Source organism: Talpa occidentalis, unplaced genomic scaffold, assembly GCF_014898055.3.
Source record: "Talpa occidentalis isolate TD23 unplaced genomic scaffold, MPIMG_talOcc4v2.1 talOcc4.8, whole genome shotgun sequence".
In the NCBI taxonomy this organism is placed as follows: domain Eukaryota; kingdom Metazoa; phylum Chordata; class Mammalia; order Eulipotyphla; family Talpidae; genus Talpa; species Talpa occidentalis.
In genome coordinates this window covers 51,176,137-51,248,225 of record NW_023605194.1, presented here as the reverse complement: position 1 = coordinate 51,248,225, position 72,089 = coordinate 51,176,137, and the positions used below count along the sequence as shown (strand labels likewise).

Below are 72,089 nucleotides of genomic sequence, written 5' to 3'. Positions count from 1 at the left end.
AAGAACAGATAAGTGGATCAAGAAGATGTGGTATGTATACACAATAGAATACTACTCAGCAATCAAAAAGATAAAGACATGCCATTGGAGGCAACATGGATGGAGTTGAAGGGATTAAGCTAAGTGAAATAAGCCAGAAGGAGAAAAATAAATATTGTATGGTATCACTTATATGTGGAATATTAAGAAAACAAACTAAGGGTCAAAGCCAAACTTTAAAGCTAACCCTTGAAAACTGATCATAAATCTGAGGCGTCCTAGAGGGGAGAAGGAAGAATAAAGGAGACGGAAGGGAGGAAATGAGGTGGGAAGAGTACAATGGACTATGGGAGAAGATTATGGGTTCTTGGTGGTAGGAGAGTTACTGTGACCATACCTGAGGGGAGAAAAACTGTATTGTCAAAATACTGACAAGGATATAAAACAATGGCACTTCATTAAAAAATAGAATTAAAATAAGGAATGTACAGACATGAATCAGTTTTAAAATAATGATTAACAAACACAAATGTTGCTTCTATAAATACATTGACATACTTGGTTAATCTCAAGGTGAAAATGATTACCAGAGAAAGAGACGAAGAGAGAGAGAATGAAAATAAAAATTTCAATATTGGGAATGAAAAAAGGTACTTCACTACAGATCCTAGGGATAATTACAAAAAAGATAATAGGAAAATCTTTTGAAAACAGCATTAAAAATACTTAGACATAATTTAATAATTTATGTGTATTACTTCCACAAAAACTACATAATATTTTTGAAAAAAATTAAAGCAGGTCTAAATAAGTGGTAAGATAGCATTATGGATTGGAAGACTCAATATCATTAAGAGAGTAATTCGTCCCATTTGATCTAACGATTCAAAACAATCTCATTCAAAATCCTTTTTTTTTTTTGTTTTATATATAGTCAAGCAGGTTCTAAAATATGTGTAGAATTGCAGGATACCTAGAATATCCAAAACAATTTTCAAAAATAACAAATTTGAGTGAACTATATATTATTGGGAATAATGTCTACATGAGCTTGAGTCAACAAAGATTTCTTAGACTGATCACAAAAAAAAATTGTAAAAAGAAAAACTCTGAAATTGAATTGTATCAAAATTAAAAATTTCTGCTGATTAAAAGCCATCATAAGTAAATAGGCAAATCTGGAGAAACCAATTTCCAAGCATATATCTACAATATATAAATTATACCTATTATTTAATAACAAAAAGACATGCAGCATAATGCTTAATTTTTTTTTTAAATCGGACCCCTATGTTGCATCATAAAACAAAAATTAACTCCAAGTGAATTAAGGTTCTGAACACATGATCAGAAAACACAAAACATTTAGGAAAAAAAAAAAAACATGGAGGGAAGATCTTTTTGGCATTACTCTTGGCAATGAGATTTTGGACTTTATACCAAAAGCACAAGTAACAAAAAGCAAAATAAACATACTACATAAGACTAAAAAAGCTTTTGCATTACAAAGGATGCAATTAATAAAATGAAAAGGCAATCTACAGAATGGAGAAAATATTTGCAAAGCATAGATTTGATAAAGAATTATAACCAAAATATATAAAAAGCTCATACAACTCAATCACAAATAATAAAAATAATCTTCTAATTTGAAAATGGACAAAAGATCTGAATACATATTTTCTCAAGGAATTTATAGAAATAATCCAACAACTACATGAAAAGATGCTCAGTATCACTAATTGTTAGCTTACAGAATGAGGGAGCACCCCAAAAACCCCAAACCTTGCACACACTAAATAGGTTCTGCCATCCCCTGCATAAAGACAAAACATACTCTGTGTGTGTAAGACCTTCAGTAGAAAAGAGCTTTAATAAAATTAGTTTGCAATAGAGAGAAGAAAAGATAATAGTTTCTAATAAAATACACAGTTACCTATCTCTTCGTGGGTAAATGTCCAGCCAAATAGGGTTGGCCCAAGAGCTTGCCTCAAGTCTTACGCACCTTCTGGCTGGGAACAATTTGGGCAGAAGGGGCCAGGAAATCTGGAAGGAAAAGAACAGAAAGTACAATTCAAGATAAAGGCTGTCAATGTCAGCCTTCCCATAGTTGTCTCATCCACATCTCTTCCAAGTATCTCCTTCCATGTCACCCAAATCCCTGGTGCAAGTCCAAGGCCAAGAAGCAGGCGAGGTTTCTTCTCTCTGCCCCATGGGCTGGCTCCAAGTCATCTTCCAGATCTCTTTCCCCAAATCCTTTTTAACTTCCCCTCTTTTCTCAGCTCCCCTCTTCATTAGGTGGGTCAGGGAACATGAAACCTCTCTATTTTAGATTACACTGTACATTATTATCAGGCAAATGTAAATTGTAACTACAGTGTCATTTCACGTCACACCTAATAGGTCAGCTATTATCAAAAAGACAGAGATAATGTGCAGATGAAGAATGTGAAAAGAAGGAAACAGTTGGTGGAAAATAGAGACTGGTATAGCTGCTATGAAAAAAAAGTATGGGGTTTCCTTTAAAAAATTGTTTTTATAAAGAACTACCATAAGATCCACCAATCCCACTTCTGGGTATTTATCCAAAGGAATCAAATTATTATCTCAGAGGTAGTGCACCCATATGTTCATTGCAGCATTATTCACAATTGCTAAGTAATGGAACCAACACAAGTGTCTATTGATGAATGACTAAATAAAAAAAAATGTGAGATATATGCAGTGGAATATTATTCAGTCACTAAAAAGAAGGAAATCCTGCCATTTTGGGGTGAACCTTAAGGGTATTATGCTAAGTGAAATGTCAACAAGAGAGAGAGATACTGTACAATTTATTTACATGTAGAATCTAAAAAAAGCTGAATTCATAGAATAGATTGGTGATTGCCAAAGTCTGGGGGAGTAGAATAAGTGAGATGTTGGTCAAATTTCCAATTATAAGATGAATATGTTCTGGGGGTCTCATGTACAGCAAAGGTGACTATAGTTACAAATACTGTATTTTATCCTTGAAAGTTGCTAAGTAATAAATGTTCTCACCACAGCAACAATGACTATAATGTAATTAAGTGAGGTGATACATGGGTTAAGTAAACTAATCATTTTGCAATATATACATATGTATCAGATATTCACATTGGACACCTTTAACTTATACAATATTAAATATCAATCATATATCAAGAAAACTAGAAAAAATTAAATTTGGTGAAGGAATCAAAAGGGCTCAGACATTTCAAAAAGGAAAATAAATCAATGATTAGTGAGTAGATAATGAAATGTTCAGCATCATTTGTCCTCAACAAACTTCAAATTAAATTATGATATGTTTAACACACCCCTAAAATGGCTAAAATTAAAATGACTGGCATTGCAGTAGTTAGCAAAGATATGGAGAAACAGGATCTTTCACATATGGCTGGCGAGAGCATAAATTGGTATTAGCTTGAAATAAAAAAAGTAATTTACTATCCATTTGGAGATTATTTCTTGACGTATTGTTAAATTTGGTTTGCTAAAATTTTGTTCAAGATTTTTGTATCTGTGTTTATATCGATCTGTAATGGAAAGAAAGTTTGATAGCACTGAACTGAGCAGGCAATTGAGTTTCTATCTATAATGGTATCTTACAACTTCACTGAAATAATTAAGGAAAGTCAAACTTCAAAATTCTTATCTTGAAGGAGTCCTCATTGTTGTTCTTAGTCACTATTCAAACTTGAATTAATAGAAACATTTTAGGTATTCCGGAGGGGGCGGAGCAACATGGCGGCGAGGAGACGCTGCGAGTAAGATCTCCCATTAAAAAAAGTTAATAGGGAGGAAAAGCGGCAGGTCCCAGTGAGAACTGGGACACGGAAGATAAACGGGTGACTCCAGCAAACTACCCTAAGAAGAAAGTGGCCATAAAAGAGGACTAGAAGGGAGGGAAGCGCAGAACCCTGCTCCCCTCCCCCGCCCACAGAGGCGGCACTCTCCGACCGGCAGAGAGGAGGAAAACAACAAACCAAAACGGCCCACAAGAACAAACGACGCAGCAAGCGGGACTGTGCGTGGAAAGGAACTATTGCAGCCACCACACCCCGTGAACGGGAGCTGCGGAGAACCCCGCAGGATCCGCCGCGGAGGTGAGCGAACGGCTCCGGGCGCCATTAGAGAAGAACAAAGACCCCGGGAGACGCGCACACAGCCCGGGCTGCCGGTAAGCTGGCGCGGGAAAGCGGCGCGCTTGGCGTGCTTGAAAAGAAAACGCGGACCGGGATCGCAGCGGCCCAGGTCCCCGCGCCTGCGACCTAGGCTTGCGGGGAGACGCGCGGAGGTCCTCACTGAGGTGAAGGTCCCTCCCTGAGTGAGCAGGAACCAGGCCCCCAGGCACGGGAGCGGGTGCAAAAGGCGCGATTCCCGCGCCACTGAACTGGGCTACAGCCCGCGTCCTGGACTGAGGGCTTTGAACTGAGACCCGGGGCACGAAATTAGGGGCGTGGGTTCCCCACGACAGTGGGGCACAAGGCAGACACAGCACCCCAAAGCTGTTGAGGTTTACCCTACCATTCCTGCTCTGTTCCCTGTCCCACAGGGTGGGGGGGCGAAAAACAGCCCCCCAAGGACAATAGGAGAGATATCTGGCGCCACCTAGCCACCAGGAAAAAAAAAGTCACTAACACCCCATAGAACAGGAAATTTCTTAAGACTGCTTGAAAAGGGCAGAAGGCTTCTGGAGGACCCAGTGGCCAGCCGGGAAGTTAGCCCACCCCACGCCAGGCCCCTTCCGACCAGCAGTCTGAGCCCACAGAGGGAGCAGGCACCCACGTCCGGGGCAGACCGGGGGCGCAGAAGAGTGTGCCTGAAACCGGAGGCGCAGGGACTGCATCCCGCTTCGCCATTTTAGAACAGGGACATTGCTTCAGTAAAAACTGCCTAAAACCAGCAGAAAGCTCCCCCAGAAGACAGAGATGGCTCCTGGAAGAGCCAGAGGGGAGCGGAGAAGTTCACCCAAGATGCCAGTCAGTCCGAGCAACACAGTGTCCCAACGCATACGACAAATTAGAAAACAGACAGTAGGGAGTAGAAGAACCACACGCAACCTAACAACTCCTCAGGAAAGAAGCACACCACAAAAAGAAAACCACTCCCCAGATTGCAACGACAGCAACTTGGAAGAACTTCTGAGCCTTCCAGAAAGAGAATTTAAAATTGCCATGATTAAAAAAGTGATAGATCAGAAGAAGGAAATTGAGTCCTAAAGAGGGAAAACAATGGTCAGAAGAATGAAATTGAGTCCCTAAAGAGGGAAGTAAAAGAAATGCAGGAGATCAAAGAATTAATGGAGGAAATAAAGAACTCCGGGAAAAGCAAGGAAAGCAGAATAGATGAAATGGAAGAACGAATAAGTACTCTTGAAGACACAGAAATAAAAAGAACCAAAACAGAAAAGGAAGAGAAGTACGAAGGAAAAAGAATGAAGAAAGACTTCGGGAACTATCTGACTCCATGAGGAAAGGAAATATAAGAGTTATAGGAATTCCAGAAGGAGAGGAGAGAGATGTAGGAACAGAGAAAATATTCCAGGAGATAATTGAAGAGAACTTCCCAAATGAGAAGAAGGAGCTGAAAATTGATATACAAGAAGCAAGAAGAACACCAAACTTCCACGACGAAAGGAAAAACACAGCAAGACACATAATAGTAAAGCTCCCAAGAATCCAGGACAAGGAAAAAATAATGAAGCTGACAAGAGGGAAGACACAGATAACATTCAAAGGAAAACCAATCAGGCTGACATCAGACTTCTCTGAAGAAACACTACGGGCAAGGAGAGAGTGGAGGGTCATAGTCAACAGACTTCAAGAAAACAGATGCCAACCAAGAATACTCTATCCCGCAAAGCTCTCTTTCCTCCGTGAAGAAAGAATATGGACCTTCCCAGACAAAGAGAAACTCCGGAATTTCATTACGACTAAGCCCCCACTCCAAAAAATACTACAAGGAATCCTAAAGCCAGAACCTCAGAGGGACGAATAACAACGAAAGAAGACCAGAAAAAAAAAAAAAAGTTATTAAAAGAATAAATAAATAAAATCAAAGGAAAGACAAACATAATGGCAAATACAGATGCTAACATATCAATATTAACTCTAAATGTAAATGGACTAAACTCTTCAATAAAAAGACACAGAGTTGCAGCCTGGATTAAGAAACAAAACCCAACCTTTTGCTGTCTCCAGGAAACACATTTAGCTACAAAAGATAAAAATAGGCTCAAAGTCAAAGGATGGAAAACAATCCTACAAGCAAATGGGCCAAAAAAGAAAGCAGGAACAGCTATACTTATATCAGATAAAACAGACTTCAAACTCAAAAAAATAAAAAGAGACCCCAATGGTCACTACATTATGATTAAGGGGACAATACTTCAAGAAGAAATAACACTCATTAACATATACTCACCAAACGAAAGAGCACCAAAATATATCAGACAACTGTTGTCCTCTCTGAAAACAGACATCAGAGAAAACACATACGTAGTGGGAGACTTCAACACACCACTATCAACAATGGATAGATCAACAAGACAAAAAATAAGTAAAGAAACTAAAGCTCTAAATAAGGACCTAGAGCATTTGGGCTTAACAGACATCTATAGAACACTAAACCCAAAAAAAACGGAGTACACATTTTTCTCAAGCGCACACGGATCATTCTCCAGGATTGATCACATACTGGGGCACAAGACAAACATCAACAGATACACCAAGATTGAAATCATACCAACCATCTTTTCTGACCACGAAGGCATCAAACTAGAAATAAATCATAAAAAGAAGGCAAGGAACTATCCTACCTCATGGAGATTAAAAACCACACTACTGGAAGACCACTGGACTAATGAGGAGATCAAAGAAGAAATTAAAAAATTCTTTGAATTGAATGACAAGGAGGACACCAATATCCTAAATGTATGGGATGCAGCAAAAGCAGTAATAAGAGGAAAATATATAGCAATAGAAGCTCACATCAAAAAACAAGAAAGAACTCAAAGAAACAACCTAATCTCGAAGCTCAAAGATCTAGAAAAAGAACAACAAAAAAAACCCAAAACCAGTAGAAGAAAAGAAATAATAAAAACCAAAGCAGAAATAAATGAAATTGAAACTAAAAAAACAATCCAAAAGATCAATGAAACCAAGAGCTGGTTCTTTGAAAAAATCAATAAAATAGACAAACCCCTAGCCAGGCTCACAAAGGAAAAAAGGGAGAAAGCACAAATAAACAGGATCATCAATGAAAGAGGAGAAATCACAACGGACACAGCAGAAATCAAAAGAATAATCAGTAACTACTATGAACAGTTATATGGAAACAAGTTCAACAATCTAGAGGAGATGGACAAATTCCTACAACTCTACAATCACCCAAAGCTAGATAAAGAAGAAATAGAACACCTAAACAGACCAATTACAAGCAGCGAAATTGAAATGGTAATCAAAAACCTCCCCAAAAACAAAAGCCCAGGACCTGATGGATTTACAAATGAATTCTACCAAACATTCAGAGACGAATTAGTGCCTATCCTTCACAAACTCTTCCAAAAAATTGAGAAGGAAGGGACAATACCAAACACGTTCTATGAAGCCAATATTACACTAATACCAAAACCGAATAAGGACAACACAAAAAAGGAAAACTATAGGCCAATCTCCCTAATGAACACTGATGCAAAAATCCTCAATAAAATTTTAGCTATCAGAATCCAACAATGTATCCATAAGATAATTCACCACGACCAAGTTGGATTCATTCCAGGGGCACAAGGATGGTTTAACATCTGAAAATCAATCAACGTTATCCAACACATCAACAAAAAGAAATATAAAAACCATATGATAATATCAATAGATGCTGAGAAAGCTTTCGACAAAGTGCAACACCCATTCATGATAAAAGCCCTTGAAATTCTTGGGATACAAGGAACATACCTCAACATCATAAAGGCCATCTATGACAAGCCAACAGCCAGTATCATTCTCAATGGTGAAAAGCTGAAAGCAATTCCATTAAGATCTGGAACAAGACAAGGATGTCACTCTCACCACTGCTTTTCAATATAATACTGGAAGTCCTAGCCAGAGCAATAAGACAAGAGAAAGACATCCAAGGAATCCAAATAGGAAAAGAAGAAGTCAAACTATCACTATTTGCAGATGATATGATAATATACATAGAGAACCCCAAAATCTCCACAGAAAAACTAATTCAACTCATCAATCAATTCAGTAAAGTGGCAGGATACAAAATCAACATGCAAAAGTCAGTAGCCTTCCTATACACAAACAATAAATCTGAAGAAGAAGAAATCAAAAAAACCATCCCTTTTATTATCGAAACAAAAAAATCAAATATTTGGGAATAAATCTAACAAAAGAGGTAAAGGACCTATACAAAGAAAACTATAAAACACTGTTAAAAGAAATAGAAGAAGACACAAAGAAATGGAAAGACATCCCCTGCTCATGGATTGGAAGAATAAACATTATTAAAATGGCCATCCTACCAAAAGCAATATACAGATTCAATGCTATTCCAATCAAAATCTCAATGGCATTCTTCAAAGAAATAGAACAATTATTGATGAAATTCATATGGAATCACCAAAAACCCCGAATAGCCAAAGCTCTACTGAAAAAAAAAAGAAGGAAATGGAGGCATCACACTCCCAGACTTCAAACTATACTACAAAGCCATAATCATCAAAACTGCATGGTATTGGCACAAGAACAGACATACAGACCAATGGAATCGAATAGAAAATCCAGAAATAAACCCACAGATTTATGGTCAACTAATCTTTGACAAAGGAGCAAAGACTATGCATTGGAGCAAAGAAAGTTTGTTCAATAAATGGTGCTGGGAAAACTGGGTCGCTACATGCAAAAGAATGAAGCTTGACCACTACCTCACACCATACACAAAAATCAACTCAAAATGGATTAAAGAACTAGACATAAGACCTGAAACCATAAAATACATAGAAGGAAATATAGGCGAAACACTACGGGATTTGCACATCAAAGACATCTTTACAGACACATCACCCAAAGCAGTGATAGTGAAGGCAAAGATAAACAGCTGGGACTACATCAAATTAAAGAGCTTCTGCACAGCAAAAGAGACAATAACAAAAACAAAGAGAAACCCCACCAATTGGGAGAACATTTTTGCACACAACACTAATGATAAAGGACTGATCACAAAAATCTGCAAAGAGCTGATGAGACTCAGCAACAACAAAGAAAATAATCCAGTCAAAAAATGGGCAGAAGAGCTAAGAAGAAACTTCTCTGAAGAGGAAATGCAAATGGCCAACAGACATATGAAAAAATGTTCAACATCACTTGTAATCAGGGAAATGCAAATCAAAACTACCATGAGATACCATCTCACACCAGTGAGAATGGCACATATTAAAAAAACTAGCAACAACAAATGTTGGCGAGGGTGTGGAGAAAAAGGAACTCTTCTGCACTGTTGGTGGGAGTGCAAACTGGTCCAACCACTATGGAGAGCTGTGTGGAGATTTCTGGACCTACTAAACATAGAGCTTCCATATGATCCAGCAATTCCACTCCTAGGTATTTACCCAAAGGACACAGAAACATCAATTCCAAAGAGCACCTGCACCCCTATGTTTATAGCAGCACTGTTTACAATAGCTAAGCTTTGGAAACAACCCAAATGCCCAAAAATTGATGACTGGATCAAGAAGATGTGGTACATATATACCATGGAATATTACTCAGCATTCAAAAAAGATAAACACATGCAATTTGCAGCAACATGGATGGCGCTGGAAGGGATCATGCTCAGCGAAATAAGCCAAAATGAAAAAGAAAAATACCGAATGGTCTCACTCATAGCAGGAATCTAGAAAACTTAAATAAGGGACCAGGAAAATGAATATAAGAAAGTGAAAATCAAAATCAACAAAAAACTATGAACCAGAGACACTTTTTGGGGGGTGGGGGGCGGGAGGGGAAGGATTGGGGTCAGAATGGCGCGTTTGCAATTGTATGGGGGAATATAAAAATAAAATTTATTATTTAAAAAAAAAATAAAAAAAATAAAGTAAATCAAAAAAAAAAATAGAAACATTTTAATTTTTCATTAAGGAAATTAAAGAACAGAAACAGATTCAGTACAATATCATAAATCTTATGTAACCACCATCCAGCTTCTACAATTTATAAACTCCTGGTTAGGGCTCGTGAGCTTATCTTAAACACAAACCATCATCACCTTAAATAATATAAAATATTTTCTTAAAATCTTTAATTATTCATCATTCTTCATGAGTCCTCAATTGTCTTCTCAATTTAAAAAAAAAATGCCAACTTGTTTTGTGATTCAAATAAGGTACATACAGTACAGTTCATGGGCATATGTTTTGTCCCTTTATGCATTCTTCTTCAATAGCCTGGAATTTTCCCTTTGTAAATGTTTTTGTTTTGTTAACAAAATGAGCTCTTTTGCTGTGTAGAATTTCCCCACAGTCTGGGGAAGTTGTTGATCATACTTCCATAGTTTGTAAAAGAAAAAGAGTCATTCAATATTTTGTGCATGGAATGACTACCTTGCAGATGGTTTTGTGTATTTCCATTAATAGAGGCATGGTATCTATTATCTCTCATTTTAAGTGTTAGTAATTATTAATGGTGATTATCGAATCAATACTGGCAATATTCTAACTTTATCATTGTGTCTCAATACACTAGCTGGAATCCTAAAGAAAAATTTGTTGTCATCAATTATTTCAGAACTGTAAGGTACAGACCATATTGGTGAATCCAGGTAAATATATCTTACTCTTTGTTTATTAGTTTTACTAATAAACATTTTTACTAATAAAAACACTGAATTCTGATTTTTTATATTTGATATTTTAAATATTTTGACTGCCCCTTTTTGTCCACGGGGAGCTAATTTGGGTTAACAATTGTGTTCTTTTCAATAGAAATAATTTGGTAGCTACCTTTCTATCAGGTACAAGATGTGCCAATTTTTTCCTGTACGTTTTATATGCCAGGACCTAAATTCAGTCATTTCCCTAAAATTTCTAATGTGTTTTGGTGGAAAATGATATTTCAAGACCTTAGTCTGGATGCTTATGAGGCCTAACTAGGTTGACCATTGTTTCTTGGCTTTTTCAGACAACGAGTCTAAGAAATATTTATTTCCTTAAAAGATACATTGAGAAGTCACACTGGTGCTTCCATTTCAAAGTTAGGGCTATAAGTTTATAACTACATTTCTGCTCCTCCATGTTGAAAATTTGGGTTTTCAAGTTGCTTATTTACTTTATCCCATACCACACATAATATAGTAGTGAATAATTATAGCCACCAGTATGACTTTTGAAAAGAGTTTTTAAGCAATTTTTGCAGTTCTTAGAGTAAGTTCTAATAGCAACATATAATCAAATTCTGAGTTTTAAAATCAGTTGGAATTGTTCTGATTTGAAATTAGGTCAGCTGACTGTAAAGTTAGTTTCATTTGTTCCATTTTGTTTTATATTTTGAGGTTGCTTTTTTGGTTTAATTTTCTTTTACAATATTGTAAAAAAAAATAAGGTTCTGAAATCAAATCTTCAAAACAACATATATTGAAGAGGTATGTTTCTTTCACCCTATCCCCTCCCTTATAAGTAAGCTTTATATATGCAGGGATGTATGTATTTAATTTCATGGTTATCCTTTAATTGCTTCTTTTTTTTTTTTAAAGATTTATTTATTTATTTATACAAGCACTGGGTACAGTCCCAAGCACGGGAGGGTGAGAGAATTCACCAGAGCCAGAGTAGGGAACAGAACAAGCAGACCAATGAAATACACTGCTGAGAGGAGCAGTGGGCATGGCAGGAGAGGTCTGTCGCACCATGTGGGACCCTCGCTGGCGGCCGGGGATCAAACCGGCACTGCAGAGGCTGCGGGCAGCTTCGCAGCCCAGTGCTCAACCGCTGTGCCACCAGGGAAGGCCCTAATTGCTTCATTAATAAACATCCATGTCTCCTTAAAAAAAAAAAAAAAAAAAAAAAAAAAAAAAAAAACCTTAGCACACTGTTACCACCTTGTCTTGTCCGAACACTATATCTTGAAGATTACCCCATAATATAGAAAATAAAATCTATTTTATAAGATCCCATTATATGGATATACAATAGTTCATTCAACTAATCCCCTATTGATAGACAGCTGGATTGTGTCTAGTCTTTTCTATTATCCTTAATGCTGTAGCAAATAGTCTTGTATATATTTCCAAGTGGTATTCAGTGTCTTATCATAATAGTCTTACAAGTGAAGTTGATAGATCAAAGGATAAATATATATGTAATTTTGCTAAACACTGGAAAATCCTCCCTCTTGGATAATTTAATTCGTTTAATTCTTATCAGAAGAATATGAAAGTTTCTATTTATCCACAGCCTTTTCAATCAAGTATGCTTTGAAATTTTGAATTTTGGTTTTTTGCCCATCTGATGGGTGAAGGAGTTTTTAACAGTACTTATAATTTACATTTTTAAAATAAATTTGATTAAACATCTTTCCATGTGGTTAAGAATCATTTGATTTTCTATTTCTGCTCACATTGCAATCATATTTTTCTATATTTTGAGAAAGCCTATATTTTATGGATTATTAGATTTATCTGTGATAAATAGCAAAGTTTTTAATTTATCTTTTTTACTGCATTTAATAAGCCAGGCACACATTTTTGAGGGTTTTTAATCAAAAGTATTGCTATTTTTATAGTTTATAGATTTTTGAGTCATATTTAGAAATATTTTATACTTGCTATTTTATCCTATTATGTCTTCTACTTTATGCTGCTACCACATTGTGTTATTATAACTTTATATTTGCTTTAGTATCTTGTAGAGATCATCAAATAGGGTAGAGATCATCAAATAGAAATGAGCTAGGACTTACTTCTTTGCTTCTCTCCGTCTGGGGACCCTTATGTAAGGCATAATTAGAATAATCACTTGGGACTGTGGTGTTTAAGGTTTCCCTGTGATAATGAAACATTGTAATTTCTAAGAATTTCTAAGAGTATGACCATATATGGTAGGCAGACTAATGCCTCCCCTGCAAGATGTCTATGTCCTACTCCCCATAATCTGTGAATATGTTGCATTACATGGCAAAAGGGTATTAAAGTTGAAGATATTATTTAGGTTGCTAATTAAGTGACATTAATTTGGGGGGAATATATGGAATTTTCCAGGTGAGCCAATGTAATCACAAAGGTCCTTATAGTTGAAAGGGAGTGGCAGGAGAATCAGTGTTAGAGTGATGTAGTATGAAAAAGACTCAAATCATCATTGCTGTCTTTGAAGATGGAAGGGACCATGAGCCAAAGACTGTAGGCAGCCACTAACTACTGAAAAAGGAAAGGAAAGAGTTTATACTCGCAGGTCTCCAGAAAGAGTCCATCCCTTCTCCATACCTTGACTGAAGCCCAGGGAGATCACATGAGCTTTCTGACCATCACAATTGTTAAATAATTAATTTGTGTCAGAAGCTAATAAATGTGTGGCAATTTGTTGCATCAGTCAAAGAAAACATATACCAGGGAAGGTTTTTTAAAAAAAAATAAATAATATATTGGGAAACATTTAATAATTATGTTTTATATTGGACTGAGTTATTCATTTAGTAACAGGTTCCCCAAAATACAGGCAAGAAATTACATTGACACAGGCAAAATTGTATTTCAATTTTATCCTCAAAATCTTCTTCTTGCTCAATAATTATCGATAGAGGTTCTAATATATGAAGAGTGCATTGTTCTCATCGCATATATGTGCACATGTATGTGAATGTACACACAAACACAAATCACATAACTAAATTTTTATAGGTTTCCAGTATTCTCATACTGTAGTTCCAGATATGTCCCCTTAAGTCATCACCTAAGGATCAACTGCCTGAGTTGCTGATAGTCATAAGTATGTTTTAGGGGGGAAAACATTTACAAACCATTCTAAGGGCAACTGGTTGATAGTGAAGAGTTTCAGCAAAGGGCTAACATAGTTAAAACATTGTAGCTGCCATGTCGAGAATGGATTAGAGGACGATAAGATTGACGATATGGAGATGAGTTAGAAAGCTGTGGGCAATGTCTAGTGAGAGGTGCCAAAGATGGAGTCAGCAGGGTTGAAAAAAGACATGTGAATACTGGTAAAATTTAGAAGCTAAAAACTAACAGGCATTAGTTGTGGATTGGTGAGAGCAAGGAAAGATCTGAGGGTCACTATGGGGAACTGTGAGGACGGTAGCAGAAGAGACAGACCTGTAGACTATGGAAGGGATATCATTAATGGAAAAATTGATGAAGTCAGATATATAAGAGATGACCTGCTTAACTGGAATAGATGGGAAAATCACTAACCAACACTGATATTATAATGTGTGCTAGTGTCTGAAAGAGCTTTATGGATGGAACTTAGAAACAATTCATTAGTCTTTGTTGTCTAGTTTGAAGGAATTATGAATAACAGAAATTTCAAACTAGGATGGACAATTTAAGACCAACCCAAAGAAAAGGTCAGCACAAGTACAGAGGTATTTATGGAAGGAGAGGTGATTTTTTGAGCTATCATTTAGTCATGTGGAGGTGGGAGCCCGCCCCATCTTCTTGGTGGTTTACTCCAGTCTATACTTATCCCTGCATATGGGCCATAAAGTACCCCTGGAAAAAGCAGTGACCTGAATTATCTTTAATGAGCCACATGATTTAGACAAATGCAAAGACTGCTTTCCCTCAGCTATTCTGATTGACTATAGTCCCGGCACAGCAGTGACTGAAGTCCCCTCTTTGGGATTGGTTATGCAGACACTACCAAGATGCATCACTGAAACCTAACTGAGAACTTACAAAAATAAATGTGGAGGAGAAAAATAAATGCAAAGATAGTGTTGAAACTAATAAAATTGTTTCTCATAATTCTTCTGATTCTAATCCTGAGATAGATTTATCTCCAATGAATCACTATGGACTTCACCATGAAAAAGTATGACTTTTGTACTTGTGTATTTTGAAGATTCCTAAAAAGACCTAACATAAAGCTACACTGGAGAAACTAAAAGGAAAGAGTTATTGAACTGAGGAAAAAATGCTATGAAGACTGAGAAATCCCAAGGAGACTAAAAACTGTGGTGAATTGGTTGGAGAGGAATTGGAAATCCACATATGTCCATGACCAGCGTGACACTGCAGGGAAGTATAGGTCAGGACAGATTTTTTTAAGTTCGGCTCTTGTTGCCCTCCTAGTTGCCTTGGTGTAATCAGGTAGTGAGGAAATAGTTGATAAAATAAGGAAAATAAAATTGCCTGCTCCTTTACAAAGCTTAGGTGTGAATATTCTTTTGGGGGGAGGGTAGTGAAGGGGTGAACAGAACTTTCATGTTTTACTCTATATATTTATATTATTTGAATATTTTAATGGTCATTCACTCAAGTATTATGTGTTATATATATATATATATATATATATATATATATATATATATTCATTTTCTTACATCATTGTTAATTTATGGGCAGTATTTGACTTCTCCCCGCAAGTGTAGTTCCCATAGTTCTCCCACCCCCATAGCCACTGTGATCCATCACCACAGTCCCTTGTGCTCTTCCCTCCCCTGTTTTGACTCGTCTCTTCCCTTCCTGTATAACCCAGATCTTTATATAAGTTTTGTCTTATATTCTTAAAACAGCTTTTTGAGGGTGAAGAGCCACTAAAAGTACTAGCTGAGAAGTCACCCTTGGATATTCATTGATCCCACCTTTTCTTCACCAAACCCCTAGGGCTAAAAACTTTTAACTCAAAGTGATTACGACCTCATAGCACTCATTGTTTCTATTTAAGAGTTTAGAAATGAATGCCAAAACAGAGCTATTGCCCAATGAGGTGAAGCAAATTAGATTAATCTGAGGGATTCTTTGGTGCCTAGGGTTCTAGGGCTTATTTTTCTAATCTCTCTTTCTTAACTATTGCTTGACCTTCAATCTTACCCTCATACATCACTAAGTTTTCAAACTGTGGTTGTTGACCCATTAATAGATGTTTAAATTAACACAGTAAACAGTGACTAATATTTTTCAATAAAACCAAACTGGGAAATACCAGAGTTCAGGACTCTTCAAAAGTAAATATTTTGGGGCCTTCCCCCTGGCGCAGCGGGTTGAGCACAGCACTGTGGAGCTGTCTGAAACTGGCCGGCCAGGGAGATACCCACATGGCACGGTAGACCTCTCCTGGCTTGCCTGCTGCTCCCCTCAGCAGTGTCTTTGGCCATCTGCCTGTACTGCTCCCCACTCTGTCTCGGTGAATTCTCTCACCCTCCTGCACCTCTGGCCTAAACCCCAGTTCTTGTATGAATAAATAAATCTTTAAAAAAAGTAAATATTTTGTAATATACATAAAATACATTTTAAAAGATCATTTTGAATGCACATATCAAATGTGTCATGAGGTAAATTGTGTTTCTTCCTGTCCAACATATTAAAAATAAGTTTAAAAGCCACTGCATGGCTGTTATCCCAAGAAAAACATAACTTCACAAATAACTGAGAGAGATAAACTATAAAATGATAAAATGAATAAAAGTAATGGTATAAAGAAAAACTGTTGGAGCAGATATTACAAATAGCATATCAATATTATCAGAGAATGGAATATATTAGTGTTAAGTAGTACCAAAAAAAAAAAAAACCCAGTGAAATATGAGGTGTGAAAAGTATGATAAGATGATAAGTGACTAAAGAATACCAACCAGTTAGTAAAACAAATTAGTGAGCTGAAATATCAGATTGAGGAATTTTTCCAAAATACAGCAGGAAAAGAAAATGAAGGGACATACAAAGAAAATAAGATTTGTGGAGATTAGAAGTGTAAGTGAAAACATATGGACAATGAAAGTACTGCCTGGATATTTTAAAAATATAGATGAAGAAATATTTGATAAAATAATAAATTTGCCCAGTTTAAAGAAAGTTGAAAAGGGAATCTCTACAGACTATAAAATAATAGATAAAACCTTCAGCTAGACATTTTGTAGTAAAATATAATAACATCAATAAAGAAAATTCTAAAAGGTTCCAGATTGAAAGAGCAGATATATTAAAGAAAAATAAGAATTACACGGAAAAGAAACAAGAAGCCAGTACAGTATTTTTTATAATTGGTAGGAGAAATAAAAGTATAATTGTAAAATTTAATATTTGATAGTATATCATTTAAATCTGATAGGAAAAGTATCTTTGAATTTAGACCTCACAAGATTTTGCCTCCTTTTGAGGGACAGTAGAGTAAACCCAGGAAAATAATTGAATATATTAGAAAGTAAATGTAGTCATGTCACTTTTTGTTTTATCATCTATTTTACTCATACACAGATTATAGAGGAATAAAACAAAGGATCAGAAAAAGCCAAACCAAATCAAACTCTAGAAATCTGACAGAAATGAGAGGATGAAAGGGAGAGAGGGAGAAGAAGAGCAAACAGGAAAGAGAGCCCAGTGGGCTGTTGGTGCTTTGATGTTGGGTGTGGTGTGGTAACAATTGAAAGGTACAAACTGCTACCTCTGAATCATACATGGTGTTGAATACCAATGTCATCCCAATAAAAAATACAATTTAAAATAAATAGAAAACTGTATTGCCATCTAATAAAGTTAAGGGCAAAAAACCCACAAAATTACACCTAAAACAGACTGGAATAAAAGTTCTAGAAAAATCAACGAGAAAGGAAATAATCCATAGGAGGATATTTGTCTTTTGGAGGGAAGACATATAGGAAATCAATATGAAAAGAGTCACTTATTAGGAAAAAATAACCCCAGCGAAGACAGAGTCCGAAGAGTTCATTTTCTATAGAAGAAATAAACAGTAACTAAGGAGATATCCCACACAAAAAGAAGGCCCAGAAGATTTCACAAGTGAAATCTACCAAGTCTACCTTTATGAAATAATTACATCAAGATCCCAAAACCTGAAAAAAAAAATGCTCCATAAAAATAACAGACTAATCTCACTTAGAAATTTATATAAATTTAGAATTAATAAACATAATTCAATAACATATTCACATGATTGTGATGACTAAGAAGGTTAACTCAAAAAATATATGTGTGATTCAATGTTAGAAAACCATTAGTATAATTCATCATTATAATCCAATTAAGAGAAAAATCATATTATCATCTTCATAAATGCTTGACAAAATTTAATTCAATATTCATTCACATTTAAAATAATAAGCTAGGAATGAAAGATGTTCTTAACATGATTTTGTCTATCTACCTACCTATCCATCTTTATGCACATGTTGCTCTTATTTAATAGAAAAATACTAGAGAGTGTTGTACAAAATTGAGAAAAATAAAAGTCTAGCCACTAACTTCCCTTCCATTATACATTGTACTGAAGTTACTGACCAGTGTAATTAGACATGGAGGTAATTAGATCATGAAGGTGAAACCCCCATGGTGAAATCAATGACTTTATAAGAAGACTTAAGGGAGAAATTACTTCCTCTCTCTTTCTCTGCTATGCACTATGTGAGGACTTAACTGTAAGGCAGGACCAAATTGGTAAGTCCAAGTCCTGTAATTTTTGGACTCCCAGCCTCCAAAAATGTGAGAAACAAAATGTAGCATCTTGTTATAACATCCAGAATTAACACAATGTGTAGAGTGTGCTACCTTTTATCTAACAAATTTGGGTAGACACATAATTTTTTTTTTGAAGATTTATTTATTTATGTATACAAGCACTGAGTACAGTCAGAAGCGCAGGAGGGTGAAATAATTCACCAGAGCCAGGGCAGGGAACAGAACAGGCAGATTGAAGAAATACGCTGCTGAGGGGAGCAGCAGGCCGCAGGAGAGGTCTGCGTGCCATGTGGGACCCTCACCCGGTGGCCACGGATCGAACAGGTGCTGCGAGGCTATGAGAAGCTTTGTACCCCAGCGCTCAACCGCTGTGCCACCAGGGGAGGCCCTAGACACATAATTTTTTAAAGTAGTTAACTATAAGATAGTGGAGGATGCTGAATGCAGGGCTAGAGATAAAAGGAGCATATGTAATTTAATGTAGGAAGGATACTCTTTTCAACATAGGATTCTAAAATAATTAAACATCTGTATGCAGAAAGATGACTCTGGGCATGATCCTTACATATTTCACATAAAATAACTAAACATAATTTTACTAAGGTGACAGGATCAGACCATCCCCTAGTTCTCAGAACTGGTTTCCTCAGGATGCCCCATTCTGGCATGTGGAATGTTTTGAGCTAAGAGCTATGAAATCCCTTGAGACTGAAGAGGAGAGTGTGTCCTTGCCTAAATTCTTCCCTTTCCTAATCTGAGGAAAAATTGTCACATGTCAATTGGCTTCTGCAATTTTCCTGATCAAACAAGCAATCACTGTGCCCTTGTTTAGTGACCTAGAAGAATGTAGTGTGAGTTGTCTCATTTAGTTGTAAATTTATCTCAAAACCAGGTCTCCTCTATTTGAAAATCTCATCTTTAAGAATTAGACAAAGACATTTCCCCCTCTTATCATGTGTAAGGATGAAGTTATCTCCTCCCCTCTCCTATTGAGCTCAATCCCCTCCACACCAAATTTATATCAAATTTATATCCCTTTCTCCCTAATGGATGATGGGACTGTATAATTATTGTAGCTCCCAGAGCACAATTGTTTCCCTCTGATAATCTGTCTGATGCTGTTTTGATTTCTTGTCCATCCTGAGAAGTACCCAGAGGGGTAAGAGTTCCCTGCCTAGGCACATTCAGTCCAGCAATTTCTCTCCTGCATGTCTACCCAAATAAGCTGAAAACACAGATCCAAACAAAATTGTAGTTTGTAGTAGCTTTATTCATAATTGCCAAAAATTGAAAGCAGCCAAGGTATCCTTCAATAGGTGAATGGATAAAGAAACTGGTAGTACATGCAATGGAACACTGTTCAGTGATAAAAAGCAATGAGCTATTCAAGTCATGTTAAAAAAAAAAGGAGGAAGCTATAATGTATATTACTAAAGTAAGAAGCAACATACTCTATGATTCTAACAATATGTTGTTGTGGAAAAAGCAAAACCATTAAGAAAGTAAAAGATAAGTGATTTCTGGAGCTGGGGGAGGAGAGAGGAGATGAATAGGTAGAGCACAGGGTACTTTTAAGTTAGAATACTGGTAAGTATGACACTTTAATGATGGATACCTTTTAAACATTTGTCAAAACGCATAGAACTATACAGTGCAAAAAGTGAGTTTTAATGTAAATTATAGATAATAGTTAATAATTTATCATAATTGATTTATTAATTGTCATTTACCATGCTAATACAAGACTTAAATAATAGAAGAAGCAGGTGGAGGGAGGGAAGGTTAGTATTTGGAACTCTTCTATTTGCTAAGTCATATGCAAATGTAAGAATATAGTAAAAAAGAGTAAATATTTTCTCCAGTTTTATTGAGTTATAATTCATGTATAACATTGTGGAAGTTTAAGGCATATCATGTGATGATTTAATCTTATTATTTATTATAAAATGGTTTTCAGGATCAGTTTAGTTAACTGAAACTTTACATAGTCAGACTTCTTTTTTCCCTTGGATGAGAACTTTTAAGACTTACTCTCTCGGCAAAGTTCAAATGTACAAAATAGTATTATTGACAATTAACTATATAGTTAACTGTACATTATTCTGTACTTTACATCTCCAGAGATTCTTATAACTGGAAGTTTGTACCTCCTGATCAGCTTCAACCAATCCTTTATCTTCCAAGCCTCCCTTTGGTAACCATCAGTCTGTTCTCTGTCTTTATAAGCTTGGTTATTTTAGATTCCACATGTAAATGAGAGTGCAATATTTAACATTCTCTGCTCTCTCTCTCTCTCTCTCTCTCTCTCTCTCTCTATATATATATATATATATATATATATATGTATCACTTAGCGTAATGCCTCGTGGTCAACCAATGTTATCACAATGGCAAGAGTTCCTTTTTCCATCAATGGACTGTTAGGGTGTTCTAAGTCTGGGTTGTGTAAATAATGCTGCAATGAACACAGGAGTACAGATATATCTTTAGGATAGCAACGTTATTTTCTTCATATCTATCCCCACAAATGGAATCACTGAATCATATGGTAATTCATCATAATAGGTCACCATTAATTACTGAAATAAATGAATGTATAAGTATATCTGGCTAGTGACCACATACACCACTCCAAGTGACTGTTTCTTTGTGTCTTATATATTTTTTTTTGAGGTAACATTTGTCCACAACACTGTATATGATTCACAGATATAGATTAACACCTCTTCAAATGTATGTTACCATGCCACACTCATGACCACAGCATAACAAGACCTCCATCTTAGTCCACTGGGTCCCTTGCAACCATACTCTTAACCCTCCTTCCCTCTCTGGTAGTTGCAATTCTATAGCTAACTTCTAGTGATTGTTTGACTCCTCTTTTTTTTTTTCTTCTTTTCTCTCTATTCCACATATGAATTAAGTCATCTGGTATTTGTCTTTCTCCCTCTAACTTATTTCCCTTAGCATGGCCCCCTGTTATTCTATGCAGGTTGTTGCAAATAATAAGAGTTCATCTTTTTAAAATGCTGGGTGGTATCCTACTGTGTGTGTGTGTATCATAGCTTCCTAATCCACTCATTTGTCTTTGAGCACTTAGACTGATTCCATACCTCAGCTATTATAAATAGTGCTGCTATAAACATAGGAGTACATATATTCCTTCCAACATTAGTGTTAATTGGGTAGATACCTAGGAATAGAATGGCTGGATCATATGTTAGATATGATATTAATATTTTGAGAACCATCCATACCGTTTTCCATAGGTATTAGATCTGTCTACATTTTCACCAGTAGATTTCCAGATTTCCTTTTTCTCTACATACTTGTTTCTGGTCTTTTTCATATGGGCCATTTTCCATTTTCACAGCTGTCAAATGATAGCTCATTGTAGTTTTGATTTGCATTTCCTTCATGATAAGTGATGACGAGCATTTTTTGTATGTGCTGCTGGACATCTGTATGTCTTCTTTGGAGAAGTGTATATTTAACTTCTTTTCTGCCACTTGGAGAAGTATATATTTAACTTTTCTGCCATTTTTATTGAGTTTTGTTTTCTTTCTGTTGAGTTGTAAGATTTTGGTTTTGTTTTTTTTTTTGTAAAAGTTGGATATTAACCCCTTATCAGATATATAATGTGCAAATATTTTCTCTCATTTGGTAGAACCTGGCCACCAGGAACCACTCATTGTTTTTAAAACTTTACAAATAAAAATTAAAGAATGAATATTTCACCCTGCCTTTCTAGATGAATGGTAACTAAATAGTAGATGAGATGTTTATTTCACTTTATGAAATAATTCCAACTAAAAGTGAAGAAAATAATAGAACTAGAATATCATTTTGCAATCCTTAGTGATTTAATTAATCTAGGAATTGATCACCAGAAAAAGAAGAAACATGTGGAAGTTGTCTCTTGATTGAAGAACAAAATATCATCTTTGATGAAGACTTATCAAACCCTAGGTCCAAATATCAATTTACAAACATATTGACTAAAGAAATACATTAAATAGCATCATAGGAATAAAATCCATAAACTTCCAGCTCTGCAAAAATTTAGGGGACAACCAATATAGCTTTGTTGACAATAGCAAAGAAAGTGAGAGAAAAATTATGAAAAGGCAACCTATACATTAAACAGATTTTTATACATTTTTAAAGATTTATTTATTTTTTCATACAAGAGCTGGGGTATAGGCCAGAGGTGTGGGAGGGTGAGAGGATTCACCAGAGACAGAGTGGGTAATGGAACAGGCAGATGAAACACACTGCTGAGGGGAGTAGCGGGCAAGTCAGGAGAGGTCTGCTGCGCCATGTCAGGAGAGATCTGCTGCACCATGTGGGTTGCTCCTTGGCCTCGGATCAAAGTTGTGCTGCAGCTGCTACGAATAGCTTCATAGGTTGCAACTTAACCCCTTGCACCACCAGGAAGGCCCTAAACAGATTTTTAAAGAAAAAATTATAATTCATGGTCCTTATTTTAGTCTTTAAAAGCAAAATAGCCTTCAAGTTTAAACTCTTTGTATTTACTGATATAAAAATGGTGTTTATCTTTGAGAGATACTAAATTTTTTTGGATAAAATGATTTATTTTGGGGGGCTTTTGCTTCAAACTAATTCAAGAAGAGCAAAAATCTTTTGGGAGGGGGTATCTCAGCCACTGCTGATAGTCATAAGGTTGGTAGTGAGTCCAAGGCTATTCTTTTTTTTTTCCTGTTTGCTTAGAATATATTTTAAAATTTTCATCATCATTCATTTTTATTGATATTACTAATGCATAGTAAAATACATTTGTTCTCTGAGCTGTTTTAAAAATAAACCAGTAGTTTTCCAGTGGTTTTAAAATACATATGTGCTTATAAGATAATAAGGGAATAGTGGGGAAATAGGAGTAGAAGACAGACTTCTTTGATTTGTAGACTTAATGTTGGAGCCATAAAAATATTTCACATGATATAAAATAAAATTCAATCAAAAAGAAGTCATTAAAAATCTAAAAATGAGACAAATGAAGCTAACTCAGTCTCCAATTGGTGGCGTAATCACACAGAGGAGATCTATTCTAAATGACTTTAAAGCACAGTAATTTCATTTTACACTCTCAGTGGGAATTAATCTAAGAATAAACCATTTTTGGTAATCATATTTTGGTAGTAAGTAATGGTATTATCATTCTAAAACTGGCATATTTTTAATCCAGAACAGAGCAGATGAGTAGTCATTTTCTGATCACCGAAAACATTTTCAGCATGGGAGAAAATACATACTGATGAAAATTTATAAGGATAGGTAAGTACTCAGTAGTTCTGAACTTGAGTTGGAAGTAAGAGTATCAACACATAATGTTTTATTTTTTAAAAATATGTATCCCTTGGCTGTCTGTACAAGTAGGTTTCTGTATTTTTTTTATCATTACAAACTCTCATGATGACATTTTCTACCACTGATTGAAACCCTTGTGATTATATTGGGTCAGCTGGTATAATCCATGATAATTTTATCATCTCAAGATACAAAGTCCTTTTACTATATAAGGTCAATTATTTGCAGATTCTGAGGATTAAGGTGTGAATTTTTTCAAGGAGTAATTATTCAGCCTATTATACTCTGCCATGTAGAGTATAAAACACACAAGGATCCCACATACAAAATACATTTATTCACCTCCACTCCAAGATCAGGGAATGTCTCAACCCATTGGAATCAATTCAAATCCAAAATCATATCTAAATCTCATCAGTTCAAAAGTCGAATGCCTCTTCTTCTATATTAGGTATAGGTGAGACTCTGAATATAATCCATGTTGTAACAAAATTCCTCTTCCTGTGAACTCAAGAAATAAGCTTCTAAAATACAATAATAGTAAAGAACTTTAATAACAGTTACAGATATTTCAATTTAAAAGGGGAGAAAATGAAATGCAAGAATGAAGTCATTGTTCCCAAGCAATTTTGAAATCCAAATGGGCATTAGTTTTTAAGTCCTGGAAATCACTGTATGTGTCCCAGTGTTTCACCCTCCAAGCTCACAGCTCTTCCTTCATAATCAACCTTCTCTTGTCACAAGTGATAGCACACGTTTGCAACTGAGTCACTTTGTCAGCCTCTCTTCTGCCTGCAGAGCTTTGAAAGTCCAGCGGTTTTCTTTCATTTTATTCTCTATATCAACATTTCATACCAAGTTGGTAATGTCTCTGCCATTACAACTTTCTCAAAAAAAATTGTGGATTCTTCCAGTACTAACAATGATTTAGCACATTAGATAATAATGATAGTATCAGTGAACATTTCTAGTACTCAAATAGTAGAAAACATGTCACACCAAAAGGAACCTGATTTATTGTAGAAATAGCTAGTAGTTTAGGATGGGGGAATACGAGATTAGCACATCAGAAAGTTTATCATGCAAAAAGTAGAGAAGTTACAAAAGCCTAGTTAGTTTAAGCCAAAATGATTGAGAAATCAATGTGATCTACGATGAGAAAATCTGAGCATCAATAAGGACAGTAATGCTTGAAGTATTGTAATAAAATATGTATTTAAATCCATGAGTTTATAATGATGCCAAAATGAAAATATGAATGAATAAATGAATGAAATACAAACAAGCAAAATAATAGAAAAATTTATTGGTCCTTTCAGGTGAATGCAATTAATAAATTTTAGTATTTGAAAATTGGTAGTAAAGTGAAAGAATCAAAAATCAATTTTATTTGTTCCATGTGATTTGTATCTCAGGGTAACAGTTGAAAATTATAACAAAAACAGAGATAATCAGATAAAGTGTGTCTTATAAATTTTTCCAGAAAATTTAGAAAAGAGATAAATCTCTCTGACTAATGTTATGAGACTAGTGTAATCTTTAAAAACAGGAAAGGAAGTGAGAAAAGAGAGGCAAAAGAAGAAAATAAAAATTTAGGTGCGTGCTTCATAAAACATAGTTGCAAAAATTATCCATAAAATGTTAGCTATTTAGATTTAGCACTGTAATAATGCATCACAACCCCAAGAATGCAGGTGTAATTTTTCATGAGAAAATGCATGAATACGTTTTCCCATTACAAAAAAAAAATACATCATTACCTCAATAGTTTCAGTAAAAGAATAATTTCATTTCAAAATTACCAAAAAAGAAACAGAATAATGCCACACATTTTTAAGAGAAAAGATAATCAATGAAAACTGAACCTGAAATGACTCAGGTGTTGAAATTATCAGAAAAGGAATTAGAAATATCTATAGTCAATGATGTAAAGAAAGATATACTAACAATGAATGAAAAAATAAGCATTCTCCACACAGAGATAGAAATTGTACATAGAAGTTATAGAACTAAAAAATATGACTGAAATAAAAATATCAATGACTGGTTTTATGTAAGAATGGAAGTAGCAGAGAAAGAGGATAGAACTGAAGTTAAATTGTTCAGTTGCTTCCATACCCTAGAGCACAAAAGAAAAAAAAAAAAAAAACAATTTATCTGAACTTTCTCCTTGAGGTTTATGTTAACACAGTAGCTTATTTGCAGATGAGCCAGCCTGAGCAAGCAGAGTTAAGTTGGTAATGCTCATTGTTATCATCAGGCATTAGTCATTCCTCTCCTTGTAATACATTTGCATGAAGCTTCCCCCACCCCAAGCCTGGTGTCATGATATATCAATGTCTATGTCCATTGTATAACTAGCCCATTGCTCAATAACAAGGAAGCTGGAATGTAGGAATTATTCAATGTGAAGATAAAAGAAAAAAGGTAGGGGAAAAATAGACCAAATTTTGAGAGCCATTAGGACAATATAAAATGGACTGAGAGATGTATGTTTGTAGTTCCAGGAGAGGAGAGAGCAAATATTTAAAGGAAATATTTAAAGGAATATTTAAATGAACAGGAAAATATTTAAAGAAGAAGTTAATACACAATTTTGGGAAACATCATTGTGTCATAAACCAAGCTCCCTAAACATAGTCATATGTGAAATTTGTACTCAAGCACTACACTGAAGCACTCAAGCTAATTGCATTCAGGGAAATGGATGCACCTTGACTTTTCTTAGTCATTCACAAATGTGTTGAATGAGCAGGACAAATAAATGAGGGGAAATACACTTTATTTAGTAGATGACAGATGATGTAGGGGATACTAGTTCACTGAGGATTCTAAACTCTTGATTTGCTATTCTATTTTAGTTATACATAATTTCTAAGCAATGTCAATCACTTAATCATTAAAGATGTGCTTATCTCTCATCCTTTATATATATACACCACTCCTCTCCACTATCAAATAACTTTGAGAACAACTTTGAAACTTTCATTCAAACCACATGATAAGCTAAGGATGCGCTTATCATTCCCTTTCTTAATGAGTAGGCAGATTTGAGGTTATCTTCAATAGTTCACTAAGTTAACTGTTGGTGGCAGAGCTAAGTTGGTAATGCTCACTGTTAGTCATCATGCATTACTCATTCCTCTCCTTGTAATCCATTTGCATGATAAGCTACTGGATACAGTCGAGACTGTATCCTAGACTTAAAACAGAAGGCATCCTGCACGTCTTTGTTTCTGAGGCATCCTCAGGGATAGATAGCTAAGCCAAGAAGACATTCAGATACCAGTTATCATCTAATTGAGTTGCATAATATTCCCAAGTAGATCTCTAACCAAAAGTCCCCTGGACACCAAAGTCTACCTCTGAGAGGTACATTGGGAAGTTTGAAACAATTTTTCTCATCTTCTGAAGCACTCTTAGTTTCCTAGGCCATTACCTCAGCAAAATAAGCTCTTAGAAGGTCTTTAATTTGAATGAGGCCTCTCACCAAATGAAGCAAACATTGTACCAGACTAGAAAGCTTAGAGAATGCCTCGAAGTACCAGTCTTATTTCATAACGTACTTTCTCTCTTTTCACGTTTCCCCTCCTGTGGCCTATGTATTCAACAACCCAGCATATTAATTCTGTTCCTCAAATGCTCAGTTCTCATATGTGTTAGCCTTTTCATGTTCTCTCTGACACAATCCAATATGCATTATCATCCTACTCAATCTCCCCCTAAATAGGACTCACTCCATCCTCTTCAGGAGCAGTCTAGGCTCTGCTAGGTAAAAAAAAAAAAAGAAAGAAAGAAAAGAAAAAGTGAAAATGGCTGGTAAGTAATTACAGGATGTGAAAGCCTCCTCTGCTGTTTACATTACAATTCAGGCCTTCAGAATCTTAACCCAAATGATTGTATAACTAGAATATTTCCCATACTCTGGAGGAATCCATGGAAGAACTGATTTTAGAGAGAGCTTTGGACAGGAAAGAGCTTCAGTGGCCAGAACTCCAATGCTCTTAGTCATTTCTAAAATAGCTGATCTGTCTTTTCTAGCCTTCAAGTTGGGGTTCTGAATCAGATTTAAGAGAGGAGAGGACAGTCTACCATTTTAAATTTTGAAAAGAACAAACAGGAACAAAAATCAGTGAGGTAGAGAGCTGTGGATACTCTGTAGGTATAAGCCCTGCTGATGACTTATTCTATATCAGAAGATCTCTTTTCCCAGGCTGCCCCAGACTAGAGGGAGAGGGGTGGGGTAGGGGAGAAGCTTTACTTTGCACATTGGTCTCAGTATTTCTATTGTTGCATGTCACTATTGTGTAGTTATTAAGTACCCTTGAAAATGTAAAGCATCTACACACACACACACACTCACTCACACTCACATCCAAACTGTCATATCTACAGCCAGTGTTGATCATTAACATTGTTCCTCAGAAGTATTATAGAATTTTCATTATGACAGAATGAGTTTTTCTTCCTGTTCATTTTAAAACATCCCTGTCTGTTGACTTGTTCAGCCTCTTGATGGGAAGCAGAGGTTTATAGACATAGGTTGGCCCCACTAAGCAACAAACACTGCAGGATGCTTTTATATATATATATAATGAGAACTCCCCAAATCACAGTCTTGGAGGAATTCAGGTATCTAAACTACTGACGTATTCAATTCACTCAGCGAATATACTAGTAAATAAAATAACCTTTAAAATAAATCTCATTGGTCAGTTTCTAAGAGTTTGCAGAAATCGAAATGTCTCTTCATAATCAAATTCCTTTGGTTTTCTTTCGTACTGTTTCAACTTTGTATATATAAATTAAGATTTAAAGCTTATAGGTAATTTAATAAACATTTAATGGAGAATGTTTGTCATTAGAAGAAATGTTTGTCATTATACACTAGGCCCCTATATTAAGAAAGAACAGTAGCCAGAAATATTGTTTTCATTTCCTCAAATGTTGAAACCAGAGCAGTCTATGGGTGAAAGTAATGCTGAGTCTGTTTAGCTGAAAAGAAAGAAAGCTGTAAAATGGAGGGAGGAAGGAAAGCATGAAGGAAAGAAAGGAGGGTGGAAAGAGAAAAAAGATTATCCATATTGGATTTCAGTTCTAAATTAGCACTTTAGTTTATAATATTTTTAAATCCCCCACTGAGGGGTTTAGTAGAGGATAATTGCAATATTTGAGTCTCTGAATCAATTTAAGTCACATTAATTATATTTAAACTTTAAAACTGTTAGTTTTAGCAATTCTGTAGTATTCCTGATTTCAAATGAACACATTTGTAATCATGAGAGCTACTGTCTTGATGTAGAGGCACAGGGAGATAAAGATCAGCAACGGTCACACTACATTATTATCCAATTGTGCTTAATGGAGAGTTCATAGTGGATGGAAATGATAAGAATTCTTGTTTCAGCCTAAATCAATGTTTTTCCTTGCTTAAAAAGCTACAAAAATATTGAGTGAGTGTTCCCCTTTCATATCAGAATTAAAGAATGTAATTACAATCTACTAAGGACATTACAAAGAAACTAAACAATTTTTTAACTTAATGTTTTTAACATTTGTTCAATTCCTAGAAGTTATTTGTAATACAAAGTATGTCTGAATTTAATTAATAAATAATAAATTGTGTTATGATTTTCCCTGCTCCTCAAATCTCTTCTTCCATCTCCCCCTCCCTTTTCTGTTTTTTTTTTTTTCCATTTATTGGCATGACCACTTATCAATATATAATTAGTCTCTGGAAACATTGACTATAACAAGTTCAGAAATCTATGAATTACAAATATAAATATTATGAGTAACAAAACAATGTACTTTCATAGACCAGGCTCTGTGTTAACTCCAAGGATCCCTCCATGAGTAAGATGGGGCACCTTCCTGGAGGAGTGGAGAGTTTAGAATCATCACTAAGGACTGATTCCTACTTTGACAGTGATCTCTCCAGAGCAAGGGAAATACAGATCTTAGTTCCTCGTTCAAGTATTCTGATAAGATGTTCCCCAGGTCCAACAAACAATAGACTCTATGAGTTTCTGGTGTCCAGCAAAGTGGCCACTGACTTCTATAGTTGAACAGGATCATTGCCTTGTGTTACACTAGCTAAGCTGCTTGCCAAGTATTGTTTTGCTCTTTATCAATATCCTATATTCTTAGTCAAAGTGATACTTAGAAAAAGTATCTTCCTTAAATTTCCCAAATTTTATCACCATTGGAAAAAGTCAAAATTGTGATTTAGCTGATCAACTTTATTTTTAAGATTTATTTATTTATGCATACAGGAGATGGGGTACCAGTCAGAGGCATGGGGGGATGAGAGGATTCACCAGAGACAGAGTGGGGAATAGAACAGGCAGACTTGCCAAAATACACTGCTGAGAGGAGCAGCGGGCGAGTTAGGAGAGGTCTGCTGGACCATGTGGGTTGCCCCCTGGCTGACCGGGAATTGAACTTGTGCTGCAGTGGCTGCGGACAGCCTCGTAGATTGTGTCTCAACCCTTGCACCACAAGGGAGTTCCTAGCTGGTCAACTTTTTTTTTTTTTTTAAATTTAAATTAATTTTTTTTTAATTTTTTTTTTATTTTTATATTCCCCATACAATTGCAGCCCCCCCCCATTCTGACCCCAATCCCTCCCCTCCCGCCCCTCACCCCCCCAAAAAGTGTCTCTGGTTCATAGTTTTTTGTTGATTTTGATTTTCACTTTCTTATAGTTATTCATTTTCCTGGTCCCTTATTTAAGTTTTCTAGATTCCTGCTATGAGTGAGACCATCCGGTATTTTTCTTTTTCTTTTTGGCTTATTTTGCTGAGCATGATCCGTTCCAGCGCCATCCATGTTGCTGCAAATTGCATGTGTTTATCTTTTTGAATGCTGAGTAATATTCCATGGTATATACGTACCACATCTTCTTGATCCTAAAATGTATCATATGTCCAGACCTAGCTGAGAAAGAAGTAGGATGATAAGACACTTTAGAATGGTGACTACATAGGATGGGAAATGACTCCATGTATGACACAAACCCAAAGTTGGACCCAGAGAAAGAGGAAATTACACCTGTCTTCTGTATCTGCTCATTTTTTCTCTCCTATTCTAGAAAAAGTGTTGGATGTGAGTGAAAGTAATTACATTTAGAGATGTCATAGTATCTGCTTTAGTTTATAACTAAAGGAGAATACTGTCCAACTGGCATAGTAAAAATGCCCCATTGGCAGATACCCTTAGATATACTTGATGCACCCGTGCTTATGTCAGGGATGGAGTCATTCTCTTCTTGGTCATCCTGCCCAGTGGACGGCTTGGTCATCAGTGGTTCCAGGCTATGTTCAACTTGCAGTGGCCCCAGCATTGTGTTTGTATAGAAGGTTCTCCTTAGAAATGTGTGGAGGGCATCAGGGTCTGGAAACATTTTTCTCTCTCACTGGATGAGTACTAATACTCTTTTCTTCCTGATTCTAGGTCTAGATTTGTTTTCAAGCTTTGCTTCCTCTAAGTAGATATCTTCCACCAAATTTATAACTTTTGCCTATCTATGCACTAACATGCAAAGAGTTAAGTAAATATTGTAATTATATACTTGATAGCTTTCTTTTAACCCTTTTCACAATATTTACATACTTTCCCTAAGCAATAATACCAGTGAAATCAGATCTGCTATATGCTTTCTGCTATCTACTAAAATGTATTCTTCTTAAAATCTAAACTGTGCACCTTCCATTTGCGCACCTTCCTAAAACATATTTACCTTACCCCAGAAATGTGAGACCTGTTTTTAGAAAAAACTAGGTTAATGCAATATGCAATCTGTTCCAATTGAGAAAATGCATTATGAATAATTTTCAGTCATATGTTTCAAACGCAGGTATAACTGATTTTAACACATGGAAAAATAATCTGCAAAATGCTAATGTGACTCCATTTGGGTGTTCCAAGTGATTGTGAAAAAAACAGTATTCATCAGATATTTTGCTGAAACAATGATGTTAGGAATATTTTGTCTGAAATAATTGACCTTAAGCATTTTTATGAAATTTATTCACAATAAATGAACAATAACTGTGACAATTTTATTATGAACGTATTATGAGAGACTCCAATTATTTCTTACAATCTATTGACAATATAATTAGAAGGTAGTCTTAAATAAGTCTTCAGGTACTCCTTCCTATCACAAAAAAAGGAGCTCCTTGTGGTGACTCAAACCCCCAAGTGGAGATATGGCTCAAAGTGCCCTGTCACCTTTTCTGCATCAATGTCACTTTTATGAAGACTCTCTCATGGGAGATATGACCTCTGGTATCTCAAGCACCTGCTGAGATTGAAGATTATATGTCAGGTGAGAGAGAAGAATAGAAGTTATAACCAAAGACTAAATCATCAGTCAGTGGCAATCAGCCCGGAAGGAAAGCTAGGTCGAGGAGACCAGAATCCTTCAGAAATACTGCATAGGAGAAAGGGATCTTAGGTTGACCCTACAATTGGTCAGTCAGGAAAAGAAAAGGAAAGAAAAGCATGCCAGAAAAGATAAAACATGAACAAGGCTACAGATGCCAATGGGAATGAGCTGGTGTTTCCCATTCCCTCGTGGGGCAAGGCAGAGATGGGACTAATTGTTGCTGGGCCTGCCAGCGCTGTGTTTATTCAAATACATCATTGCCCAGATAAAAGCTAAGGAGATTTAACTTTCACAAAATAAAAACTTCCAGAAAAACTGAATGCATTCCCTCAGGATAAAACAAAGCATGGAGAATTTCAACTCCAAAAGCAGAATTTTCCGAGTTGGAGATAATAGGGGGAACAGAATTGGAAGCCAGTATGTAGCCCTAGGAGGGAGCTTGCCACTACATGCAGCAGCTACACATTTTTTCCTTTTCTTTGTATTAATGTTATATCCGTACTCACATTTATTTCCTTGGGGATGGGTATCTGTTTCTCATTAGAACCCCTACTTTATCTTCCTTTCTGGTATCCTTTCTCAATTATTAAATTTTATGCCAATTAATCTTATTAATAAAAGACCACAGATTCAAGTAGCTTTTTTTTTCCTTAGGTTTAAATAGTTCAAGCAAACTAAGACTGTAGTGAAATCAATCAGTTCCATGGACATTAATGAGGAAATCATGATAGGGTGTTGCTGGGAACACAGTTTATGTTACAGAAAGACCCTATACCGTGATATTCCAAAGACTTTTTCACAGGGACTTCATCCTTCAACCTCTGCTCGTGATAAATTTGTTTAATACAAAAATTTTAAGCTCACGCCAGATCCTCTGCCCTTTTCACAAAATGACGAACATCTAGTTGAAAGAAGAAAATATTAGCCCCAAACTGATACTACCAAGTACTCAGATGTTCATGTATGTAACAAACCACCTAAGTTTTAGGAACAGCATTTCGCCAAAAGACTCGATACTCTTTATTGTTTGATTTGAATGGTCCTAACAAAATATGGATTTTCATTATTTGCCTATAATTTATAAATATTTTAGTATTAATACATTGAAAACTGACAGTTTTGTCCAAAAATTAACATAATACCACAATCCAAATTTTAAGAAGTTTTTCTCACACTGGTCACCTAATTTACCTCTCCTCCACTGAAAAGTAAAACAATTTCAGTATCATTCATACATAGGTAGTGACTCATCCTGGGAGAACAGTCAATGAGCAAGCTTCAAAATCCAAACATATACAGAGGGGACATCATACTAATGCTTCCAATTCTGCTAACCTTGGCAGAGATCTTGACATCTGCCTGGGACACACCTTCCCTCTCCATTAAAAACAGATGCATCTTGAACGCTTTAACTTGAAATGAAAAATTCAGAATTACTCAATAAGCTTGTGTAAATATGGAGAATCAGTTTCTAGACTCAAATAAACTAGTAAGGGGAAGGAAATAGGGAAAACAGATCCATTTGTTATCATTGTCTAGAAAACACCAACACCCTTTGCACCAAGATTTAACAACACAATTTGATGAATGATCTTGCTTCTGTGCCATGATGTTTGCAAGGAGAGGGTCTGGAATACTGATAGCACACCAGCAATACTCTAAGGAATTGGTTTTCCTCTTTGGGAAGCCATAAATCTTGCAGCTGTTTATCATGAACTAACAGGACCTCTGTCTGAAGGAATGGCAGGCACATTCTGACTCTAATCTCCGACATCAGCCTGGGCTGGCCGGTAACATGTATTTACACAGGGCTGTCCAAAAGCTGTGACATGTGACAAGTGTCACGGCCCTGCCTTCCCTGGACAACCTAATTGCCAATTGCTAACTAATACAGTAGGGAAGGGACTCCTTGCGAGGCTGGAAAAACCCAGAAAAGGAAAGGGAAGTGTTTCTGAGGAAGTCTCAAACCAGAGGAATAAAAATCACAGATTACACAGATTTCCAAGAGTTATAATCAATGAATTTGATAAAATAAAAAGTCTTGTAGATTCTATTTCAGAGGGATCTTAAAGAAAAAAATGACAACAGGAGGTAGCTATGACTAAGACTGACAGATTGAAATAAAAACTGCACGCAGTCTGGGACATGGGCTTCATGAGAAATGGCTAGGAATCAGACGAGAAGTGCTTTCTCCTCAGATAAAGAGCACCCAAGAGACAGGAAGAGAGATGGGGCTGGGAGGTAGAAGGAAGCTTCCGGAACAAACCGTAAAAGTGCATAACTGGGTCTGCCAACGGCGACATTAAGGAAAGTGGCTGGAAAATCAATATGGAAAGGAAAAATTTTTTAAAGAAGTCTTGAAAAAATGGAAAACAGCCTCATTAAAACATTTGGAAGTGATTATAAAAACCACCTTGAAATAATCAGTTTTAAACACAGCTTCAGAAAAATGTACAGAGATTTAACTCAATTAACTCTTTCAGTCCTACACCTATGCAAGTTTTCAGACACAGCATCATGTTAAATATACTCTCCCTACTGTACCGCTTTTAAATAGAAACCATTAGTGCAAAGAGGAAGTGATTTAAGCAAAATTGATATGAATTAAAGAATGCATGAAAATTAACTGTTTTTTCTTTAAATCACAGAACCGAAAAGAGAACCCTAAGCAATTCCATTATGATTTTACATAAAAGGGAACAGCTTAAAATAAAATGTTTGTAATTAACTGATGAAGAAATTGTATTATTAGATCAGACATTTCTGATTTATTTGTTAAATGACACCATTCCTTAGCCAGAAAAGAAGTCACAATGGAAGTGAGGCTTAAGAAAACTAACAATAGGGGATATGAACTTCCTGGCCCTTCTAGCACATGGTCCCTTGATCAGAGGTCACTAAGGGCATAGATGAGATCATCAATAATGCTGAGAAAAATTCTGTATGTGTTTATTAATATATTTTTTTCTGGAAAATAAGGTCTGTTAGCCTTTCACCAGCATCTCAAACGGAGTTTGTTACTCAAAGAAAGGTTAAGAATATGTTCTTATGACTAAGTAATTGCTTTCGCAATACAATGAGGAAGAGAGGTAGCTGCAAAAACCACACCCTAAATATTTGGCTGCCTATCATCGTAATGCTAAAATCCCAAATTTGGAAATTTATTCCTATTAGTTTGCAACTGAAATCTATTAAAATAAAAATTATGTGTGTGTACATACATATAACATACATACTTACACAAATACATGCATGTGATATTTATTTATATGTGTACATACATGTGTATACATACATGTGCAACATATAACATATATTGGATTGTGATAAATTATTTCAGTAAATGAAATGACCACAGGAGGTTGGGGGGGGCATTGTCAAAAGACATAGCAGCCAACTGAGAGAACTCCCAATGACCAAAGCTAGACAATTTGAACAAAAAATAAAATAGTGTTGGTTATATTCCAAAGTATAAAATAAATATTTATGAGTCTGTAATGACCTAAATAAATGATTAAATAAATAGGGATAAAAGTCACATCTCTTGTGCTGAAGAATTCCAAATAAATTATGTACTCTACCCTTAAAGAGGGGACATAATTCCCCACTTCTGAAGTGTGAACTGTGCATTAGTGATTTTCTTCTAAGGAGTACAATATAGAAATAGGAGAAAAAGAGGAACTCTCCAGCACAGAAGCCTGACAAATACTACTTTAGCCAAGTGATGAAGGTCTATATAAATAGTGATAAGTCATGTTTAAAGTATACACTCTTGGTGTGATATCATTAAAATGGTACTTTACCTATGTGTCCTTTCCCCAACAACCCATAACGCTTTTTTTAATCATGATAAAATATCAGATAAATTCCAATACATAGATAGCCTACAAAATCCTTAACCAATACTCCCTAAAACTGTCAAGGGCACTGAAAACAAGGAAAGTATGGAAATGTCACAGTCAGAAACAGCATAAGGAGACATGACAGCTAAATGTAATATGGTATTCTGGATAAGGCCCCAGACAAGAGAAGTACATTAATAAAAACAAACAAAATCAAAATGAAGTATGACTTTTTTTCAAATGAACCAGAACGATATTAGATACAGATTGGGAAGGACAAAGTTGGACATAGATATGGAGAAATAGGGGAATGAGTCTATGTGGTGTTTTAAAAGAATTCCAGCTGAATCCAAAGTGCTTTATTTCTTTGAAATAGTACTGGAACCATATGTGATGGGAGTAAATCTGCATCATAGGCATACATCATTGTTACATTATTCCTTTTTATTTTTCTCTACGTTTTTATTTGTCAGGAAAATAGTAAATATGTTTGTTAAAAGCAAGAAGCAGTTAACCCTTTGAGTTGTGAGCTGTCTCCTTTATGCAATGGTCTCAAAATGAGCTCCATAGTCCTATATTTCTCAGCTGTGCCTCAAGAACCATAGCAAAGGTGTCAAAATCTAAGGATTTAGAACTCTAGGAAACTACCTCTATTTACCAGAGCAATCTACTCCTGTTTTATAAAAAGGGGTGGCCATAGAATAAGTTAGGGTGTTTCCCTTAGGCTGAAGACTGTTGGCTATTACCTTGTTTCTTAAAAATAGTATCCTTCAGTTTTAACAGGACATATCACCACCTGGAATAGAAGTCATAAATCCCATATTGTCACCTGTCTGTGTAAGTTCTAGAGAGTGGGGTATAAAAACAGTGTCCTTAAAGGGAGAGTCAGTCTCGGTCCAGTCCCCATGGAAAAATACAAGGGAGGCTTCTCAAAATATTAAAAAGAGATGCCATGTGATTCAGCAATTCCATTTCTAATCTACCTGAAAAATACAAAAACACCAATTTGAAGGGATATATGCACTCTTCTGTTCACTGCAACACTATTTATAATAATCAAAGTATGGAAACAGCCTAAGTGCCTAATGATATATGAGTGGTATATATACACAATGGAATACTACTCAGCTATTTTTAAAAAAGCTTGAAATCTTGTCATTTGCAACAACATGGATAGAAGTGGTGGGGATTATGCTCAGTGAAATAGATCAGGACGAAAAAGATAAATGGTGAATGATTTCACTTATATGGAATATAAAGAAACAGAGGAACAGACGAAACCAAACCAAAACAAACCCTAGAAATCTTATAGTAGAATTGAGGCTATCAGAATGGAGATTGGGGGCTGGAGAGTAAAGGGAAGAGAGAGCCCAAAGGACAATGAAAACACTATTGGTGTTTTGGTGGTAGACATGGTGTGATGACATACATCCAAAGAAGTGTGAACCTGTACCCCTAAATCATATTCAGAGCTTTAAACCAATGCTACTTCAATTTTTAAAATTACAATTAAAAAAAAAAAACAGACACACCAACAAAAAGTAAATAATAGTATTAGGAGGAGGGACTCTCTGAGATAATTAGGTCATGTGGATAGAACCCCAAAGAATAGGATGAAAGATATCCTTATAAAAGAGACCCCAGAAAGCTCCCTCACCCCTTCCTGCACAAGAGACTACTATGGCCATGTATGGACTCTGAACTTGGGCCTCCATGACCCCCAAGCCACCATTGCCTTTGTCTTGAACTTGAACTGTAAGAAATAAATTTCTGTTGTTAATAAGCAAAAACAAAAGATGGGGAGAAGACAGTCTGTATTTTCCTCTTCTTTGCTAGAATGTAATGATGACAGTTTCCAAATTGAATGTACCCCTTGGTCTCTGAGTTGACTTCTGGAAAAGTAAAAAACACATGGTAGAACAACAGAATAGAACATGTCTCATTTATACCACTATTATTTAGTGTTATTATTTTGCCTTCCTTGCAACCCAACCTAATTCTAACACTTTTAAGAAAATATCATTCATTTGGATGTATCAAATGAAATAAACTTTGGAACCAACAGAAGACTTTTCTAACAGCTGGGGCTAGGATGTTGATGTTACAAGGGAAGCTGATTCTGGAAATGAGCTGTTTCTATGCCAGGGTAGCCCCCCAGACCCCAGCTCCACAGATACTGAGAGAGGGACTGCCTTGGGAAATTTCTATAAATTATATTGTGTAAGAGCAAGTTCATTGTGGAGCTGAAAGAGCAGGCGCATGGATGACCATAATTCTGCCTATCACTATACAAGAGAGGTTTCCACTTACTCCTTATATCTAGACTCTACTACCAGCCAAAGATGTCAGATTGTGTGTGCAGATTCAGCCATACTCCTTTCAATGAACAGGTACTGTTCCTGTCTGTAGGGGTGACACCATGCGGTGACAGCAACAACAGCAGTGGGGATCTTGGCCCCTGGTAAATGTATTAGAATATTTTAGATTTTTCCCCCAATGTTACGTCACAGATTGAATACACATTTCTAGTGTTCTTGAGTTTTTATGGGAAGGAGATTCCAAGGAGGAAAGAAAGACATTTCTATGACAGCAAGATGGGATTTTTAGCCATTTAATTTGAATATTAAAAGAGAGATGACCTTATTTTGAACCCCTAGATGGTGAATTGGGACATATCAGTTACATGTGTAAAATTTCATTTAACATAGGTTTTGCTGCAAAAGTAACTTTGAAAAGCAATGCCTTATTGTGAATGAAAGCTGAGGATTCTACACTACTCGAGTTAAAAACGACACTTCAAATCAGCCACATAGGGTTTGAGTCCAGGTTTTCGCTTTTATATTTATGGGCAACTAATTTAATATTTCTGAATTTCCATTTCCTCTTCCAAAAAAGCAATAAATACATTTAACTTCTCTAATTGTATGTGAGGATGACATCATTCACAATGGGTATTTCTATATGAAATAGTGACAGTAAGTTAACAATCAAGTAATCCAAAAACTATGGGTAGCAGATTAATGACTCCTCAGTGATGTCCATGTTCTAATCCTAGGAACCTATGTGTATGTGACAATATAAGGCAAAAGGGGCTTTGCAAATGTGGTTAAGTTGTGACCCTTGAGAGGGAAGATTCCTGGATGTTCTGGGTGAGTTCAATCTAATCACAAAGATCCTTATAAGAGGGAGGCAAAAGCATCAGAGTCAAAGAGAAATTTGAAGACATCCCACTGCTAACTTTGAAGATGGAGGAGGGTCCACAGCCATGGAATGAGGGAATACAGATTGCTGGTAACTAAAAAAGGCAAGGAAATAGATTCTTCCCTGGGGCCTCCAGAAGGAATGCAGCTCTACCAACACCTTGATTTTAGGACTTCTGACCTCTCAAGTGTAAGAAAATACATCTTTGTTGTTTTAACCCACTATTTTGAGGTCATTTGTTGCAGCAGCAACAGGAAACTAATATAGTAGGTGCATAAGAAGGCATATAAGAAATACCTGAGGATATTTTATCATTTTTCTCACAATTCTACAGGAAACACTTTCCTGTTTAAAAGACACGAAAGTAAATGAGATTCCCAGCTCACCACCAGTATCCAGGAGGCTTCATGAATTATGGGTGAACAGGAAGTTAAAGACCATAACTAGACACACATTGTTCTATGAAACCATCTCCTGGAAAAATGTTCCTTATGTCTTTGAAGGAAACTCCTATCGGTGAAGACAGAAGTGTCCCTCTGTAAACATGAGACTTCAAATGAGATATGAAGATCTGGAGGCAAGCTGAATTCAGCGGGAATGTGTCCTGAGTCCTAAGGGATGTATAACATGGTACATGCTTAGGGCCTCCCCGGTGGCACAGCGGTTGAGCGCTGGGTTGCGAAGCTGCCTGCGGCCTCTGCAGTGCCGGTTCGATCCCCGGCTGCTCCGCGGCCACTGGAGGAGGGTCCCACATGGTGCGCAGACCTCTCCTGCCACCCGCTGCTCCCCTCAGCAGTGTACTTTGGTCCTTCTGCCTGCTCTGCTCCCCGCTCTGGCTCTGGTGAATTCCCTCACCCTCCAGTGCTTCTGACTATACCCAGTGCTTGTATAAATAAATAAAAAAATCTTTAAAAAAAACAAAAAAACAAAAACATGGTACATGCTTAGAAAGAGAGCAAAGAGGTCCAGTCCCTGTCAAGGCTTTAGCATTGTGTTCTAGACCCAAGCTATAATGTATATGTGTAAGCACTTATGTAAAGTCAGGTAAATATAAGGAACCAGAAAATTGTTCATGGAAAGCAGAAATTACCTGAAGAATTTCAGGAAAAGTAAAGATTCTACCAGAAGCTCATATATGTCATTTAACCACTCGTTTACACTGATTCCAGAAGATAACAGCCAAATATATGTTTGTGTATATATCATCTAAATAAATATGACTGATATCTAAATAACTATACCTACTTGAATATCACCCATAAATATGCACCCAAAACTATGTCAATGAACGGAATATCAACTCTTACCCTCTCTACCTTAGAATTTCCTTAATGAACACCATTTTGGGCACATAGTTGTAAAGAGCTCCCTCACCAAAACACACACAGTTCATCCACATCTTTACTTCTTAAAGTTTACTTTAACTCTCAAACTCGCATGTGACTTCCCCTGGGATTAAAAGTTAGGGAATAGAACCAGTGAAATTACCAAGAGCAGAAATGGGTGTTTGGGTCTTTCTCCTGTTATTGCTTCACTGTGATTTTCCCTGCAGACTGCATTATATTAGCTCAACAACAAAAATAGCAAGGTTTGATCTATGCCCAGTTATGAGGTAGATCAAGAAACAATCTGATATGGGAATCACATGAAAACTGTAGCTTCAGTTGAGTTCAAACCAATCTTGCAATCTGTACCATAACACAGGCAAATGGTTTAGAAATATCATATACTACTTTATTTTTGAATAGCTGGTGATACCAAACCAGAGACTTTTCTGCAGCATCACTTAAGTTGGTTTTTGCCCCAGGTGTTTTTCCAGACTCTAGATGTCATATTTACTCTTACAAAGAAAAACAAAAGACCTAAAAAGAATCCTCCCAAGAAACCTTCTCAGGCATTGTCAGTCAGATGATATCTCTTCTTATCTCTTCTTCCTTAGTCATGGAGTTCTTTGGATCACACCAACTCAGGGTTTAAAATAATACCGTAGATAAATGATCAATAGATAAGAGATAGCTAGCTAAATAGGTATTTCTTATAAGATTTAGAAACTCCTAGAAGGCTTTCTGTACACCCTGCAAGATCTTGTACTTGTCACAGTAATCTATATGTGCTCATATCTATGAAGACATGTTTAGCCTCAAGTAACAGGAGCAACCTCCTCCCCCCATAGTTTAAACAAATTAGGAGTTCTACTTTCTTCACTAATTGGGAAGCCTAGAGGTAAGGTTCCCTTGGCTAGTGTAACACTACATGGTATCACGTGAACACAGCTCTCCTCACTGCCACACTTAGGATGTATGATTCACAAAACCACCTTGTGAACTCAGTCTGACTATTCTTCATCCTGTGTGTCATCTACGTCCCACAGAGGGGGGGAGATGAAGACAAGGAGTTCAGATACTTAGCATTACAGGTCCCAATCCTGTGACTTTATGTATAGGATTATGTCATGTGGCTACCAAACAGAATTGGTCAGAGTAAATTTTTTAAGGCATGGACAATATCACATCATCATGTTATTAAAGATTATTTAATTAGTGAAAAAAAAAGGGGGGAGTAGATAGATGACATAGTTGCCTAAAAGTATTGCAACATCTGGAAAGCTATCCAGGAATTGCATTTGATTCCTACCTAATTATTTCTGCAATCTCTATTTTACTTATACATGGTTTAAGGACACTGTTGGCATGGTGAAAATAGCACACATTTAGATATAATCATTCAAATTACTACTGTCTCACTGTCTTTGGTCATTAGACTAAAATGGCAAGAAATTTTTTTATAAAATCTGAGAATCATTGCAAAGAAAACAGGAAGACATTTATTAACCATTAGGTGAGTCAACTCTTAATAGATTTATTTAAACTATGATAAAGGTAGTTTAAAGATCAGAAATCCTAAATAAAGGAAAAGTAAGTGGTTAAATAAAAACAGATTGCAAACTGCAGTTATTTTCTAGATTACTTATTTGTTACCTTATTAAATGTGCCCTCGATCATAATTCTGTCTTCAATTGTACAACAAGGTCTCCTGAGAGCCCCAGTGAAACTCCATGATTCTCTGAATTCTCAGTTCCAAGTTTCCTACACTCAGTTGGTGCTTAAGGATTGTTTACTGAGGATTATAGGGAGGAAAGTAATTCCTTAAATTATTGTCCTAAGCACTGAACAAATATATTGTTAACATATATTAAACTGAAAAGCATTCAGATTTTTTGAAGAGCTCAGGCCCAATGGGAAACCCTATAAATGAGGTCAGTCTTAGCTGAGAGCAGTTTTGCAATCAGGATCAAAAACAGTATCAGTAGTTTATATCATTTTATTAATTCTACCCACACTTCAAAGATGATGACAGAAATGTCTGTATTTTACAACTGCTTGCCAAAACACAAAGGTTATTTCTTGCTATAACGTAATCTAACCCCTTTGTTTACAGATGAACAATTGAGACTTGTAGAAGTCAAGAAGCTTAAAGCCATTTAGCTCTCTAGTGAGATGGTTTCTCTGGCTTCTGAGGTTCATGGAAAAAATCAGACAGGACACCAAATTTTGCAGCTCTATCCAAATGTTTCTTGCTCAGAGTATCATTTTGTTCCACCTGGTTTATTAGTTTTACATTAACATGTTTCATCAACACATGAGAAGTGCCTTTTATATATGCTGAAATGAAGTAGGTGTAATCATCTGTTTTTGCTAATTTTTTTCAGTGCTACCCTTTCCCCACCCCTGAGCTTTGAGGAATCACACTTTGTGACTTTGTACCATAAAGCGGAAGCTGGGTCTGCCTGCAGACAGAACCTCAGTGGTGGTTAAAGGTCCTGAGCCACTCTATCATCAGTGCTTGTGGTTGGAGTAGCCATGTCACCATGTCAGTGGCATGGTTATGGTCATTCAAAAAGGCAAAGGCACTAGTTATAAACTAACAACAAATAAAGTTCAAGGAAATGGACTCAGGGACAATGACAACTCTGAGATATTAAATGTTCCCAAGAGAAAGAAAGGTGAATAGCATGACAGGAAAGGAAATGCCTTTCCTAACTCACCCAGTACCAGTATTGACCCTTCACATGGCACATTCTGTCTTTAGTCTTCATCTCATTTCCTTGAAATGAAGTTGGACAGTCCATGCAGCTCTAAGATTCCTACGAGGCCTAACTTTCAAAGCCTGTTAAGCGCTCAGTAGTAAGTTTTGCTGTCAAGGAACTCACTTTATTTACATTTCTTCCTTGATGGGTAAACATGTAAAAAGGTTTCTTACCAAGTCACTGTCCTCTTGATTTTTTTTCTTTTGTTTGTTTTCTTACTTTCCAAGAAAAGTGTTATATTTTCCAAATATTATGATTGTAATTCCAGACATAAGCTATGATTGTCTAGATCCATTTGGACTACTGGACTATTCCCTAAGATATCATTAAAAAATACTTGGTCCTTATTCTCATCTGTTGTTTCATCCAACATTTTCTTTTTCTTCTCCAGAATTTCATTTGCCATAACCAAGCAAGTCGGGCAGACCCTGATTCACAAACCTAATCTGGGAGGCACTGAGGTTTCTGACCAACATTCCAAAACCACGGGATTCTGGATTGTGTTGAAATAAAAATAAGATAGTTCCCCAAGGCTATTAAAATTCTAAAATGATATGGTAATCTCAAAAGCCAAATATTTAAATTCTAAAATCTTGAGAGATAATAAAGTCATTATTATTAAAGTGAAATAATTTAAGCTTCCTTTTCTTTGTTGATTCATTTCCATAGCCAGTCAGTAAATCAGAACTCCCAGAACAACCTGATTGGGGCAAATTCAACACATTTTAGTTTAATTTTCTCCAATTCAAACACAACTTGCACGATGAGGTGAACGTCTAACAATTCAAAGGAACAAACGATTAAATTAAAATTCCTAACTTGATTGCTTGAATCACACTGGGCTAAATTTACATCCTCCATAACACTGTGGGAATTCACTCTGTGGGAGATTGTTCTAGCTACATTTTTTTAAGCAAACCTTTTTCTCTTCTGCTTTTTTTAAAAGGGTGAATTACTTGTCACTGTACCTTTAACGATAAGAAAAAAAAGAAATAAAACTGGGCTCCAGGAGAAAACAATGAGGCAATAATTTTGAAATTAAAATACAGCACATGATATATCAATATAATTGTCCTGCGTATGTGAAGATAACTCTGCTTTGATGGTGTTATTTCCTGAGCACGCAAAACCTAATAAAATCTGGAGGGCTGAATTGATGAGAAATTCAGCATTAGAGATTATGAAAAACACACACTAAAATAACCAAACAAAATTACTGAAAAACAATTTTAGTGGGGAATTATTTATCTACATAATGCAGGAAGATTTATAATGATCTCCTAACATTAAAACAAATTAGTTACTTAAAACACTTAACTACTTTGACAATGGAAAATGTGATTATATAACTATTTGTTTGACCTTGAGCAAGTCAGTCAACATGTCTTTGTCTCAGATTTCTTCAAGTTTTTATTACTCATCCTTAAGGATATTTTCCCTAAAATTTTCTAAAATCCTATATGGTATCTTTGTGATGGCAGTGTTTTTTCCTTATCCTTTATAGATCTCATTTCTTCAAAATAGAATCAGTAATTATAAAATAGAAAAGTTTGGTAATGATCAGCTCCCAGAATCAATCTGGGAAGCATCTGAAAAGATGTGTCCTAGTATCCCAGTAACCATGAAGCATCTAAGGGAAAATATCATTAAGACGCTAGTTTTCATGGCCCAAATAACAGTTTGACGATATATTTGCTGTGTGACCTTGGATGTGTCATTTAACTGCTGGGTGTCCATTTCCTTTTCCTCATTTATAAAATGGAGATGGTAAAAGTATCGGCTACAGAGAATTGCTGGGAGACTCAATGAAGTAATGTGTACATGGAGGCAAGTGCCTGCCTCACAATCAAAGTTCAGTAAACATTTCCCATTGTTACTATAGTCATCATAATTATTATAGACAAGCTCTCAGCTGTGATCACCATTTGGGGAATAAATCTGAATGAACGAAATATTCCACTTCAATATGAACATTATTATTTCACATTAGGTTGGAGAACTTTGTAAGCAGGAATGCCTCAGTTCTTTCCTTATAAATAATAGTCACTAAAATAAGATATAATTGTTTTATAAGAAAATGATGCACCTTGACTGCATAGACGTACAAAATATATTTGCAAGCTTTGGCTCTGCTCCGAAGAAAAGGATGGAGAGGAAAAATAATTTTCTATCTCTTGGCATTTGTCAATAGGTTTTGAATTATTTTTCCAGATAATCTAACCCCTCTACTTACAAATCAATATATCTGACTTTATAACAACTCCAAGATATTTAAATTTTTTTTTATGTTTTTCATAGCCTCTATTTTTCCCCATTCCTCTAACCCCTTTTCCTCATCTATATACTCTGAATTTCTACCAGCTCATTTGGAAATCATGAAGGGACAGATCTTCTTGTTCCTAGTGTCAAGTGTTATACCAAGGGAATTCTCTAGCCTTGACTTGTGCTGATAATCCCTAATCCCAAATTATTTGTGTGAGGCAGATTTATTCACCTGACATTAATAATAGACTTAGTTCATAAGATGGTTGTAAGTGTTCAATCAAATAACAATTTTTTAACAAATAGCTTAGTAGAGGAAAGTGCCCAGGGTCGAAGGGAGAGAGAAAACTTAGCAAGAAGGAGATATAAAGGCCATGTTCCAACACAAAAGACTAGAATGGCAATGGACCATGGATACTTTTCACCCATATTAAAAGTACTTTTTGGGGCCTCTCTGGTGCCATAAGAGGTTAAGATGCAACCTATGAAGTTAGCCACAACCACTGCAGCATGAGTTCAATCCCTGGCCAAGTAGCTCTCCACATGGTGCAGCAGATCTCTACTGACTCGCCCACTGTTCCCTTCAGCAGTGTATTTCAGTCAATCTGCCTGTTTTGTTCCCCATTCTGTCTCTGGTGAATCCTCTCACCCCCGTCCCCCCCCCCCACACACACACACCTCTGGCCTGTACCCTATTTTTGTATGCATAAATAATTTTTAAAAGATTTTTTTTAAACAAATAAAGTACTTTTCATGCAAAAATGCAAGTGTAAAATGCTTCCTCCTGTATTACCTAGCTAAATTCTACACCCACACCCAATTTTTGTGCAAATCTTACACCAATTTTTGTGTCTTTGATCCTTTGATGACTAAGAGACCAAAGTTTAATTAAAGGTGAGGGTACAACACAATCTTTGTAATAGCAAAATTTTTGACAGATATAAAAAAGAAATTAATTAAATGGAAAAAAATGAAAAGATCAGAGAAACCTGAAGCCCATTCCCTCTCAGAAATTCTGGGAGAAATGAAGAGATATTCTTGGCTTCACCTCCATGTGTCAAATGAGAATTGAGTTAAATTTTATGTAGCAAGTACTTACTCAGTATGCACAAGTGTTCATTATCAGCTATATCATTAATGATTATCTTTATTGGGCTTTTAGGTGGTTGTAGAAAGATGATAAACAATGAAATGAGTCAATCACAAGGACATGTCACCTGCCATTAAAAAAAAATTGCTGACCTGCCATCTTAACAAAACTGTGCCCCCATCAGACCACCCCAAGATTCTCAGAACTGACTTCCTCAGTTCTGGAACACAGAGTATTTTCAGCAAAGAGCAATGAAATCCCTTAAGGCTGAGGAGTTTCCGTTCTTCTAAGTCCTTTACTAGTGTTCCCTAATTAAAAAAAAAAAAAATCTTCACATTCTGAGCTTCTGCCCTTTTCCTAATCAGAGAAGCAATCACTTCATTGTTTTTATGACCTAAAAGGTTGTAGTTTGAGGATATCACCCAACTGCATATTTACTTCAAAAACGTGTTCTCTCTAGCTCAAGGATGAGCTAGCCCCTTCCTAGCTGTCATCTGAAGTCACCACTTCTTTCTTGATGTCTCAAGTCCTAAATACAAAATAAATATCCAAGGACTGTTTCATTATTCTTTAGAATTTACAACCTTGTAAATTCTCCATATGCATGTTTTTTTTTTTAAAGATTTATTTATGCATACAAGACCTGGAGTACAGGCCAGAGGTGCAGGAGGTGAGAGCATTCACCAGAGACAGAGTAGGAAGCAGAACAGGCAGAGCTACTGAAACACACTGCTGAGGAGAGCAGCAGGGAAGACAGGAGAGGTCTGCTGCGTCATCTGTGTCATCTTCCTGGCCGGGGTTCAAACTTGCGAGGGTCCCACATGGCACGCAGACCTCTCCTGCTGTGCCCGCAGCTCCCCTCAGCAGTGTATTTTGTCACTCTGCCTGTTGTGTTCCCTGCTCTGGCTCTGGTGAATTCTCTCAACCTCCCACATTTCTGACTGTACCCAGTGCTTGTATAAATAAATAAATAAATCTTTAAAAAAAAAAAAAAAAACTTGTGCTGTGGATGGCTTCATAGTGCTGACACTTAACCCCTTGCACCACCAGGGAACCCCCTCTACATATGCATGTTATTGATATGTTTTCTTTGATAACCCATTTGCTATTGTTTTGAATATTCAACCAGCTGAGAAGAAAAACTGGGGTAAGGGGTGGGGGCGTGTGTCACAGGATAATTTATTTTGCACTGCGACATATTTCTCATATCCTGATCACAAAAGACTAAAAGACAATGTTCTGGTTAGTTGCTCAAATATTTGCACCCAATATTTTTCTCATGTAACACTTACAAAAATTTATAAGCATATATTTATTTTCATAGCTTCATTGATTATCCATCTTTTATCTGGTTGTGGTTTTTCCAGAATAAATATGCCAGATCTCTTCTAATGCCATATATATATAGTGATAAACGTACTATAAAATACTCCTCTTTGTCAGACACACTAACATGCACCATTTACCCACAATCAAATCAATCTACAGCTTTACTTTATCATTTCTCCAGACTACACTCTGGTTATCTTGAGTAGACTCCAGAAATGTTCTAATACTAGAAAAGACAACCACAGACTCCTACCCAAAAGGAAAACTTCTGCAAATAAAGTGACATGGGATGACTATATTAGATGGAATGGAAAAAGAAAAAAAAAAAAAAAAGGAAGAGATTTCAAAATTGGCTGCCTGCAGCAACCTGTAAGTAGCCAAGTTATCAGTGAGATTTCTTTACTTGAAGGTCTCTGAAATCAATTCTGGCTAACTTGGTCAAATGCTGAAAAGAAAATAGAGGGAAAATGAAAAGTTCAGGAATCATGTCTCATGTTATCATTACAGTCTGGTTCTCTCCAATTTCTTATTCTGTCCTTTGCTGGTTTTGGTATCTGGATCTGAATAGTGACAAGACAGTTGCCAGGAAAATCTAGAGCTGCTTCAATTTAGATTTAATTCTACTAGAAGAAACAGCATGCATCTCAAAGCCCCAGAAATGACTTCAATTGAACTTCACTGACTTGCTTTTGTCCCAATTCAGCCAATCACAATGACTAAGACAAATGAAAGATTCTAATTATCTTAAACTTAAGTTGCAGGTGCACATGAAAACTCACAATAGGCACTGAGAATAAAGAAGAGGTTGTTCCCTAAATAAAATTAAAAACTAATGCCTGAAAGATAGTGAATAATAACAATAATGATGATAACAAAGCTAATATTTTGTATTTCATGTCTTACTATATGCCAGGAATTATTCTATGCACTTTATGTATACTAGCTCACTTGATCTTCCCACCAAAGTGTGTATCAATATTATATCATTGTAAAAATGAGGACATTGAAACTTAAAAGCAATTAAAAATAACTTTCCCTTAATTTCCCAGATAATTTCTGATAGAGTTGAGATTTAAACTTAGGCAGTCTAAAGTTAGCATTTTCTTAACTGTTCTAATGTTCTAGTTATGTAATTCTGCTCATGGATTTACCTCTAAACCCTAGGATAGTATTAACATATAAGAAGCATTTGTTGAATGAATGAGTTAATGTGAGTGAAAGAATGAATGAGACGTGTATGAAACTTACTGTAATATATTTAATCAAACTTGAAACTTCAACTAAATTGTAAACTCCTGAGGACATTCATACTTTACGAGTTTTCTGTATCCTGTCCAAAAGTAAGCACAGTGTTAAATACATAAGAGGTTTCTAAGAATAATAGCTTCTAATTATTGAAACCATACTTTCACAGTAAATTTTATAGATTACTATAATTTAATCTTTGTAACAGATGTCTCACTTCATAGATTAAAAAACTGATGCTAAAGAAGGTTAAAGCATTCTTAAGGTCATAGAAATAATCATGGACATTCTATTATTAAAACTAATTTGTTTTATGATAATTGATATTTTTTACAACCTTATTCACCACACTACATTTTTCCTAAGAAGTCATACTGTAAGAGGTCATCTATAGTAACCAAACATTTCTGTTTTATAACATCTTATGTAAGTGGAGCCATGCATGGGTAAAAATCCAAAAATAATTCTTATTCAGTATTTGAATTTAAAAAGCAAATTTCTGGAACTGTTGGTGGGAGAAAAGTATATCTTCTTTCTTTAGAGAAAAAGAGAAGAAAAAAGAATTTTTACATGGAATAGAAATAGTCAAAGAAACTAATGTGATATAACATCAGGAAGGTGAACAAAAGGCTTTATCAAGTGAGGAGATCCAAAGACAAGCATGCCTTATTGAAAGTGATTTGGCCTGCTTTAAGTCCACTAAATTCAAATCTGGAATCTGCCAGGAGTGCTCAAATATATTCAGCCAGTCAACTGTAATAAAGACAATGAATGAGCTCCAGATCTTTCTGTTACTTAACTCATTGTGAAAAATTTTAGGGTTTTGTTTCTGTATTAGATTACTTGTCAGTCGAATCAAAAGTTCAAGAATAACAGTAAAGAATAAATCAGTAAAGAATGAATGCCTTTCTCCTCAAAGACTCCAATAATATAAAATTACTAGAACTAGCTAAGTTGGAATATACTGAATAACTGAATATATTTATACATTACAGATGGTATGGAATACTGCCAGTGATACCTTAGGGATAACTTAAAATCTGGCTTTCTTAGGGGCAGAGAGATAAAATAGCCAAAATAGAATCCCTTCAAACTAGAATCAAAGAGATGGAATGAAAATGTAAACTCACTTAAAAACTCGAAGGACTTATCTACCCTAATACAAACCAAGGGAATAACGCAATACCTTTGAAAAAAAAAATCTTGTTTCTTATCAAATAATCAGAGTTAAAGGTCTTTGGAAAAATAAATAGGCCCACAATGCCACCACACAGATGAAAAATCTGACACTGTGTTCAAAGGCAAAGTGGAAAGAAGAGATGTATCAGGGTTTTTTTTTTATATATATAATTCACATAAACTATTTTCTAGTTTAAAGGGACTGGATGCTCAGAATTAACCACATTGGCCATATTGATTTAACTCACACAGGGGGTTGAAATTGTATTGTTATTACAACCAAAAGAATACATTAAAAAACTAGTCCAACAAATTCAATGTATAGTTCAAACAATCCAGGTTCAAAGGGATTGTGCTGCCTGCCCAAGGTCACAATGCTAGTTTAGCTGTAGAGGAAGAAAAAAATATCTAGAATACCTAACTCATAGTCAACTCTTTTTTTCAACGCACTATACTTAACCATTTTTCTAGGTCTATTATACTTTTGGAGGGCAGTCACATTTATGAAGACGTATATAGATCTTAAGATAAAATTTTAGGGAATTAAGTCGCAAAAGAAAATGCCAAGTCTGAATTTCCAAAAATGTATTAAGAACATATTTTATTATTCCTTTCATCAAGGTATTTATTGAATATCTATAAAGTTCATATCATAGTTCAACTAGATATTTTACTTTGATTTCATTCAGAAGTAATTTGGAACTAATGCTTTCTTAATATTAATCTTCATTATGTGTATCATAATATAATAAATTAAGTTGGTAGGGCAAAAATTTTTCTGACATGTTTGAATGAATATATGTGTGATTGTACACATATACTTCTATACATGTGTATAGACTCTTTGATGAGATCATGTATTCCTGTCCCATTTATGACTTCATTATTATTATAGGGCTTCTTGAAATGTTTGGAATATAATCATTATATATGTTCAATTTCACAAAGATTATGCTCTAGTAAGAAAACTATTTTATTCTTCCTTTTATTGGTACAAAGTTTAAATATTCTTTTCATAAGTCTGACTCCTTGTCATCAGATAATCTATTTTAAATGAATTTTCCTTCTCTTGGTTCCAAAATGCAAATTGAGGCAGGCACTCAAGAAAGATTATCCTCTTGTTTTTAAACTGCCTTTTTCAAATAAGATGGAGATCTATCTAGTCACCCATAAGAGCCTTTCAGAAAATGAAGCCAGCCTCACCTCTGCCTCTGGCCAAGCCCCCAAACTTCATGCCAGGACTCTACACCCCACAACCCACCCTAAAGGGACAGAGTGGGTCAGTCTGAACTCCACCATGGCACAAAGCAGGATGTGAAATACAGACTGTTTTATTTCAAATAAATTCTAAGTCCTATACCCAGAATTTAAAGTTACTTTAAAGGAAGTAATTGGGAAAGGGAATGGAGAATGGCAGACAGACAGGATCCTTGAGTCATCATTTCCTTCAGGGGTACTGAGGGTAAGTGTGACGAGGGAGCAGCCACATCTGAGACAGAACTGGATTAGTGAGAACTGGTGTCTTAGCCAGGAAGAGAGTTAAAAAACATCAGAAAGGGAAGGAAAGACCAAGAGACAGGAAGTCAGGAATGGTGTCAATTCACAGGGAGGGATGCTGACCCTGCCCCCACCAGTCACCAGATCTTTTTCTTGTCACCTACCTGAAAAAGAGACTGTGCATAATTTTCAAAGAGAGCGTAGTCTGATTCATAGTTCACTGAAGGACACCTAAGTGGCCAGAAACTGAGTTTGACAGGGGAGGAGAGCCACATGGCCACCCCCCATGCAGCCTCTGGGCTCCTAGCATTGTCTGTGCCTTCCCTGGAGAACCAGGGGAGACACCTCCTCCTCCTTCAAGCCCCCTGTGCAACCTCAAGCCTGTGCCCAGTAAGAAACCCCCAGAGGCTGTCATGAACTAGGTCTGCCCAGTGGACATTTCGATAGCCGTCTTGAGGAGGTAACCAAAGAGCTACCCAGGAACCAGAACTGGCTAGCAGCAGATATAAAACTACACAGATATAAAACTACACAGCAGATATATAACTACACAACTGGGCCTCCCTGGTGGTGCAAGAGGTTAAGCACCGCACTATGAAGCAATCCACAGCCTCTGCAGCATAAGTTCGATCCTAGGCCAGCCATGGAGAAACCCACATGGCGAGGCAGATCTTTCCTGTCTCGGCCGCTGCTCCCCTCAGCAGTATATTTCAGTCGGTCTGCCTGTTCTATTCCCCACTCTGTCTCTGGTGGATCCTCTCACCCCCCGCATCTCTGGCCTGTACCTCAGCTCTTGTATGCATGAATAAATAAATCTTTAAAAAAAATTTAAAAAAAAAAACACTACACAACTGCTCCCTTAAAAGTGACTCTAAAATCTGTCATTTAAATCTCCTAAGCACGTTCGCCATAGCAAAGGTCTACAAGGCCTGGAAGTGCCCAGTCCCACATGGGACATAGTCTTCTTCTCCCTACACTGAGGGTTTCACTGGGCTCTTTCAAGAAGCAACAAATACTCATTGATTGAGCCAAAATCTTAGACTTGAATAAAATAACAGTAGATATTTGTTCTATTTTTGTTCATTTTTTTCCAACAAATACTGATCTGAGCCTGGCCCTTTTTCTTTTTTTTTAAGATTTATTTATTTATTTATACAAGCACTGGGTACAGTCAGAAGCGTGGGAGGGTGAGAGAATTCACCAGAGCCAGAAGAGGGAACAGAACAGACAGACTGACAAAGTACACTGCTGAGGGGAGCAGCGGGCGCGGCAGGAGAGGTCTGCCACGCCATGTGGGACCCTCACCCAGCAACCTGGGATCAAACCGGCGCTGCAGAGGCTGCAGGCAGCTTTGCAATCCAGCGCTCAACTGCTGCGCCACCAGGGGAGGCCCTGAGCCTGGCCCTTTTAATTTTCTAAACAGATAAGTAGAGATGGAAATGGAAAATGAACATTATTTTCAAAGAACTGCATGGGATCTGCTTGTCAAACCCTTAAATCACTGCATTTGTAACTTTTAAGAGAAGAGTCCTAGACATTTTCAAGAAATTTTTGAAAGTCGTGGACCTTCCAAAAATCAAAAACTAAGTCCAAACACTCAAATATTTATATGTCACTTCAAAAATTTTAAAATATTATTAAAATTTACCTAAGCATGCTATCTTCAAAACCAGGGGCCTACCTGGTGGTGCAGGGGTTAAAGTCTCAGAGGTATCAAGCTATTGTGAGCCATAGCCACAAGACAATTTCAATCCCCAGCAAGGGAGCTAAACCACCTGGCTCAGAAAACCTCTCCTGTCTCCCTGCTGCTCCCCTCAGCAGGGTATTTCAGTCAATCCACCTGTTCTGCTCACTCTGTCTCTGGTGACTCCTCTTACCCACCACACCTCTGGCCTACACCCCATTTTTTGTATGCATAAATAGAAATAAATCTTTAAAAGCAATCTTAAAAACCAATATTTCAGATCAAAAGACACACAAAAAGTGGAAATCACCCAATTGTTCCTCAACCAGCAGAAGGGAATCATTTAGTCACAAAAAAGAATAAAATAACAATGTATGCTACAATATAAATAAACCTTGAAAACATGCCACGTGGTAAGAGCCACACAAAGGGGACTACATGCTGTATGAAATGGCCAGAATATGCAAACCTTCAGAATCTGGACCTGGATTAGTGGTTTCCAAAGGAGGAGGAGATTGTGGGGATTCGGGAGAAGATGAAGCAGAGTTTCTTTGGGGAATAAATTAATTTTCCAAAAATTGATTCCAAAGTTATGAACCTTCCACACACAAAAAAAAACACCTAAATCCAGGCAAACTCACAAATACGTGTATGCTACTTCAAAAGTTTTCACAGGAAAAACAAAGTTTTCATAGATGTACAACTATAAATATATCAAAGTGATTGAAATGTATACTTTATAAAGAAGGCTTATAGGCAGAAATTTAGAAAATTAGAATATCAACTGTCTGTTAAATACCATTAAATAAGTAGCAATTTTTTAGAGGAGATAATGGCATGATAGGTAAAGAAATTTCTTATTTTTTATAACAACATACTGAAGTGTTTAAGGAAGAAACATTGTGATAGCTAGGTTTTTCTTTAAATCACCTCCAAAAATATGAAGCAATGTGATGAACTCTAGATAGCTGTTTGTCAAAGTCAATATGGAATTCACTATATTTTTAATTTTATCTATGTTTGAAATTCTACAAAATAAAAAAAAATTATAAAACAAAATCAATAGTATACAGTGAAAGGATTTGTACCACAAAGATTATTCCCACGTGAACATTGCCATCTTCCACAGAATACTAGTTCCATTTTAATAATGATTTTGAAAAAATGGTGTTACATGATCAAATAAGCTTGAGAAATATTATATTAAAAAAAAAGACTGTAAGATTTTCAGTATCTTTATTTTGTGAAGATACAAGGTGTATCTCCAAGATTAATAGATACTATAGATCCCAAAAGTTCTTTTCTATAGTATGCTATTTATTAGATAAGAAAAATAGTAAGGCAAGATTATTCTATAAAATACAAACCATCATTTTTGATAACTGTGACCTGTCTTTCTGCAAGTAACCCAATCTCATATTGGTATCAATCCTTCAACTTAGAGGCAAGGGACTAATAATAGACTAGTTCATTTTATTTTAAATCTCACAAACCCCAATTCATTCAAAAATGTGTTTATGGCCCAGAAAAAGCCATCGTCAGGACCAATGGTGCAAGCCGTGAATCACATACCAGATACTGCAGAACTCTAACTTCACCAATCCCTGCTTCATTACATGTGGTCAATGAGCTCAAGTTTTGTGGTGTTAGAATAGTTTATGGTTTTGGTTGACCAAACCAGAGATTCTTGCTTCATAAATTCATGTCATTCCAGTCCTTAATAGTGTAGGCACAAACATATGTAACAACTTTTATGTACACAACCTCCTGGAGATTTCATCATCACTTCATTTTAGAAATTGTGGTGTGGGGCGGGATACTTCGATGAGGCCAGAGGCATAGGAGTGAAAGAGTTCACCAGAGGCAGAGTAGAGAACAGAAAAGGCAGATTTACTGAAGAACACTGTTAAGGAAGCAGCAGGCAAGATGAGAAGTCTGTGCTTTTATAGTTTGTTTTCATGGGCTTTCTAACTTGGGGCCCCAGTTTGCACCAATAATCTGCTGGGGTGTCTGGTCTCAGCTGCTGATCTTTGACACAGAAACATGTCCTGGCCCTCTTCTGCATTCCTGGAGCTGGGCTGGTTTTTCTGGTTATGGCAGTCAGTCTCATGGCCTTGTCCCCAAGGTAGCCTTATCAATTCCCATATCTGCTCAGTTCTCCCAAACCTGCCTGCTGGACCAGGGTGGGAGCTTAGCTTTTAACCTTATTAGATTGTGTGCCCCAACAGAAACAATTATGGGAGAAGTATCTTCAAGTGCTAATCTATGAATCACACTTTTGCCTTCAGCTTCCCAGATGTTTTTGAGAGGTCCCTTAGCATTCTAACCTTTTTGCCGACAAAACTTAAATTGTAAATTAGTTTGTCACCATTCTGGATGCTGTATTAGCTAAGATATAATAAAATAACACCTAAAAGACAAGGAATCTTAGGTACATTACATTTGCTTCAAGGTGATTCCAAGAATGGACATAAACAAGTGTGACATTTACATTTCAACTTGGTATCAACTAAACTAGCCTATCATGGCAAATAATTGCTGAGGCCCTCTAGACACACCATTGTGTTACAGGGTTGAAAAGATTAGGTTTAAAGTGAGGCTGTACTCTCAGTTCAACTTCACTCTACACGAACTATAGACCTGGTATACCTTAGCTAAACTTTCTAATCCTCAGTGACCCTTTTGGAAAAGGATATATAAAGTATATAGCTTTAGGACTTTTGACAGAACTAAATGAAATGATATGAATAGTATTTATAGTGTTTAATATAGTGTTTGCATGTAGTATCCAAATTTTAGCTGTTGTTACTGGATTTTATATAGATTCCACATTTCACATTTGGGGATAATACTGATTAAACAGAATCAACTTCTTTTCTCATTGTCCAGTTTGGTAACCCTTATATGGCAGGTCCTCAAAAGTTTATTACTAAAGATAATGGATAAATGATTAAGCCAGAGTCTCCAAAGGCTGTAGATGAAAGTCTTATACATGTTTTTGAGCTGATGGCAGAAAGTATCTTCATATTCCATGAGGATCCATAATACATCCTGCTACACAGAATTGAAACACATTTCTCTAAGTAAAGCTTAATATGTTACTGAAAAGAGCATCATGACTGAATTCCATGTTCTATTGGCATTAAAATTTTTTTGAATCTGATTATTATCTTAAGTCACATTCCAATGAGTCCACAGAGTGTCCTGTGGGGAAAATAATTACTCAATTGCTAGTAGTTGGCAGATATCCCACTTTAAAAAAAAAAAAAAAAAAAGATGACTTTAAACTCATCTCAGCATTCCTCATTTCAATACCAGTTAAATCGGAAAAAAAGATTGTGATGAAAATGGAGGCATTTTTATGCACTAGCATTTACAGTATACGTTTTCTAAATTATAGTCTTTTTAGTCTGGTTTGCAAAAGGTTTAATTCTTGTTGTTTTTTCTTTCCACATGAATTAAATTGTGAAACTTTCTTTTTCCAGTGAAGGGAATATTAAAGCCCCATAAATATTAAATATACATGCCCCCAAATGACATATGATCTGCTGATGACTTCACTTCTCATTTTTAATTTTATATTTGAAAACTACTTAAATGCAGATGACTTATTACTTAAAAACTAACCTCTTTGTTTAAAATGTTCAAGAATAAATAAGGAAATACAAGTTTGTTACAAACTCAGAGACATGAAAGTAGTGCTTTGATTTAAAAGTTGCATAAGATACTGTATAACTTCCTTAATTTGCAGTCATTTTTAAGTACTTCTAAACATTTTCCTGGGTTGAATTTGGAATGTAGTAGGTAAATGAGGGGGGAAAAAATTAAGGTTCAAAATGATTTTAGTGGCCAGCTATTTAGTATGCACGCTTGGGGTGGCCTAGGGGAAATGAAAGCCATGATTTCTTCCTAGATTTGTAACATATTAGTTGTGTTACTAGCATTGGTCATAAAGTCTCTCAAGGGTTCAGTTTGCTCATCTTAAGGCAGGATATCAAACTAAATGACTTCTAAAGTTACCTTAGGTGCAGTGACCCTATGTTGGAACCAAACAGATTATGGGAAAATCTAAATCACTGTGAACTGAAAGGAATGTGAAGCAAGCATTTGATGGTAAAATATTCCGAAATACCCAAACCTTATTGAATGGGAATCAGGCTAGAATGCAAATAACATCTGGATGTGATTGTGAAAAACCAAATGCAAAGGGGAATCCAAATTATGTTAGATGTTTCACTGACTAACATCACAACCTTGTAAAAGAAATGATTTAAAAGAAAAAAAATAAGACTGAAATGAACCAAAGATGTTACTATTAACCAGGGTGCATTCAAAATAGAGGAAATAAAATGATATTGAAGTCAAGGAAACTGACAAAACCAGGAAAGTAAAATATTCCATCACCGTAGCCCTTTATTTTAGCCTAATTCACTTAATACTTTATCCTAAATATACTTCAAATTTGTATCTCTATGAACATTTAAATGGTAGGCATTACCTATGCTAAAAAAGAAAAGACAGAATCCTATCCTAAAAATGTTGGATTTATAGCTGCATATGTAAGCCTGTTAAACAGTTTTATCTATTCTTTCCAATAAAAACATTTTTAGTGGTTATGACTATTAAATCTTCCCAAATTAGATGGGAACATTTTCACTAGTGGGGTTTAAATATTTGCTCAAATTTTATTTGGTTTAATCTGACAATATTGAAAAATTTCCCTGGGGCCATTTTTATCCATATATCACTCAAAGGTCCATAAAAGCAGAATCTTGTGAGATAAATATTAAGTCAAAATCTCAAAGCGATGGGAAAACATAGTAATAATAAAAATAGTGATAATAACTATCACTCCTACCATTAATGAAGAATTCATTTTATAAGTCTACCATATACCAAGATATATTGTGTTATTAGAGTTGAAAATAAAATTTAAAATCTCTAAAAATAAAACTCAAAGATGTTAAGTAACATATTGAAACTTATGGATCTGACAAAATTGTAAGTTTAGAATTTGAACCCAGGTCTGCTAGTCTCTAGAACCCAAGTTTATTCCATAATGCTATGCTAGAATTGACAGTGGTAGCCAGGACATGAAATTATATGTGAATGCAAAATGCATATATACACATACATACACACATACACACACACACACACACACACACACGCTTTGTGGTGAGAATTCATAGTTGGATAACCTTGAATCAGCTTCTCATAGAAGAAGATAGCCCCATAAGAATTAATAACCTGGGGGCAGGTGGAAGAGCTTGGAAGGGGGAAACAACAATTTAAAAAAAAATGATAATGCCAGCAGTGAATCCAACAAGTCCTGATTGAACATTTCACTTAGGAAAACACAAAACTAGATTAAAAGCCCTATCCAATTACTTCATTCATATTCCCATCTGCATACTTTATATGTGCACAGTACCTTAAATTTTACATGATTTTGTTTTTTTACATTCATTAGAGACTCCCTAGAATCTCTGGTTTTGAGCAGGAGGAAACAGAGACTCAGAAAGGATGGATCTCTTATGCGAGAGCCCAGCACAAGTAAAGGCTGAATTCCCTCCCAGTCCACACTTAAGATCCCATTGTCTCCCAAGTTCATTCATGTGGGATGGACTAGGCAAGGATATTCAGAATCTCAGAGCCTTGGCCCTCTCCCTTGAGACAGATACTTCAGGTTCCCTGCAGTTCTAACATTCTGAAGTTACTGAGGTTCCTGCCACATGTTCTGGAAAATATTACAGTATCAAGGGAGAATTCCCTAACCCTTTCTCCTTTCTACTAGGGAAGGGAAAAACTTGTGTCTCTATTGGAATAATTATATTTTAATGTGTGTTTTTTAAATAAAAGTAAACACAGCCTCTTTCTCCCTGATTAAAACATAATGATTGTAAATCAATTGCAAAATACTATCCCCACCCCCCAAAATATATTGCTAAAAGATTCCCAGGGTACTAAAAGAGTCAACTATTTAATAAAACATTCTTATTTCAACAATTGCCCACCAAAATTATTAAATTGCAATACTGACAGATGCCTAACTTATGAATAGGTTTAGCCCATATAATCTGACACTTTCCAAAATATTTGTTGCATGCTTGTGTATCTTTAAGGCCTTGTTCAAAATCTGCTATTGGAAGGAAATACAACAAATATTTAGAAAGGGTCATTCAGATATTTCACTACAAGCTTAAAAATTCCAAATATGCACAAATCTTATCAGGTGTTAGCCCAAGAAGAGGATGAGGAAGGCAATGAGGAGGAATGGAGGGAAACATGTGGATGTATATTGTAGAATTGTGGAGGCTTCATAACAATTCTGGAGTGGGTAGGGAGTGAATGAGAGAAAGGAAGAGACAAAGAGAGACAGAAAGAACTCGTTGTTCTAGATAACCTATATTAACCTGAGACCACAGCAATGAATGAAGCAAAGCAGTCAAATGATTCCTCTGAAAGATCTTTCTGGAGTTACTCTACTGTCTTTTCTCCATCCTATGGCATAGAGCAACAGCATGTGTGTTGGGGCAAAGGTTCAGCTTTGTGATCCTCTGAAGAGTCTGACCATCTGCCTACTTCTCTATTTGTTCTATAACCAATTAGAGCAATTAAACCCCTACAGCCCTATTTAGATACTTTAGAAACCAATGATCAAAGATAATGTGTCTTTTCCAGTGTATATTTCCACAAATCAAAATCCTCCCAAAGCTGCATTCCAGATTTCCATCTAAGAAGATAGATCATCTTTTTTGTGGAGCAACCCCACGTCGGTTACCCCACTCTCAGCATGGCAGACACATGATATGGAGTATCTTTTTGGCATAGGATCTACTACTAGCCAATAAACATTTTCAACAGAGGATTTTAACTTTTGGATTCATGCCTTTTATAGGCTCTTGGGCATGTCTTTAATTGGTTCTCTTTAAATAAGTGCAAAGTAAAGCAGACTAATTTAAATCTTAAACAAATTCCAATAATTATCTCTTAATAATAAGACTCTCCCTTTAAGTTCTCCATTATGGTGATACTTCTAATCTCCTCCTGTCAGACTCCTTGCTTTACCCGCCCCCCACTCTAATACGTCATTCATTCTCCTATGTAAACTTCCCTAGATCCTGTCTCCCATTCCTGGGATGTTTACAAAAACAGATAAAGGAAATGACTCCTCACTTTGTTCTTTTATCCATGTGGCATAGATGCTCTAAGAATGGAAGTCACAGATCCCCTGGGCAAAGAACAGAGGAAGGGAGAGAGAATGATTTATGATGGTCAAAGTGTGGGATGGTGCAGGAAGATAAGAGAATAAAGCAATCTCTTGTATGAACCTTGTGTTAAAGGATGATTAAAAATAAACAGCTAATCTTTCCTTCTGCTTGAGTGAAAGACTTGTGCTGACATGTCGGTGGAGAGAGAGGCCATTTCTTCTCATAAGCACTCTTGAAATTAAATCAGTCAAAACAAGTGTTTATCGAATACTTACTAACTACAAGATTATTAATAATTTCAGCTTCTTGAACTAGTTCAGCTGTATCTAATATTTAGCTAATTTTTATCTTTATTCTTTTTCCTCCTGGATCTTTTAATTTAGAATCTTGCTTAGCTCCTATTTCCCCATTAAATTCCAAATTAATAGAACATCAGACTAAACATTTGCTGTTAGTCATCAAAGCTTTTTCCCACCCATATGTAACTTGATTAGTTGGAGCACATACATATACCATGCTATACACTATGGTTTCTTGTACATCCTTTTTACCAGCACACTGACTTAATCTGTAAGCAAAAAAAATTGGCTTATAGGGACATGTGACTCATCGGACCAGTGGATTTTTCTCAAGAATACCCACACCGTCACAACTTTAAAACTGTAAACTTCTTAATGGTGAGACTGGATTCTTCAATTTAACCTCCATCTTCACAAACATAGGAATATAAATGAACCAGAAACTCAACAGGTACATTGTATACTAAAAAGACTATCCCTCCCTCTTTTAGATGTTCTTCCTCAGAAGCTGAGTTATTTTCTCCTTTTTTTTCCTGCTGGTACGTAAAAGTGATTTTAATTCAGCTCTATGGCTGGTATTGTTTGAGATTTGTCCACTAAAAATAGCCCAGCTTCATAAAAAATAAATAAATAAACCCATCTGTGAGTGTGTGTATTATATGTAATATGTCATATATGACATAAAATATACATATATGATAAGCATGCAAACAATCAAGAATAAATAAATAATAATGTTATGATGGACTTAATGAAGATAGATTTTAATGGCAGGCAGCAGAACTGCAGGACAGGGAAAGGAAAGTGATGGTCAAAGAACCCAAACAGAGTGTGGTCATTTCCTCTCTCCGAGTCTAATGCGAGCAGAACCATGGTGATAATTAAATGAGATATTACATATAAAGTGTTTGCTTGTCTTCCTAGCGCAGAGTCAGTGCACATTAAAAGCAGTTACTACTACTGTTGGGCTCTGGGTGTTGACTATATGCTTGAGATTATGGGAAGTCCCAGGAATGTAACAGGAACACAGCTGAACAGGAAACAGTACTCACGGAACTCATGATTTATAAAACACAGTAACAAAAAACAAGCAAATACAGTAAGACTTACGTTAACATCAAGAGGTTCTTGGAAATTGTGACTTTCAGCTAACCAACATATAAATGAAACCATGTCCAAATCTTCGAGTCTTTGATCTTCAAAGAATGTCATTTCATTGGGTTCTCATCGTTGGTCATTCCTCATCTATGTTACCACAAAACAATGTTGAATGAAATTTTGCTATTCCAGGACCTGCTGTATGTCACTGCAGTAATTTCTAGCTCTAAGGGGTCACATGATAGAAACAAACAGAATGTTAAAAGCAAACAATTAATGTGCAGGTGCTTCTTTCCATAGGATGGCAAACGAAGGCCTGAGGACTGGACATTTACACTGACCACAACTGGGAAGATGTCCTCTTTATGACCTCTTGTGTTCCTTCTCCAAGGTAAAGAAAACAATGTCTTCCTTTCCCCTTTAATTATGTCATCAAATTTACTTATGAGCTCTAATCCCTTAGTTATAATTCTATGTAAGCCAAACTCAGTTCTCAATTATACTTCTATTTTTTAAACTAGTGATTAAGTCTTATGGTTTTTGGCCTCAGACAGAACTGGGTTAAAATTCATTTATGAGCTGTGTGCCTCTGGCCATTTTCTTCTGTAAAAAATGGGAAAAATAAAATCATAAAGATGTCGTGGAGATAAATGAAATAATTTATGTAATGCCATTATCGTGGTTACTGACACAGAGTAAGTGCTCAATAAATACAGTGTATTTATAATAAGAATTAGAACTTTCTATTACTCAGAACATTTTTGTATGTTTATTATTGAACAACCATGGTCCTATCACACTATACATTATACTTTATTATACTTAATTCACCTTCAACAATCCAAACTCCTCCCTTAAAAATAAAAGAAAACTCAAATCTCATATAAGCAAATAATCCTCAAGTTGCTTACTTATTAATTTAATTTGTAGACCCCCTCAAGGAGTTATGTAGGATCCATCTGCTTGTTTCTTGTGTGGATGTCAATCTCCCCAGTGTTACCAAGTAGCTGCTGCTTGCTGAAACAATCCATGCCATTGTTCACATAAATACTCAAGTTTTCACAAGCAAAACTTGTTCAAAGCAAGGGAAAATGATTATTTTCTGCCAACATCTTTCAAGGAAGGACAACTAAGCTTCCTCCAGTTTTGTTCAAATGACAACTTACTGCTACTTATACATTTTATCTTTAAAAACAGGAATAAGTATGCATAAAAAAGTGAAATCATCACTGTGGGTTTTTGGATTCAAAGCCATATCCTCTCTTCCCATATTTCATGGCAGTGTGCCTTCACTCCCCTTTCACTGTGCTTATAGATTCACCCTCAAACAATTCCAGAATCTTCTACTTGACCAAAACAAATGAATTTTTATATGAAATTGAAAATATTATGTAGTGCCATTTAATAATGAGAATCTTGCTTTGCCACTATCAGCTTACCAAGCCCATGGACATACTTATAAGGAGAGGGTGCAAGTACCATGCCAACAAGAGTTATTTAGCTCAATGAAGTTATTAAGGCTTTTTGATATCTATTTCCCTGTTCAATCTTCCCAGTTTTATGGAGTATGGCAGTCCCAATTCACAGATGGAAAAAAAAAATTTCTAGGGAGTTTAGAGAATTTTCTAAAGATGGGGCCTCACTGGTGGCACAAGGGGATAAGTCTCAGACTATGAAGCTATCCACAGCCACTGCAGCATGTGTTTGATCCCCGGCCAGGGAGGTGACCCACATGATGTGGCAGACTTCTCCGGTCTCGCCCACTACTCCCCTCAGCAGTGTATTTCAATCTGCCTATTCTGTTTCCCACTCTGTCTCCGGTGAATCCTCTCACCCCTGTACCTCTGGCCTACACCCCAGTTCTTATATGCATAAATAAATAAATCTTTTAAAAAAGAATTTCCAAAAGCCACTATCAATAATATTTATTTGTAAGTCATTCATTAACATGCCATCTGAAAGAGTTTAGACTGGAAATGTCTCATTTTGATAAAATCAGAAGCAGTGATTTCCAAGCATTATTCAGTTAGGACATGCACTCACAAAGCAAAAAAAGCTTACAGCACACACACACCAGTGTAGTCCTCAGAGCCATTGATGTTGTCTGGTTTGAACATTCCATTGGATTAGAGCATGCATGGCGATAAAGAAGCCTAGATCACAGGTGTGACCCCCTCCCAAGTGAGAAACATTCTCCAAGTACAGAGTTTGCTTCCTTTTAGAATGTCCCACCCCTTGATTAGATTAGACAATGTGAACAACTCAAAGCAAAGTCATCACCACTTCTGGAAGTCTCCAAGCACATGCCCTTTTGCCTCTTGGCAGTAAGAAGGGACAAAAAGTTTCAAATATGCCAGTAGAGAATGTAAACCTTTCTTCAGAGAAGTCTTGCCCTAAAAATAGAAATTTGCAGTTCTTCCTCGTTGCTATGAAGGGTGTGCATTTTTAAAATACTATAGAGAGCAAACCACATCCTGCCATCTTGCTTTTATAAATCAAGTTTTACTGGAGCACAGCCATACTCATTGATTTAGCATTTGACTATGACTTTCATGCTCTAATGGCAGAGGCTGGATGACCCACAAAGCCTGGGATATTTACTCTGGCCTTTTACAGAAAATGTTTGGTGACCCTGCTCCATAATGTGGTCCCTAAATATGAAGCTGAAAACGTCCTGGCTTAAAAGATAGGCTCTACAGTCAGTATTCTGTCTAAAGCCAGGTTCTGCTATCAAGTGACGGAAACCTTGAACTTAGTGTTCATCTTCTCTAGATCTCAGTGTCCTCATTTGTAAAACAGGAAGATTGATAGCATCTACCTCAGAGAAGTGTGGAAAAGATTAATTGAGATAATACATCTAAAGGGTTTGGAATATTGCTGGCATAAAACACCATTATTAGCATCACATTGGCAACAGCTGTATAAATTGAATTCTAACAGAAAAGCTTCAGCTGAGTTTCAAATGGTGCTTAAACATGCTTGTAAGAATTTCTAAGATTCATTACTCTGTTATACAAAGGGGATTCTCGGCTTATTTTTAGTGACAAGCAATAGGCTGACATAAATGACAGCTTAAGAACACAACCATTTTATATCCCTCCCTCACTCTATCCCAAAACCATTGCTTTTGATTTCAATAGCTTATGTCTACATATGTCATACATTAGTCTCTACTCAGACATTCAGACTTCAAATTATTTGATCTTCAAGCTTGTCATTCTTCATATTTTTCTTCCTCATCTCTTCGCCCTTGTTATTTTTTTTCCTCCCAGCACTTATTCCTTAATACTGATTTTATAGCACCCACAAATTCTCCAGGTTATGCTGGAGAAGAGGAGAGTTATGATTCCAATCAAGTCAATGAAACTCAAGTAATGTACAAAAGATGCTAGTGATATTATTTAAAATGCAAGTGCAGCCTTCAAGAATCTTATTTCATAGGTTGAGATTGTTCTAGAAAACTGCTTTAGTAAGAAACAATACAGCTGATTTTGACAGAGAGTCATACTTTGAAAAGCCTTGCCCTACTCCTCCTCTTTCCCCTACTTTATCAAGTAGATGTCTGAAAAACTGACTTACATGTATTGGGGATTAGAGATGGTAGGAATGGGGTTAATATGTTTATGGCCTACATTGTTCCCAACTGGATAGTATGAATGGACTTAATGAAAAGAAAACAGAATTTTATGTCTGCATACAGGAACAGCATAGAATTTCTGAGATGCACAATGGTGCACACCATGTACCAAAGGATAAAATTAAGCTCATAAGACTTTTCAGCTGCATTTGATACTTTGAAACATAAGGGTCTTAATAGGTGAATTTAAATGACCTATCTCATTGAATTACCTGCTTTAGTAATTACAGAATTTTTTTTTCCTGATGTGGCCATTTGCAAGTCCAAGTTGGGGAAAACTATCTAAGTAAAGGCTGTTTTTTTTTAAATCATTCTGTTCACCAGCCCCCATCTCAGCAATGGAATGGATTGTTAGTAATATGCTGAGGGCATGCAGCTCTGCCAAGATTTACTTCCTGTTTCAACTTGGGCTGCTTTAGTATTATTTTCCAATGTTCTGAAATCGCATGTCAGAATTTATTTGAAAACATAATAATTTGAAAATGGATATCTTGCTAATTGGAGCATCTGTCTCTAGCTATAGCTCTTTTCTTCTCTTTGTAACATTCTGATTTATAATGATCATCTCACCTTTGCAGCTATTGCCGTATTTAGGAATAATGCTCAATCCTGTTCTGTCTTTGGAACAACATAAAGTCATCATGGGTTATGCTATTATTCTACCTCCTAAGAATTATCTGTGTGCTTCACTCCCTATCGGTTTGGTTTGTTGCCAAAGTAGTGATTTATGTTTGCTTGCTTCTAGACTATATTATTGCAATGCTTTCATATACAGACTGATTAGACTCTGCACACAAAGAATACAATTCGCTTAATCAAATGTGTTACACATAAATTTCCTGCTTCCTTAGGTTTCCTCATTCGTGGCTTCCTTTCCTGAAGTGAGCTATGGAGTTTATTCCACCAAAGTGAAAACCCTGACAATTTCCACTGATAACTTAGAAGCTTACAAATCCTCTATGTCTAAAATTTAAATTATTCCAACCATTGGGTATAGCAAAAGATTTGCTGATAGTTAGATAATTGGACATTTTATCCAAATAACTGTACAAACCAGAACTGATTTTGTGTCTGCTCATAGTTTTATTCAGCTGTCATTTAGGTTTCAACATAATATATAGAGACAACCTTATCCTTATGGAAGAGGGTTCTCACTTGATTTAACATTTCCTCCCAGGCAGCAAGCCCTTTTTCAGCATCCCTAATCAATAATCATTTGGTATCCCCTTGATCACCTCCCAGCGATAAGGGGTTCAGTGCTTTAAACACAACTGGATACCACTATTGAATATTTCCAGTTACTGATTCCTTCCTCTTCCATAGGACCCACCCTACATCCTGGTTTTCTTTTCTTTTCCTTTTTGAAGAATATTTGCTGTGGACTGGATGTTTGTGTCCCCCAAAATTCACATGTTGAAACTCTAATCTCTAGCGTGATGGTGTTTGGAAGTGAGGCTTTTGGGAAATAAAGAATTCATGAAGGGCCTCCCCGGTGGCGCAGGGGTTGAGCGCTGGGTTGCGAAGCTGCCCGCAGCCTCTGCAGCACCAGTTCAATCCCCGGCTGCTCCCCGGCCACCGGAGGAGGGTGCTGCATGGCGCGCAGACCTCTCCTGCCGCGACTGCTGCTCCCCTCAGCAGTGTACTTCAGTCCTCCTGCCTGTTCTGCTCCCTGCTCTAGCTCTGGTGAATTCTCTCACCCTCCCGCGCTTCAGACTGTACCCAGTGCTTGTATAAATAAATAAATAAATCTCTAAAAAATAAATAAATCTTAAAAAAAAAAAAAAGAGTTCATGAAGGTAGAGCCCTCTTGAGGGAATTAGTACCCACATAAGGAGGGACAGGTAAGACCTTGCTTCATTTTTCTTCTCACCAAATGAGAATACAAGATATTCTCTTGCTTCTTCTGTAAGCCAGGAAGAGATTTATCACTAAGAATTCCACAACACTGCCACTCTGATGACTGATTTCCAGCTTCCAGAATTGTGAGAAATGTGTGTTTTTTAAGTCACCCAGTCTATTGTGTTTTGTGATAGTAGCCCAAACTGACTAAGACAGTACTCATGAAGAATTCCACATGGCAATCACTCAAAAAAAAAAAAAAGAAAAAGAAAAAGAAAAACACCTTAAGTCCTCTCTCAAGACTAAATGAGCTCAATTTAGTTATCTTGCACATCCAGATTATTCAAATATTTCACTCTTCTGTTCAAGTTTTTAGCAATAACTCCTTTATGTCAGCTTCTCTGCATGCCACTAAGCCCATGGGATCCTGCTAATATTACCCAATCATTTCCTAAGTTATAACAAACATGCATAGAATGAACCAATTACTCAAAAACTCTAGATTAGAAGAAATATACAGAAGAAATCAAATGTAGAAAAAAAGACCAAACAAAACAATATGCACAATTCTATGGGAGAGGAAAATTAAATTAAATAGATAAGCAGATGACAGATAAATGATAAATTAGACAAGAAGAAAGGGCATAATATGATTTACTGATGTTTGAATGAATAAGATCCAAACAATAATAGCAATTATTCTAGGATGATACTTTTTGTTGCTTCTGCTTATTTCAAACTTTTATTTTTTTTCTTACAATGAGCCTGCATTGTTTATGTAATTCTTTTTAAGACAGTCACAAGAAAATCTTAAATACACTTAAGGCAATTTTTCAATTAATTATCATAATATAGATAGTTTCCAAATATCTAAATTCTGAGTATTTAAAAACTTGGAAATGATAATTTAAAGTCTTTTAATATAAAGCAATTGTAGTTTTATAATTGAGGCAGGATCATGAGCAATTACACATGACCCTAAATTAAAGGCAAAGATTTTGAACAAAGAATTCATTGGAAACAGTCAAGCAAAAGTATTGCCTCTGGGTACATTGTTTTAAATCCATTTCTTTGGGAACCTTAATATGGAAGACGCACAAACAATGATGTTAGCCTACGGTAACATACAACAGAAAATGTATTATTAAACTTGGAATACTTATAAGTATCCTTAGACAAAAATGCCCAAAGTAGCTGCCTGAATTGGACATCTGGAAAATGAAGGCATTATGTGTTGACCTAGGATAATTTGCTATGATGCGGGTGATTTTCTATTCATTTTCTTCAGTACTTTTCAAAAGACTATTGTATTTAAAAACCAAATTGCTGGCACCATGCAATTTGGGGGAAAAATACATCAAGTACACAAATTATAGGAGAAAAATGCTGCCTGTAGTTTCCAACCAGGGTTTAGATCCACATAAAATGTCATGTCAAAATCCTGCAGGGTCATCCTCTATACATTAAGTGAATGAATTTATTACCTTACTATCCAGACCATCCCAGCATTACAGAGCTAGAGCTGCCTGTGTAATGGAAGCTTATGCAAACATTGATTTCTTGTGGTTAACTTCCAAACGTCTTCAGATTATTCTTGGGCACTCTCGCAGCTTATCTCTTCACCCAGCAGCAGACAAGTGAGTTAATATACAGTGCATGTGTGTTCATTTCTGTTGACACAATGCTCAGGCTATCAGTCGCTATTAATTCCAAAAGAGTAAGGCTAGGGCAGAGGGCAGGCAAAGTGGAATCCCAATGAAATAGTAAAAAGAATATGTGCTGTCGGATCTCTTTTTGTTGAACAGTTCAGTTGGGCACCACTGATCTTTTAAAGTCTGTGTTTGCACTACCTTCAATTACTCGCTGAAAGCAACACAGATTGGCTCGTACATGTCATTGTTTGTATAGCACAGAAACATGAATTAAATCTGTCAGTCTTTTGATCTGTATGCCAAGTCAACAGTGTAGTCATTGTAAGTACTTATCAAAAACAAAACAAAACAAAACAAAAACACCCCTCTGTATTCTGCTATGAAGAAGAGGGGGAGCAATTTTTGCCCTTTTACCTATTTTTATCACTCTTCCTATAATTTTCCTTTTAAAAGTGACATTTATTTATCAGTAGGAAAAAAAAAAACTCTTGTTCAATGCAGTTCTTAATTATAGATTTTGAGGTCCAGGAAGTCTTGCCTTACCTCTTTCCATTCAATGCATAACCCCACAAATAGTGGAGTGCTAAAGATTAATACTGACACAAGGAAAATATTATTTTGTGTTGGTCTTGTCATAATGGTATGCAATTCCTTCCCTTAGAACTTTTTATAAAATTGCATATACAGGAAACTGATGGAACATACACCAATCTTTTAGGAAGAAAATGGAGGGGATACTGAGTTCCATTCAAGCTGAAGTTGAATGTTAAAAAGAAATCATCTACTGGAAAAAATTAAGTTGGCATTTTCCACTTTGCTTAGTAGTCAAAATAAACATCCTTACCATGTAAAATGTTTCAAGAAGGAGGGAGAGTCTTTCCAAATCATGTCTTTGAATTCACAAAATTTCAAGTCCAAGATCAGGAGTTCCCCTAACTTTTTATCTTGTGTAATGTTTAATACTGATAGAAAGGGAGGGAGGGGAGAACAAAAAATTAACATCATAATAGCCAGGGATAATTAAGAGATGGAGAGCATTGATTAGTGACCAACCTGAATGTCACTTTATTAACTGTTCCATGGGCACCTAATAAATAGAATATTGATCCTAACCAGCCATTCGTCAGGGGCAGGTATAAGTACAAAAAGCAAGGGAGGGCAAAGAGTACCAATAGTCATTTATATGATCAAACTTTGAATAACAGCATAGACTTTTCATAATGGAGATGTATTCTGAATTCATCACTAATCCTTATTTCCACAAAACAACTTGGAGGTAAAGCTACCAATTTCCAGTTTGGAGAGTTAAGTCATTTATCTCTGGAACTTTGGGGTAAACATCTTCAATAAAAATTATATTTATTTTATTGAGGAAATTGCAAGAACTTTGCCACCTGACCAATAATTGATATCCAAACCAATGGTGTGCTAAAAACTTCCTGAGACCGTAATTGGAAGTCACTACAAGAACTTACCTCTATTTGACTGAGACAAGAACAAAGATGCTACTGAATGTGTTGTCTTGGGTCTTTTTGTCTGGCTGACCTTACTGTAGTTGAAAAATCTGTGACAGCTGGAGATGTGTGCTGCACAAAGATCGCTCTCAGTGTTCTGTAGAACACACACACTTCAGCTCACTTTGCTTTGTTTCCAGAGGCATTTTATTCTCAAGTTTCAAAGCTGAGAGGAAGAAAAAGTGCCAATTGGAAGTCAAAAACAAAACAATGAAGAGATATACTTTAATAGAATCATCTGCATGGCTTTGTTAGCAATCTGTGATACAGAATTTCATTTCTCCATCACTCAAATGAATCACATAAAGACATACTCCCTAAAAAACAAATTGTCACAGAAGAGTGAATAATTTTGACCCCCTATTCTAGTAAATAAAGTGTGTAAGTAGCAATGGAAGAAGTGCCTGTTTTGTTTGGATGGGTTTTAGTGCCAGCTTCCAAAGTTTGTTATCTATGTAAACCAAATATTTCATCCTGCTAAAGTGGGGTAGAAATCTCATGACATCATGCTTTTAAACAGTCTTTTGAGTACTTTCTGCTTTCGAAACATACCAGTGAGATTATGTGAATGTATCTTCTCTCATCTCTATCACACACACTCTCATACACATACTCTCTAGCTCTCACTTGTTCACTTGTGTGTGCGCGTGTGTGTGTGTGCGTGTGTTGTTTCCGCTTACAAATTCTGGCCAGAACTCAAAGCAACATGAATCTGAGAAACAGTCTTTTTTGTTTAGATCAGTCAGCAAGTCTTCCTCATGTACTTATATGCTTAATGTCATGTCTGAATTCCCTCATTTAAGGTCATGAAGTATTACATGTATTCAATTTGACAGACATTGGGGGAATGTAAAACTACAGGGTTAATAATGTATGGACAGTTTTTTAGTGAATTAATACCAATGGGTTGAAGATACACTAAAAAATATACCAGTCCACAAAAATTCAGGGAATGTGGGCTTAAAAATGAAGATGATGCTATTTCCCATGCCTTGATGGACGGCCCAAAACACAGCAAACTACTACATATAAATAATGCAAAAAATCTGG

The 72,089-nt window shown here is 36.1% G+C and overlaps 1 long non-coding RNA gene across 1 annotated transcript; it reads right to left on the bottom strand.

Annotated features, from left to right (window-relative positions):
• Positions 1 to 22,900: 22,900 nt before the first annotated feature.
• Positions 22,901 to 62,526, bottom strand: LOC129145047 (uncharacterized). The gene is made up of 3 exons (XR_008550056.1): positions 62,410 to 62,526; positions 24,322 to 24,480; positions 22,901 to 23,092 (listed from the first exon to the last, which is right to left on the bottom strand). It is a non-coding gene; the product is annotated as an uncharacterized LOC129145047 (long non-coding RNA).
• Positions 62,527 to 72,089: the final 9,563 nt, after the last annotated feature.